At 36.6% G+C, this 72,089-nt stretch overlaps 3 protein-coding genes across 3 annotated transcripts in view; 1 reads left to right on the forward strand and 2 right to left on the reverse strand.

Moving 5' to 3' along the window:
- LOC108758579 (A disintegrin and metalloproteinase with thrombospondin motifs 7) overlaps positions 1 to 3,052 on the reverse strand; it is a 45,417-nt gene extending 42,365 nt beyond the window's left edge. The window contains exon 1 of the mRNA XM_018503578.1: positions 2,904 to 3,052. Coding sequence (XP_018359080.1) covers positions 2,904 to 3,009 — 106 coding nt within the window. The 5' untranslated portion in view covers positions 3,010 to 3,052. The remainder of the gene's footprint in view (positions 1 to 2,903) is intronic.
- Positions 3,053 to 19,879: 16,827 nt separating this feature from the next.
- LOC108758685 (A disintegrin and metalloproteinase with thrombospondin motifs 7) lies at positions 19,880 to 32,634 on the forward strand. Its single transcript, XM_018503752.1, has 18 exons — positions 19,880 to 20,017; positions 20,341 to 20,716; positions 23,132 to 23,297; positions 23,575 to 23,879; positions 24,211 to 24,335; positions 24,411 to 24,557; positions 24,818 to 24,964; positions 25,418 to 25,565; positions 26,306 to 26,401; positions 26,956 to 27,165; positions 27,702 to 27,938; positions 28,915 to 29,038; positions 29,125 to 29,251; positions 29,422 to 29,542; positions 29,940 to 30,083; positions 30,181 to 30,299; positions 31,200 to 31,369; positions 32,030 to 32,634. Exons 1-18 carry the CDS (start codon positions 19,917 to 19,919, stop codon positions 32,632 to 32,634), a joined length of 3,468 nt encoding a protein of 1,155 aa, XP_018359254.1. The 5' UTR covers positions 19,880 to 19,916.
- Positions 32,635 to 33,773: 1,139 nt separating this feature from the next.
- On the reverse strand, positions 33,774 to 52,016 carry LOC108758735 (A disintegrin and metalloproteinase with thrombospondin motifs 6). The gene is made up of 16 exons (XM_018503818.1): positions 51,839 to 52,016; positions 49,201 to 49,568; positions 48,345 to 48,644; positions 47,977 to 48,066; positions 47,619 to 47,743; positions 47,389 to 47,535; positions 46,680 to 46,838; positions 45,909 to 46,053; positions 42,575 to 42,667; positions 39,125 to 39,334; positions 38,000 to 38,114; positions 37,679 to 37,939; positions 36,882 to 37,002; positions 36,549 to 36,663; positions 35,251 to 35,501; positions 33,774 to 34,590 (listed from the first exon to the last, which is right to left on the reverse strand). The coding sequence occupies exons 1-16, from the start codon at positions 51,954 to 51,956 to the stop codon at positions 33,807 to 33,809; spliced, it is 3,402 nt and encodes a 1,133-aa protein (XP_018359320.1). The 5' UTR covers positions 51,957 to 52,016; the 3' UTR covers positions 33,774 to 33,806.
- Between the last annotated feature and the right edge of the window lie 20,073 nt (positions 52,017 to 72,089).

A 72,089-nucleotide genomic window follows, 5' to 3' on the forward strand; every position in this document is an offset into this window, starting at 1 on the left:
CGATGAAAAGGTTATTTCTCCGTCGGTCGAATGTACGGGGAAGCATCCGAAGGAGAACGCATCCATCACTCTGACTTGTCGCATCTCTGGATGCACGGTTGACAAATGATTTGACATAAGTACAATAGCGTAAATGGTGCTTGAGATGTTTCAGACGAAGACCATGAATTTCTGGTTGCATGATTTAAAGTTGAAGTACATTTGATCTCTGACTCCGTAGACATGAGAAGAAATGTTTTTTGCGCCAATCATTGCCATTGTCGTAAATAAATGTATTCACTCCCGCGGATCTTTGCATAAAAATCTGAGAACTCATCGACGATAATAATACTGATTTCTTTATGCGCTTAGCAGTAGTTTCGAATTGTCGGAATTGCCCCGAGGACAGACTTCGCGAGCATCAGCGCTGCAGCTTCGCGGAATCAGCATTTCCCGCGTGGTACAGCACGTCAAAAGCAGCGCTAAAAGTTATGTCGATTGGCCGCACGCCAGCCGACGATTTCGCGCTGGCCGATATCCCCCGATAAGATCAGCGAAATTGCGCGGCGACGTCGAAACCGGGTACAATATTCATGCTGTACTGTGGGCACTACCGGATGACAATCAATTATGATCCCGAGTAATAGTTATCCCGAGCCACTACCGTACAATCGGCGCAACACACTCGAAATATTTATCGACATAATTAAAATCAGCAGTGAGTATTTAACAGCCACTAAAATGTTCTGGTGTATAAATAAGTCGCAAATTAGCATTTTACGACATATCCCGTCGGTTACTTATGCCCATGTCGCACTATCTATTGGAGATTGAGAATTGCGAATTAAAGATTAGAATTTGACCAATTAGATAATTTTAATTTTAATCCATTTCGTTTTAATTGGTTGAATTCTAATCCTCAATTTGCAATTCTCAGTCTCCAATGCGTAGTGTGATATAGGCTTTAGGAATGTGCGATCTCCGGATTGATTCGCTAAAAATTGTTTTTTTTTTTAAATAAAAAGTTAATTTTAAAATAGCCCTCTTTGTAAAAAAAAAATCCCTTTAGATCTTGTGTATATTTTATTAAATTTGAAAACATTTCCGTTGAAATTATTTAATCCTGTCGATATCTGAGATCAAACGTATAGAATAATGCTAAAAAAATAGTCAACATTTTGAAAAAAATTATTTAGTAATAAATTACTTATTAAAGTGTGTATTAAAAATAATATATAAAATAATTATATTAATATATAAAATAATATATCAAATAATTAAATAAAATTAAAATAATGAGAATAAGGCTACAGGCCAAGCAAGGTCTTGATGCTATATATTATTAAAAAACGAACAGTTTATTAAAACATATATTTTGACTTTAATCGGATAATTCTCAACGTTAAAACGATAATGCAATTTAAATTTCAAACGGAAATAACTAATTATTCTCTGTTATAAAAACATATAACGTTATTATACGAACAAAAAATTATAAAAACATTAACTAAATCCGTCGCTTTGATTGTGAAATATGCTCCAGATACTGTAAGACAATCATTGACGACAAAGCGATTTAATATTGTATCTGGAGCGTATTTCACAATCAAAGTGATAGATTTAATCAATATGTTTTTATAATTTTTTGTTCGTATAATTATGTTATATATTTTTATAATTTAGAGTTATTAGAATGATTAATGAATTCCGTTTGAAATCTAAATTGCGTTCTAACATTGAAAATGACCCGATTGGAGTTAAAACGTATGTTTTAATAAACTGTTTGTTTTTTAATAATATAGTATCAAGACTGTTTGGCTCGTAGCCCCATTCTCATTATTTTAATTTTTAAAGTGTCTTTAAACTGAATGAAAAATAATTTTTTAACATGATTCCAATAAAATTAGATGAAAGGGTTAAAATAGATCCTTTTAGTTATAAAAGTTAATTTTTTGCAAAATAGATCGATTAAAAATCGTTATTATCATTTCGAAAGATCAATCTTTTGGAGGTCGAATCCCTACAGTCACCCGGAGGAATTTCGCATCTGCAATTCTTTCTGCGATTCCTTTTGCCTCCTTCGCCGCTTGCAAAATCCAACGCCGCTGCGCCGCGCCTGTATTGTACGACTCGTTCCTATTCGTGCTCTTAATAGGAGCGCGTCCCGCAAAGGTAAGGCTTCTCCTCGAGAACTCGCCACGGCCAGTTTTCATGCGAGTCGAAGAAACTCGAGAAAGTGGACGCGAGGTTGCATGCGAATCAAGTTTACCCGATTCCGCCGTATTTTGTTTTAGAGATTGCAAATTTCTTATTTGTACTGAACTGGCGGAAGAGTCTCGATAACAAAAAAACGGAAAGGATGCTCATTAGCATCAGATTATGAATATCTTTCCTTAGATGCTTATGAGCATCAATATTAAATTGCTTTAATTTGTGATATTACTATTCTAGTTCTGCTAGGATCGTGTTTCAAGACTGAAAGTTAAATTCGACGCGTAGTTTATAGGATTTGATACATAAATTCATACTAAATTATTTAAGCTTGATCGTTTAAGGTTTTCATTTCTTAGTTGTTGTGTATTCACATTACGGTCTTATAAGATATTTTGTTTTAACGTTAGAAAAGCAAAAATTTATATCAAGCTGAACATCGTTTCTCTATTTTTTGTTCTGTTTGCAATAAAATCAAAACAATGGCTGTGTTCAGCAAAAAAACAGCTTTACAACTGTTGTAAAATTCTTGAATATGATTGGTTTATACGTTTAGATCCATTAAGAAACTAAGAGCAAGACCAGTCATATTCCAAAATTTTACAACAGTTGAAAAGCTGCTTTTTCTGCTGAACGCAGCCATTGGTGTCGATAAATTGTCGATAATTAGTAGAAGCAGCATTAGGAACATATCTATGTATTACGAAATTTACCTTTGACGTTAAATAGCCGTTGCCGAGCTTCGAGATTGGGCTGCACCACAGCGATTAGAATCTGGAGCATGAATAGACACCGCATGATTGGCACTGAATCGAACATGTTTCTTGCTAACGAAATGCGATCTCCTTGATGTCTGCCGATGTTCCCCTTTATTCTGGAACACACACGTCGTGTAACCGCAACATGAGTTTCTCGTTAAATCCTCTCATCACACAGCAATTGGGTCATTTCCGCGATTTAAGATTACGAATTAAAGCTTTGTGTTGAGCTCGAAGAATGTTCCGTCAACGGCGTAAAGCATAGAAAGATAATTTATGAAAAGTACTTGATTAAACTCTCTTTGACCGTGACATGGGAGAAAAAATTCTAAAGGTTGAAACGAGAATTCACTCTTTCTCTCTCTCTCTCTCTCTCTCTCTCTCTCTCTCTCGCTCCCTCTCTCTCTTCCTCTCTACGAGAATGAAAAGGTTAAAATATTTTCATCTCCGTCCTTTCCTCTGGATAAAAAGTTCCTCCAATGAGAGAATGGGGTAGAAAATCAGTTTCGTCCTATATTTTCTACGTGCCAAGCTCATGCTCGGATATAACGTACCTCATACGATTTTCTCGTGCACGCCGAGCTATCTCAGAGCCGTTCATGGCGACGCTCCCTAGTTTCGATAATTGGAATTCGTTCAACCATACCGTGCCGATGATCGAGCTCGACAAGCTACTGGATTCTTCTATTCGAGTTAAACGTAGAACTCGTCTCGGAATATGACTCTTACGTATTTCGCTGACAATAGAATCATAGCTCGCGGCGTCTCTCGGTAAGGCAAATTGAACGATAATGCTGTCGATGAGATTTTTTTCAGAAATTTAGAATTACGCTAAATCGTGATCGTAATCTCGACCACATGCGAAGAATGTCATTTACATCGTGCAATGCAGATTTATTCCTGAATGATCTATCAAATGTAATAATTAACACTTGTGTTCACTCATCGCTACTATCTGATATTGATCTGACGTTAGAAGCGAGAAAACACAACAAAAATTCTTGCAAATTAAATTTGAATAAAAATATTTTCCATTTGAAACACACATTTGTAATCGATAGAACAGACCCATAGAATGTATCGAAAACTATCTTGTTATTTTGGAAAGAACTTAAATCATATTTATTTCTTCGTATTATAATTTTATTTATTTATTTCTTAATTTATATTTATATTATTAATTAGACAAATTTATCATAGCTGTGAATATTGTTTATTTCTTCGTCTTTGATTATTCATGATTTATTTCAAACTATACGATTATTTATGAATTAACGAAATAAAAGGAGAATTTCCGATGTAGATATTTTACAAGTCAATTCTGTCGATTGTAAGTGTTGTTTTATTAAAACATATTTCCATATTAATATATTTTGCAAGAATTTTTATTATGTATTTTCCCGCTTCTGACGTCATAATCTGAGATAGTAGTGATGAATGAATGGAAGTTTTGACGTCAGTGTATTTTAATTTTTAATCAATATTGTTCGAACGTATAGATATGACGTGTCGAGGGAGATTTCGTGACAAGACTCGTTTATATGTATATAATAGTTTTTTGATAACTAGATAATTAATATCAACTAGAGGCCTTGTAATATATTCTCGGCAAAGTACACGAATATCGCATAAGCTGCACGTCGGCTTAATCCGCACGAGTAGCTTGTGTTCTTCTCAAGTACTTCCACATAGAAACCAGATCCGATGCTTTATGAAAGCGCAGGAGAGATTCGTAGCCGGGATGATGAGTTGGGTGGGAGAAAGTCAAAACGAGTTCATTAATACGACGCGGAATTAGTAATTAGCTTTGCATGTATCTATCAACCAGAACGCAAATAAGCTTTGCGTGTATGAGCGAGGAAATTGACGGGATTGTCGATGAATATTAATCCATATTGAATGGGATGAGAATATCGAAGTATATTTTAATAATTGTGCCATTGAAAGAACTAGCGATAAAAGTTATATCCACTTTGCGAAACGAGAGAATATTCATGAATGTGTACTTAACTTAAATTCCAACTCTTTTTACCATAGTACTCTACGGTGCTATAAAAAGTAAAAAAAGAATGTTAAGTTTTATATTATTTTAAAATTAATACGCGCGTAACGAATTAATTGTAACATCGTCGGCTGTAGAAACGCAAGTGCAGTATTACGATAATAAATTGATATGACGCTTTCTAAATAGTATTACAATTTATGTTTCGGAATTTCGGGCGCATGGCATTTTTTAAAAAGTATTAATTGACGCTGTTTCGAATTTTCGCTGTATTCTCCATTTTCGAAATAAGCGCGAACGTTTGCGACGCGCATATTACAAGCATTCGCGTAGTCGTATACTCGACTCGATTGTATGCCGTGTCAGTAACAGACGTAACCACTTACGGTACAACCGCGGAATATTAATAAACGGGGCGTAGGTTTTAAAGCGTCTCGCGTCATCTCGATTGAGTTATCGCACCTGTAATACGCATGGGATGAGGACACCGGTGTAGATTAATGGCACGAGTGTCATTAGAAGACGGTGCGTGAATCTATGATGAATAAACACGCATTCCGTGCGCGGTCCTTACACATGTCTTTAATTGATGTTCAGCCGGAAGTGGGCGGCATCTCTGTATCTTGAATAAATATTTATTTCCTCGTAAGAAAGAGGAAAACTCAACTAAGAAAATAGACGAAGGTATCTCGTGTGAGGTATCTCGTTTCAGTGGCTGTGTTGAAACACATATAGGTAATCGCACGTGAAGATACCGAAGCTCGGGAAAAGGTGCGAGAAAGCGAATAAATAAATTCTAAAGTCGCTCGAGTGAGATTAATTCCTACAGGCGTATCGACGTTTACAGCCATCAAAATTTTAAACGTTGACGTAATTAATATGGCAACTCACCCAGTGAGCGACTTTGAATTATACGAAGCCGAATGATCTCACGATTATTACATGAGTTCATGTAAATGCTCTTTTTTTTTTAACATGAAACGTTTTCCACCGTGCTACGAAAAATGCCGCCGACTACGAGATCCATTAATCTTACGCTTTTCAAGAGCTTTACGCTTGTCGGTTCTCGAATTACATGCGTTTGCATTAATCGCGCTCTCATTTATAATAATAAAGAAAGCTTAATTAATATCGATGAGCCGAAAATTCTGTTAGACAATATTGTCGCTACTGTGAATAATATTGAAATCGTCATAATCCTATCACAATTCATTGTCATAATCTGATCATTCAAGAAAAATCTTTCTTTCTTTCAGATACTATCATGTTGAATAATTACGCCTATGTATTTTGAGTTATCAAGTTATTAAATCCATAATACATTTTTGCAAACCTCAAGCGTACAACTTGGACAATAAATTAAGCGGCCACATAATAAATTTCTATTCCTGCGACAGCTATCGCGTACGCTTCGCATTGCGATATTTTACTCATATTTTACAGAATAAGAATGCGCGGAGATATTTATGTGCGTGTAACACTGCAATCCAACAATTTCGCGCGAATGCGCGATTTATGCCATTAAAATTTTCTAAAAATATCTATCAACATAAACGGATTACCAGTGAATGTTTCGTCGGTATGTAAAATATTTAAATATGACTTACTCGGCTTGCTCGGACATGAAAATGAAGCTACGCTGGTAAAAGGATACATATGTATCCTTTTACCAGCGGAGTATTCTTTTGTTCGTCGAGTAATGGATCGAAAATAGTATAAAAAATGTTATTTCTTTCAAATTAATTACGTACATTTATTTAATTTCACGGGCATAATTACATGAGCTTTCATGACATCATATGTTTCATATAGGAAAAGAAGATTATATATTTCGAAAATTACAAAAATATTAATGGGTTATTGGAGTATTAGAGACGCTTTTTATATAATATGTGAGATAATAGCTATTCATTGTATTCTTTATAATAATGGAATAATCTGAGAGAGCAGAACATTGAATAATAGAAATATACATATATTTAATTCTCAAAACACAGCGATTTAAAAAAGAAAAATTTTTATTATGTTAAATAAATGAAAATTAATTTTGAAATTTTTTACAGAAATGTAATCTCGTATTCTCTACAATGTGAAATTATGAAAATATTTCCATGTAAGAGTCTATTTATAAAATAGAATTGTTCTATATAAACTGTAAATATGCTCGAATAATACACGGTATAATTGTAGCGTGAAAGTGCGCGCGTGACTCTTAATTAAGGGCACGACGATCGAGATAAAAATGTAGGAAAAGTTCATGGTACTGTAACTTCACATTAGCTTATTTAAACGAGATGCTAGAAGTTTTTATATTTAGTAATGTCTTTTGCGTAGGTAGAGTAATTAAATAAAATGAAATAATTACTAGATTTATTCGCTGCATTTTTCAACGTTATGAGTTATTCTCTTTATTTATGCAAAGGATATGATTTAATTCCTTTATTCATTATATTTTAGTCATATTTTTATTCATACAACACAACAACGATAAAAATATTTTCTAAATCTTTATTCGGAATTCACACAGCAAAAGTATATGAAGTTAATTTTTTGTTAAACGTTCACATAAAGTTAACCGTAGCGTATTTTGTAATTTTACTAAATATATTACTTCCATATGATGTTTATAGAAACTTTTTTTAGTAGAAAACGTCACGGACAATTACTCATAAATGTAAAAATGTAAATGTAAAAATTATTAAATAAAACCATTAAATTTTTTAATAGATTTTTTTATCCGCAAGTAATTTTTAAATAATTTTTCACGATCGAAAACTATGAAGTTTAAAAAAAAATTGTGAAACACGCTTGGTGCTAACGATAATTTAAGCATCAACGAGTCGTCCTCGTGCTGATCGTGAGAAGCGATGGTACCTGTCCGTGTATAGCCCTCTCCTTAACGATTTAATAATTACGTGGCTCTCTTCGGAGAGTCGAAACAAGTCTCTCATTAACTGCAGCGTAATTTGTTGACTTTCGATTTGATATGCAACTCCTCGAACGCTCTGACATACCGCGCCGCCATTGGGTTATCATTATCATGATACGTGTAACAACATAATGACGTAAGAGTGAGTCCATTTTCTGCATCCGGCAGTTTGTGAGAAAGGTATACGACGCGCAAATAGCGGGTTTTCATTCGGCAAATATTGCTGACCCATTTCGATTAATTAATACGCGTTCTGTGTCGGTTGGAAGATTGAGAATTATGTATGCACATGGTAAATTGGATCACGGGTGGCTATAAGGATTTAAAATCACAGGATCAGTTTATTTAAGAGCAATAGGGCAATTTTCAGAACGATTGTTACATGCTGAAAATGTTTATTGATTTACGATAACCACTGATTCATGACCGTTTCTATACCAATGTGTGTAGTTTAATTTTATAACCTTTAAGTAAGTAGGTGAAAGCAAAATAAAAAAGAAAATAAAAAGTATTGCCCAGAAAATTCATTGCTTATATCTTCCTCTCTCTCTCTCTCTCTCTCTCTCTCTCTCATAAGAGTATAAATAATATAAATTTAACTCTACACATGCTAATAAAATATACAACTAAAAGATAAAATTTGTTTGGGATGTTTTAAACATTATTCTCACCTATCTACTTAAAGGCTTTTAATACTTAATTTCGGTTCAACTTTATCTTTTTCTAGTTTTAAAAATTAGAAAAAGATGAAGAGTACGTTGAATCGAGATCAAAGTTAATCTACATTGATAGAAACGGACATTATTCGAAACTTATCCACTATTTATGAATGTTTCAAACCCCAATCATTGTTACCTAAATTACGGGTAAGTGCAGAGAGTACTAACACGCGGTAATTCGTGCGTTATATTTAGGCATAATGTATTTCAAAAACATTACATAAACTTTGAATAAAGACTGAACGTTTCAGCTCCATTCAAGCCATTTTCATAGATGTTTCATTTGGAGAACGTTGCTGCACTGAGAGAAAAGATTTTGTTAATTTAGCAAGCCACCAGTACCTTTAACCGGTGATCGGTAAATATGTGACAACAAATTATGTTGTTGTGATTGCTGCTAGTCTGCTATACCAACCAATTATTAGTAACAGAAACAAACTATATAGAATCTAACCTATCTTTTGGATAGACTTTAGCTCGTTTACATAGAATTCGTAGATGATCGTGGAGTCTTAAATCGTAGGAAACCGACCAAGCACAGTCAAATATAGGGAGAATACTTGACTAGAAATTCTTACGATTTAAGACCCTGCAACCGTCTACGTCTTTTATATTTATGTATATATATATATATACATATGTGAGCCTCTTATTTGCTAGCGATACTATTGATTATTTGTTACATTGGCGAATTAATTTGCAATCATAACAAATCGATTGTTTTTTTAACAAATATCACATTTGGTTTCTCTTGATTTGTTCCTATAACAAAATCATTTCTCTCAGTGTGGATGCTTTCCATTTAATGATACAAGTCGACACAAGCATCAGTCTATCTTTCTTTGCATTTAGTGAGTAATAACTTGTGTCATCAAATGGAAAGCATCAATTAAGTACGATTTGTAGCTACGATCGATTGAAAATCCGCGATTATCCGATGCGCGGGCGTATAGATTGAATACACGGCGTTCGCCTCATTAAGCGTGTGTGTCAATGTAAAATCACAGATGATCCATGATGCGTGATACGCTTTCTATCACGCAGAAAAACAAGTCGAACGACTTTGCGAATAACCGCCATCGATACGAATCGAGGTATCGTCGTTGTTCGCGGAAAATAATTAATCAGATGAAAAATGGAAGCTAATTGAAAGACGTAAGGTGTATTAGTCAGATAAAATTGTAATATATGGAAATCGTTTGCCCGGCAGCCTTTTCGATAGAGCCTTAATTATTGGCGATTTTTCTAATGACATTTGTGCATGTCATTTTCTGTGAAGCACAGTTACGGGAACATTACGTTGTCCGGTCAATAAAACGTTTTACCAGTTACGAAGATAACTCGGATGGATTGCATGCACAATAGCATCGTTATGTTTTATGCACGTTTCGTATGAAAAGCTGAAAATGCTCATCGTAAATAAATCAATATTTGCCGTACGTATCGTAAATAAATCAGCATTTGAACGTTTTATTTGAAGCATCATTTAATGGACGGTCTGTCGCCCGCAAAATGTAATTCACGCCGTGGATTTTCTCGACTCGGGGAAATTCGCAGCCGCTTATTACGAGCGGACTGGCCGCGGTTTAAGACTGACGTCGTTTACGTAATCCCGCGCCGAGAGATTTATGGACGGCGTTATTTTTTCGCGCGGTACTTCGGCGCGCCGCGATGAAATCCATGGCACGGCTCGGAGGACCATCCGCCGACTACCGGCGCCGCGCAATTTTTATCCTCTCGTCTGACGCGAGATAAACGAGGCCGTTGACGGCACCGAGATTTTTCCGCGCAGCGAATCAGCCACGTAAAAAGCGGGCCTGGAACCTGTTAGCTTCCGAGCGAATCTGCTCAATCATCCACGTCGTGGTTAACCGTTACCGAACCTTTTAGTCGCGTTTATCTTTAGAAGAGAAAGAGGAGGAAGAATCGATTTTCGCGATACTGTCGTTGGCACCGTGTACAACAACGCGCGACATGTTAATTTTTTATTTAGAATCGTCACGAATGGGCATCGCTACATCTCAATGCGTTATCGATTCGCGTTTTTAATAACAGAAAAATATTGAAGAGAGAGAGGTAAATATAGGTCTGTTCTTTTTTTATATCCTGAATGAAAAGAAAAGGAAGAAAGATGAACCACGTAAGAAGTTCAATCCTAGAGTGTGGAAAAAGAACAAGCTTTGTGTCTCGAGAGCAAAAAATGTACGTTCTTCTTTTTATGACAAATCTCTCTGTAAAATTCAGAGAGCGTATAAAATGTATTACATAAAGAAAACAGTATGGGACTGCTTTAACTAGAATCAAAGGCGTCAGTCTGACCTGATCTGATACCTCTATCGGCAGCTCATATTTCTGCGCTGACGATCCGCGACAACGCGTTCTGGATGTGACACGAGCCGCGGTGATAAACTTAGGGATTCCGCACGCAAGGCGGATGCAGCACTAGCGAGCACGTGGCTGTAACCCGATGCGTCAGCCTCCGAAGTCGTAAGGTCTACATAATGCGTCGTTGGTCGTTCGCGCAGGAGAGATTTAGCATCGTAGGATGCGTTTAACCGCGTACACGTTCGCCGCTCTCGTAAAGACGAGAAATTACGCTTGTGCTACCGCGACGCAAATCGCATCTACAACCTACATACCCATGTCGTTTGCGACGAGCACGTGGCGCGCGTTTCCGGAGCACCTGTACTCTCCTCGCACGCGCGTAGTCCGGAGCACACCGAGATCTATCTGGTCGCGGGCACACACACTTTACAACGACACCCTTCGTTACGTCGGAACGATAAACCGATTCTCTCCACCGACAGACTCCGTCACCTATAGGAATTCACTTTACGTCCGTAAGTAGAGATTCTTGTCCGCACCGATAGAGAAGAGAAAGGAAGCGTGACGGAGATAAGTAAAGAAACAATAAAAGTTGGTGAAGAATAGAAAGGATCGTTCCCGACGAGGAGGAAGACAAGGGCTCCTGAGAATAAGGAGGAGAGACAGAGGGCGACGCGACGCCAAAGAGCAGGGAGGGCGCGACGGGAAGAAAGATAGACGGATAGAACGCGGATGAAACGCCGCGCCGGCCCGCCGGAGAATTGCGGAGAAGTCGTGGGCACGATTGCCGTCACAACACTAGTAGCCTGGTACACTCTTCTGGTGGTACATACACACGATCCGTCTCCCTTTCTCTCTCCGTCTCGGTCTCTCTCTCTCTCTCTCTCTCTCTCTCTCTCTCTCTCTCTCTCTCTCTCTCTCTCGATTCCTTCTGCACCGTACGTGCGTTTCCTCCCGGTGCAAACGCTTCCACCGTGCAACGCTCGCGTGCACACGCGTGCACACGCGTGCACGCATACACGCGCGGTCGCGCGCGCCTTCCCGCAGTTTTCGCGGATGGCGACGGCGACGGCGACGTGTGCGTGCTCTCTCGCCTCTCTTTTTTTCTACCTCCTCTCTCGCGTCGCCGCGGCCGTCGCGTAGAAGGGAACTTTACGTTCTCTCCTCCTACTCTCCTTCGCTTCGCGTCTCCGGCACTCTCGGCTCTCAGCCGCCCGCGAAAGCGTGGCACACACCGCGACAGGGCGATCTACTAGGTGAGACTAGTTCCTCCACCCAGACGTGGACCCGTTTTCTCTCTACGCCTCTCTCCTTCAGTCGCCTTCCGTCTCCCTCGTCTCCGTCGTCCGTCCACGTCCGCCTTGCCGTCTCCCTCTACTTCTCTTTAATCGTTCTAGCGATTCTTCTCTCCTTCTCCGTTTCGCGATTCTTCTCTCGCGCGCCTCCGAGGGCCGAGAGGTTTCTTCCGAGAGGATTTCATTTTACGAGCACCTACGGACCGATACTTTTTACTCCCGGATCCCTGCTCTGCGACTAGTCACAGGACAGACTGCGCGATGGGAATAAGCTCATCTCTTTAGCAAGTGAGAAAAGAAAATTCCAACGGTATTGAACTAACGCCTTATGCTCTGCAGTATTTACGAGCGGTCTTTTCATCCTTACTTTAATACAGAATTTCCAGTAAGCCCTCTTCAGTTCGAGATCAATCAATCTCAAAGTAATGACCTAACAGCACAATTTCCCTGTCATATCTCCTTTTTTTCATTGCTTCCTTCTTGCATCAGATGACATGCAAAAGGATGCTTCCTGGGTTTACGAGCTCTTATGACACGGTCTGCCGATCCTTTCGGATTAATTGCGCGATATACCGTTTTATCCTCTCGACGGAACCATTAAGCCGATACAGCCGGTAATACCTTTCTCAGACGTCGACGATAAAAAAAAAAGTACAGCAACGGAGCACGCATCTGTAGAAGATAGAGATCTCAGTGAAATTAATTTCACCATTGGCTCACAAATCCAACTTCGCTGCAGTTTTCGGAAGAAAAATGTGCGGATTAATTTTTTTCTCGCAATGAAAATCGACCTAACACAGGAATTAATGGACTAGAAAGATAAGAAATGTGTAATATGGATAATCGATATCTATAAGAAAATGTTCAACGTCTATAAGAAGAGATTTTTCGTTTTCATTTCTTTTTTACGATATCGTTTGTCTCAAACTATCAAGAGGTATAATTCTTTTCCATATTTTTCCAATTTTCTATTCTTAGAGCCTATATGTACGTATTTATATTTAATTTAGAGATCGAGATCGAAGTACAAAAAGAAACGGGAAGAAAACTGAAAAAGCACGAATAATATCGCAAAATCGCGTTTATCTTACTTGACACGCGTTTCGACTGCCGATACTTCAATATGTATGCAGAGTCGGCTATTTCTTTCTTTCTCATTGTTAGACAGTGATATATTTATCGTTACGTTCATTCTTAATCCTTTCGAAGTTCGAACCACCATTCCCTCTTGGTACTCCTGTCTCGTTCTCATCTCGTTTTCGCAGGGAGAGAAAGGGAGAGAGAGAGAGAGATTCACTCCGATTTCGCAAGCGGTCCCGAGATACTCCAGCGCTCACTTCGGTGGATTGTATCTCTCCTCATTGAGTTCGCTCGACCGAAATCGAGCCCATCGGCATCCCACGCGCAAAGGAGCTCCGGCGTGTAATGCCGAAATGGGAAGCGAGGTTGGATCGCACCGCGCACGTGTACAGCATTGAAGAGAGGTTGGATGTCGGGATTATATACGAAAGCGATGCCAAAGAGCAATCTCCCGCTAAAGAAGCCGAAACGCGCAACAAACCGTAACTCCCTTCAAAAAGGTAGCTCCTTTACGTGTTACGTTAAATGGATACGTATAGATAGACACTATTGTTGGAACTGGAACTATCGAGAAATAAAGTTTTCAGTTCAACACAAAGCGCATTTATACATTTCAACGGATTGGAAAAACACACATCATCAATTATTTAACACGTACAACGTACCGATAGTATGTTTTATATCGCTGGTTTGAACACGTAATGCCGGGGATATCTTAGGTAACCGATATAGCGATACAAGTGTATCTTATATAAAAGAGGAAGAAGAAATAGCAAAAGGTTATTGCGAAAATCATTCTCGAGGATTCTTATCTTTTACTTTGAAGTCGTCTAATATAGCAATGTAATGTAATGCGGCGATGAATGGAAAGTACTTTTACTCTTTTAACGGCGCTTTTATACACGCTTGGTACGATTATCAATTTGTGTGCACAGATACCGCATTATCGACTCTTGGCGCGCCACTTAATCTGCTCAGTAGCCGGCGGCTACAGCCGAAGGTCGTATCGATTCTAAAATCCACGAATCATATGATCGGCCTACGCGAGCGCGAGTTCGTAGGACGTGCGAATAGCTACCAAATTACCTCCTTGTTATCAAGAAAGTCATTGCTAAAGTCGTATATCTTTCGCGGATAATTAATTCTCTGCTTGAACGAGGACGGTACGCAGGCTTGCGACTCGTTATCGTCCCGGAATCGTGTCATGGATTTTCAACGATACACCAACGCCAACGGTAGATTCGATGAAATTGCGGTGACCTTAGACCGTCGCGTCAAGACAGGCGATAAATCGAAGTAGGATTGATCGATGGTGAAATATTACGCTAACATAAAGAAAAAGAGCGAAAGAGAGCGAAAGAAAAAGCTATGCGCACCCGCTTGTTATCTACAAAGTGCAAGTTGGACGATATAAAGCTGGTCTAATATAATGAATATGCGATCGCTACATCGAAATCGATCGGCAATTCGCAAGCAAAGCGGTAATTCAACTCTGTGGATGAGCGATAAATCCGACCGGCCGATTAGTTAGCACCGTCGCTGTGTTTGCGACTTCTACGGCGCTTATACACGGTGGCCCGATGGTATCGCGGCTTCATCGTATTATTCATGAGTTTATAGTCTCGAGAGGGCTGACGGAGTAGGGCTTGCTCCGCGGTACTGATTTTATTGCTCGTCGTAGGTGCTATCTCTGGCAAAGCGGCGATGCGATGCGGCGCGGCGCGGCGTCTCGATATCTCTCGCAAGCACTGAGAGACCGTCGAGATGTGCCGGGACCACCCACTCTATTCGCAGCGCGGATGTCGTTTTTGCGTGCTCCAGTAAAACTCAACCCCGCACACCGAGGAGCCTCTGTCCTTCGTGTATGACAAACGATCGGCCGTAGCGTTGAATTAACTCTTGGCCGGACGGTGTACGTTTGATTAAGTCTACCGAAGCGTATCCGCCAAGATGCATTGAGTCTCCGTTCATGTGTATGACAGCCGGGATACTTGCCGATATTCCGTAACGTGTAAAGCGGCTACATGGGCGGTCGTACGATAGCATTAATTTGAATTCGATAGCTTTCGAGGAAGGTCGAAGATGTGAGGCCATCGACAGTTTTTATCACTGGCAGATTCTATGGGGGGAGGTATGGTACATGCACCCCCTTTTAGAATCTCATTTGAAAAAATGTTTATAACAAAATGTCGTATATATATTTTTAATGTTTCTGAAATGCTTAACACAATTTTGATATATTTCAAAAAAATATTTTTTTAATTTAAGAAATTCCTAGACATAAGAAATAATTATAATAGATTATATTATATTTTTCCTTTTTATGTTATATAATTTTAAATAAAACGTTTTATGAATTAAACATTCTTTAAAGTAGTATTATTATTTAAATATCATTCGTGCCTTTTTTCCCGCTTACTCCAATCTCGATTCCTAGATTTAAAAAATTTCGCTTGCTGCGCGCCAATGATAAGTTTTTGAATTTTTCCGCCAATGATTTTTTAGTTAAATCAGCCTTCGCGAACAGCATGCCGATACTGACAGAATACTTTGAACAATGACTGAATGAGTAAACAGTACGACACTTTTTGCGCTGTGTTTCCACTGTAATTGTCATATCGCAATTCGACAAGCTCGCAAAAACAAATCGGCGCCAGCTCTCAGTTACGCGAATGTCATTTAAATCGCCCACAAGAAGGATCTATTCTCTGACTCCCTTTCGATGTTGTACTTGGCCGCGCCCCGGTGTCATATAAACAGGAATTAGGCGGGATCTTGAAGAAGGGAGCCTCGTTGAGACGCTCTAATCTCTCTCTTTTTCACTCAACGAGCCCCTTATGCAAAATCCGCGAGTTACGATCGTAAATAACGGTGAGACGGCTTCTCTCCTCCCATGCGCGCGTCCGTTTATCGTCGACCGTTTAACGTCGCTAATACGTGGTTCACGCTTGCGAAACGAATAACTGGCCGTTGGACATGCTGATGTGCGTTTTCCGTCCTGCCATCACCGGTGACCGGCGACGACGCGACGTCGCGTCGATGGGGCCGGTCTCGGGGCACCGCCTCGGGGCGCCTCCGTTGTGCGCACACCGTCATCCCTAGAGCCCCAGCAATTTAGCACATTCTTTTTCCCCCGGCGCTTGCAGGTAGATCCTTAATTATCCAACCGGCCAACGACCGGTTGTCATCGACAGCCAGAGTGATGAACGCGAAAAGACCACCCGTAGCTTCCCATCCACGCCTTTCATTTGCGGATGGGTATATCCGCAGGGTTGACACAGCTAAACGTTGACGGAGGCGAGTGAAAGAGGGAGAGGGATACTACACTATATATTTACATATCGGAGCTCGGTGCATGGCTCTTAGAGTGTAAGCAACGATAAGATAGGTATATGCATATAACACATAATAACGAAAAATAGAAAATATAAAGAGACATGGCCGTAATGGCTAGAAATGGATACAAAACCCTAACATTACGATACTTATATATAGCCTTGTACAATGTAAATCTTCTTATAGGTACATCGTATCGGGAACCCCTAATGTAAAGAATAAATTATAGATGTGGATCCTAATGAGAGCTCATCGTGCTGCACTTTGGAATGAAAAAAACGATGCTGCTTTAACGTGAGTAACGTGTTCATTTTGCAAGCGACCGTTGTATTCTACGGACCGGTTGGTCCAACGAATTTTTAGCGTCCACGTTAATGGATCCTACCGATTGTAGGGATATCAACCCGTAATTTATTCATTGTCCTCAATGGAAAGCCATAGTGATAGTTGATCGATGGCGTCGCTGATTCGAGCTGGCTAGCCGCGTTGTTTAATTTATTCATCGAACTCTCTCTCTTTGGCCTGGAAATTTATGATATTATTATGTTTTATATGCAAAGTCATCAATTACCTATGCACCATTCTTGCCAGTTCTCGCGCAGGTAAAGAAGCAGCGTCCGTGGAAGCGTTCTGATTTACTGGCTTCAGGCTTAACGGATAACAAAGCATCGATTGTTCTTGCTTGCTTGATGCAGCCAAAAAATAAACTAAGATTAAACTATCAGACCTGTCTCGAAGGCCGATTCTGTCCATATTTGGCCCGATTCGGACATAGTCGTATGCAGACTTGCACATACACATCCGTTATACGAGCTGAGAAGTAACATATGGTCTTTATGGTATTTGCTGTTTATTTTTGAAGCTATTAAGACCCTACTAATTGTTTTTTATCGAAAAATTGTAATATTTATTATAATACTAATATTTTAATTCTAAATTTTGATAATTTTTTAATTTCAAAATTATTCTTTTACGAGAAAATATAATATTAAGATCACTATACTGAGATACCTACAATAATATATATGTATAATATTAGGAAATATAATATCTACCATTTTTTTAGTATTTACATTAAATAACATTGTTTTTAATGTAAGTTTGATGATAAAAATTTTTGTAGAGCAAGTGCGATTGCAAGTGTTTCACTTATTATTATCAGTCTGTTGACGATAAGAAAAACTTTTATTCACTGTCTGAATATCCTTTGCTATTGGAATGATAGGACATATAACAATTAATAATGTTTCTATAACTAAGTTTTTCATTTGGATGTTTGATATTAACAGTTTAATTTAATAATTGAGTCTTTTATTTTATTTAATTAATGCATATTATAATAGTGTATATAATTTGTGTATAATAATTAATAACGTGTACATACAGTTTGTTATAGATATATAATTAATAATGTATATAGTTTGTTAATTTGTAATGATTCTAGGGAATATATTAAATAACAATTTACAAAAGTTCGTTCCGTTTATTTAATAGCTCGTTGTCTACGTTTTCGAAAGACTTAGTAATTAAATAAATTTGCAAGTATTGTAATGCTATGTAAAGATTTTTTATTTTTTGGAGCATCGCTGTAGCCCATGTAACATTCTACATTATAGAATTGACTTTTGACTAAATCTACGAATACGATTATATTAATAAAGGATTTATATAATTAAAGGTTACAATGTTACAATAATCATAATATATGTGGTTTGAACTATTCATAATTTCATTAGTTTGACCATTTCGACGATTTAAATATGTATGTACACTGATCAGGATGACCTATTATTATAAGGTCGATATTTTGATACAGATTTATTAGCAAAAATAGCCTAAGTGGACTTATTAGCTCTTCTTTTTATTTACTTATTTTTTAAATTTTATTCTTAGGAACCTTGCCTCTTTTTTAATTAAAATTTATTCATTATCTTTTTGTTTTACGATCCACTAAAGGCACCATAAAGTCGTCTTTTGACATCCATTTTTTTTTATCATTGGCGTTAAACCAAGTGCAACAAGTGTATGCAAAATGCCGTTATTGCAAAGCTAAGCGTAAAATTGGATGAATGCCTTCGTCGATAATGCGAATGATAATATTCACGTGCTGTAGTACGTGGCTCTTAACTCTTAAACGTGGTTCACCCTTCTGTAAAATCTAAATGTCGTACTGAATCGTTCGCACGAATTTTTAGGTTTCAATTCGTCTGTTACGCTTTTCTCCGTTCCGTTTTCCAATAACGCAGTCATGTACGAGAGAGTTCGCTGAATAAGGCCTGGATGAACGACATAACGAGCATGCAGTATCGAATATCGTAATACTATAAAATTGAGGATCGTTTTCTCAATACCCGATCGAAAAATGACTTTGTAACGAACGAAATTTGCACGCCACTAAAAACTTAATTTTTGTATTAGTCTTTTTCTGTCTTCATCAATTCCGTATCTACATAAAAATATGAAATTTGAATAATATCAATTTGAGCATAATATTTATAAATTAAGATTCTCTTGATGAATTGTGTTATTCAGTGTTATTCATAATGATAACGAGAAATTCATTTCAATATTTGTTGGAATATATTCAATAATATTTTTTATTACTCTATATATTGTGCTGAGATTTACTTGCACATTTCAGCCAATGGGCATTTAGAGAAATCAATCAAAATCAATCAAAAAATATCTGTCATTATAATTTAGATTACACGAATCAGTATGAATCAGGAATATAGAGCGCTCTATATTTCTGATTCACACTGATTCGTGCAATGTAAATTATAATATATTTTTTTGTTGATTTTTTGAGAGAGAGATTGATTTCTCTCAAATCTACTTTAATTAAAATTAATATCTAGATCAGTATCTCTTTTTCCTTCTCTCTCTCTCTCTCTCTCTCTCTCTCTCTCTCTTTCCTCTCTTTCTTCTTTCTCTCTCTCTCTATTTTATTTTTCTCTTGCATATAGAAGCTCGTGAATTACTTTATTGTAGTTACATACACGATACAATCACAAAATATTTTATCACAAAATATGAAATATGTATGAATATATTAATATACATGCATGTACATGCATATTCACAACCGTGCTATTGCATTTTAATTGGGTTATTAATGTCATTAGTCAGATCGATGCGTAAATAAAGCGCTTGCATTTCCGGTCACTGTATACGCGATATAACCGGATATGCTCGCGCGAAACAACTTCGCTCCTTCGCTGTTCATCGACATCCGGCAACTTCAGGCACGTATTGAAGCTGATTTAGTACTCGCCAGTCATAATGATCATATTCCTGGCACTTCTGACGCTTTTCGCCGCGACTATTGATGGCGGTCTGCTCGAAAAATACACCAACGCGCCCGGAAACGTATATCACGGTAGGTAAGTGCATTTGCATTTCATAATCGCTGTCAATTTCTTGCCATGGCGAAATCTCTACTAAACTGATGTTCTCATTGGATCTCACAAAATGACAATTATGACGAAAGACAAGCTAAGGGCTATTTAACAATCTTTCAAATTTAGAAGGGATGCGCAATCGTAAAAAATTGAAAAGTTTACAAAGTGCCGTTTTATTTACAACCTCAAGTAGCACGGCAGCGCTTACAAAGCGCTAAAAATGTGCTTTTTAACGCTTTGTTAGCATTGTGTGCTATTTGGGACGTCATCGTTACGTAATTAGTCCTTTTAAACGAACGATCCAGGTTTACCCGAGACATCCATGGGCCAGAGTTGTTGGTACCGAAGCGAGTGCTAGCAGATGGTAGCTTCAGCACGTATTCTCTACCGAATTTCTATAACCGCCGTGAGATCAGCGAGCGCGGTAAGCGATCCCTTGGGTCGACCGATAAACTGCACCTGGTGCTACCCTTCAACCAGATCGATCACCATGTGGAGCTCAGCCCGTACCATGAATTCATCTCGCCCGACATGGTGGTGGAGACACGGGGCGCCGGTATTAGCACTAATCTCAACGAGGGCTTGAAATTCAAAAAGGCGTCCGATCAGCAGTGTCACTATCGCGGTATTGTTCGGGGCCATGCCAATTCCAGAGTGGCTCTGTCTTTGTGTGACGGTGTGGTTAGTATAATATAATACAACTTTCTTGATGTTAACGAAACTAAAAAAAGAATCTCGGACACGCTTATGCCTTGTCGCAATAAATTACGTCTTTTAAGGTACAGATGTCCTTTGATTAAGGATTTATGAATTGCGTCTTAATTAGTTTGTATGGAAAAGAAAATTCACTTTGTACAATTTTAGAGTGAAAATTTCACTTTAAATAGTGAAATCATTCTTATGATTGAAAATTGAGCCTCTGTTTTTCGATACTGGCTCATATTTCATTTTTTCGAGTGAGATTTCATGCCAAAGAATTATAGAGCGTGTGATACTTGTTACGTATCGCAGAGATACTATATTAATTAATTGTTTACGCGTTCAAAGATAAATTAATTAATATGATTGCGTGATTTGATGATTTTATTTGTCTCTTCATGAAAATTAATTAATTCAGCCAGATTGAATGTCGATTGATGTAACATTCGATAGCGTCGGATTTTAATCTTTGCTTGCAATCCGCATGGCTCGTTATTAATTTTGATGAGAGAGTTGCGAGCTAGAGAGATGGAACAGAATTTCGAAGTGGCTACGAGTGTGGTTGGTGCATATAATGCGTTCCATGGATTCCTTCGGGAGATTAACGTTAACGAAGCAAGAGAAGACTCGCGAGCGCAGTCGGGCGAATATTGTAGAAAGGTTGTGCTGGAACATTCCCTAAATCCCGTCGAAATTCGATGCGAATGTTATGTGACATTTTTCATGACGATATTCTCTGACATTTTACGTTCACCAAGCTCGACGCAATAATATTAGGTAGAATGCAGTTTGAATATTCAAAAGCTTGTGATGTGATTGCCATTTGTAATAAAGCATCCTGATAGATGATGCTAAAAGTTATTTTATAACATATATTTTCAGATCGCTAAATATCTATATAGAGATAAATGATGCTATTTTAGCTGATCTAGATTTATATCCTGATATGATTCATATCGCTTGCAAATTTCATTTATTTTTACTAAACTTAGAATTGCCATTTTCTCCATCGCACATTTCAGTGTCTGCGATCATCGCGAAAATAGAAATAAATCGATAATCGCGTACAATCGATGACATTGCAGGGCAATGCGCATCGATTTACATGCAAATGAATTTATCAACATGCACGTTTCTAAGTGCGTAATAAAAGAGTCGATTCTGGGTGAACTACGAGCGCGCAGTGAAACATAACGTGTGTCATGCAGCGGTATTTAATCGCGGTGCTATAGTGACGCAATATTCATTGATACGCTGCACTTCGACCACTTGCATATCGTCCGTTCGATTAGGTGACTTTTTCCGAAAAATAAAATGGACGATAGTAAGAATCGCGTCACAGCTGTGAGCATGCTGTCGATACTTTCGTAAAGCATATCTTTTTTTATTCAACTACAGCTCGATTGTACCGGCATTAGGAAAAATTGAGTTTTTCGATTACATCGCGTACGAGTTCGATATTTGGGTTGAATACACGATGCCAATAGTTATACTCTTACGGTGCGATACCCTCAATAGCCTCGAAAGTAGTTTTCTGTCGCGATTCGTTATTTTCAGCTCGTTATTTGTAAAGCGAACGATTACGTGTGCAGATAAAGTGCAAGCTACGCGAAACGGATGGAATTCCTGGTTGATTTTATTAAACGTACAGTTGCAACGCATGCCGAGAGCGCGATTATCATCTATGATATTCCGCCGGTCACGCGAATTTGCGGCGAAATGAATCGACGAACGACATTCGCGTCCGTAACAGGCGACCTGTTAAATACAGGGTTTCTACGTAAACGTTTCTAAGGCCTAGTTTCACAAAACTCACGGTTAACTCTTAACCGAGGTTCAACTTGTTCATTATCTCTTTCCAATTTTAGAATTGGAAAGAGATGAGAAACAAGTTGAACCTCGGTTAAGAGTTAACAGTGAGTTGTGAAACTGGGTCTAAATGATGGAACGGCGCGAATCGATTTAAATGTCACATGGAATGTGACGTGTTTGGCCTTTTCCAATATGATGTCTACTCAAATATCATCCAGTCTTAGTTTCTACATTACATTACATTGATATATAACATATTTATATCATACTGAAGATATCTCTCGATAAGAAGATACGCTGCTCCAGTCTGGCATAAGTTGAAATATTGAAACTAGTAATCAACTAGATAGAATTTTTACAGAATTCTACTACTCATAAATCTTAACGTTGTATAATGAGAAAGAAATTTACGATATATTTGACATACTTAATTTCATACGCCAATCGTAAAACGTTGATCTTTAACATGCGAGATCAAAATTTCGCAACGTAGCGACTTTACGTCAGCCAACTGATATGTCATGCGTAAAAATGAATGTCGATATTTTATTTCATATTATTATCGTTAATACCTCTCGCGCTCAGGCTGGCTACGTGCAAACTAATCACGGACGGTATTTCATCGAGCCAGTGTATCAGGCGGAACCCGAGCCCGATGGCCAACACATTCACGTGGCTTACAAACGAGATGCACCGCACGAAAAGAAAGGGCAAACTGATACCGTATCGAAAAGACATTGCGGAACCAGCGGTTAGTACCTCCTCAAACATTTTATAATATATTCTTATCTTCCCTTCTTCTTGAAAGTAATTTCGAGTGAAGTTAGGAAATTGAACGAAGCTAGGAATTGCCTGGCATATCCCATCATTTATTACTTTAACATTTCACTTTAACTCGAGACGATGTAGTTCCCAGCCTGTGTCGCGGACATTTATTATATACCGTAACGCGAGAGGATTTCGCATAGTTACGCGCAAGTGACAAATAATGGCGCGTAGTTTGTGGAAGCTCATTCTCGCTTTAACAGACAACTGGGAGTCAGCGTGGGCGGAGCAGCTGGCTAAAAGGCAGATGCAGCTAATGGAAAATAATTCTCTTGGCGCGAAGCACAATACCACAGCATCAACGGGAACGCACAGTATACATCGTTACATCGAAATTGGATTAATTGCCGATCGAAGATTTCTTGATTTCCACAATAACACTGATTACGAGCAATATCTCTTGACGATTATAAACATGGTCTCTGACTTTTATCACGACAGATCAGTGGGGAATCAAATAGACGTCGTCTTAGTACGTGTGATATATTTGGAGAAAGAAAAAGAAGAGGTATGCGTGCGTCGTGTGATCATAAGATAAAGAAAATAAAATATATTCAATCAGAAAAGAACAAAGTTTGCAGTTACCAACAGCAAACCATTGTTAGCTTATTTATCCGAGATGAACAAATTATTTAAATTATAATTATTTAAACTTATCTAAACAAACTATTTAAACTGATATATATTATAGATTTTTAAATAATTTTAGGTATTTAAACAATATTACAGATATTAAATAGTACAATTGTTTCAAAGCAATAGCTTCTACTAATTGGATCAAAGTCAATATTTACGTACAATATTAATATTCCATTTATCGAATCTCGATATCCTCGTAGATAGATTTACTCATCAGTCCAGCTGCTGAGAATACGTTGGAGAGTTTCGCCAAGTGGGCAGAGAAGATGAATCCAAAGGATGACACACATCCCAATCATTACGATATCGCGGTATTGGTTACCAGGTAATGCCAGGTAATTTTCCTGAATATCGACCTAATCGTCGTACACGTCGTATTGCTACTCGCATGTATCCTCAGGTATGACATTTGCTCGGAGGAAACCAATTGCGACCTAATGGGTCTGGCTCATGTCGCTGCGGCCTGCGACTCGACGAAGGCTGCTTGCATTAATGAAGACAGTGGACTTCTGCTTGGCATCGTGATTGCCCACGAAGTTGGTCACGTGTACTGTCCATGCATCTCAATCATAATTATAATGAATACGTTTGAAGTGCAGTCTTTAAGAAACAATAAGAATTTTATATTCTTAGAAAGGAGAAATAATGTTAAAAAATTAGCTTTTTTTTAAACGTTCTTATATCACCACTTTATGCAATTATCGCAATAGTACAATCAGAGATGCAAAATTTCAATGCTTCATGTTTTAAGAAGAAATCCTTTAAACAATGGCTATTCTGATTTATTTCGAAAATGCTGTTTTATAGAATGGGTTGTTCTCATGATGAGCCCGAGACTAGCGGATGTCCGTCGAAGGATATGGATGATAGCTACTTTATTATGTCCCCTATCGTCTTTTTATATACCATCCGATGGTCGAGCTGCAGCAGGAAATTTATAACAGCTTTTCTTGAGTAAACTGAGTTGCATAAGTAATGACGGTGGATAAATAATGGCCTTTTTTAATTGTATATGATGCAATGATGGACGACTTTAAGTAAATTTATAACACGTTTAACACATTCTGTGAAAATATTATTTCAGTATTTGTAATTACATTTGTTTGATCAATATTATCTCTCTCTCTCTCTCTTGAACATTTCTATATTTATCATAAATTGTGTGTGCATTAATTATTTCACAAATTATTACCAAACTCCAGTAAAATTAAATAGTACTACAATTTATTTAATAAACTTACAGTGACATAATATAGTTTACTTTTTACTCAAGAATTCTATTTTGTTTATTGATAATATTATTGGAAATATCTTGTAAAAAAAATGGCCATTCTTTTATACTTAATATTGAAATATTTAATTTGTTTGACTGAACTTACTTTTTAATAAAATTTATTTGTAAATAAGGAGCGGACTGGGAGAATGTTTAAATGATAATCCAAGAAATCCCCCAGAGAAACTAAAATATCCTAACATGTTGCCGGGTGCAATGTACGACGCTGCCTTTCAATGTGACATGCAGTTCCCTGGCTCGAAAGTGTGCCCACAACCTCAAGTAAAGTTTTGATAAACTTCGCGTGCGACCTTAATTGCATTTTAATGTTTTCGATTCAATTATCGTGAATCGCAAATTGCTGTTTAGTGAAATTCAATGTTGTTCTCGTTAATTATAGATAATTCTACTATTATGTACCAATTATCCACATTCCATTTGCATTTTATCTATCACTCGCTCGTCATCGGAAATGAAATAACTTTTACGCATCACTCGTTATATTTACTCAGACAAAATATATTCGGTTACGCTGATCGCTTTGACGGAATATTCATTCTCTAAATAAATTTTGCGGCGAAATTACGCGTTCGCCATGTAACATCTGTTTCTGTCGGTACCAAATTTTAGAGTCGTAGTGTTTATAAAGCCCATTCTACAATTGCGTAGTTGTAAGTGGTTGTAGTTGTAAGAGTTGACCAAATATTCTCAAGGAGAATGTTCGGTTGTTATTAAACAATTACGATACGAATTTGGACTGATAAGAATAAGTCTAATTAAATAAGAGAGAGAAATTCTATATTCGGTCAAAGAGCGGATTTTAGTACTTAGTGTGTGATTAGTAATTTCTTATGATTACAACCACTTGCTACTACGCTATCATAGAATGTGCAATTATAGAATGGGCTTAAACGATAGTTGTTACGTGCCGTAAGAAATCGCGTTTTCTCGCTCTATTCTTTTAGACTAATCGATTAATCTGATTAGCCTGAGATCTCTTTGCGACCGAGTGTATATTTCAGGCGAGCGGCTGCGAGAATCTGTGGTGCTTGACCAACACAAGTTGCTACTCCCTGGGGACGCCGAAGGCTGATGGTACGAAGTGCGGTGAGAACAAGGTGCGCGCAGCTTAGGTAGAACCTGTTCCTCCAGCAAAATATATTCCCGGCGCGGATTATTTAGCAACCGCTTAGCGTCGTTGTTTATGCATCCGCAGATATTACCGACGTAAATAATATGTCGCTGCGAGGTGACATCAATTATCAAACGATCGCGTACGCAAATGGCTTTCGACGCGATCGAAAGCCATTTACGAGGCGCGATTCGTGTCCCGGAACGCCGCCGGAAACGTAGCGGAATAAAAGGGCGTTTCTCCATCTCCCTTCCTCTCTTTGCGAGCGGAGAGATTTATTAAACGACGCGCCTTCTCCTCGCCACGTCGCTTCTCGCGGATGTAGATTTCGTCGCCTTCGGCGCACTCGCGAGCGGCGGACGTAGATTTAATCGCGCCGGGGAAATAAATTGAAGTGTCAGGAAACTTCGCGCGACTCTCCGCGCTGGAAATTGGTATTCGCGTGAAGCACGAGGCGGAGAGTAGCCCGCGAGACATATTGCATTCTTCTAACCCGCGGGACAAAGATAATACAAAGAGCGCATTTGCACACGAATCTAGTGGTGCATCCACAAAAAGTGCGTGGACATGGGCACTCGGCCGGCCGCGGTGCACGGCGGATGGGGTGAATGGGGTCCCATGGGTCCCTGCAGCAGGACCTGCGGCGGTGGTCTTAAGTACTCCGAGAGGGAATGCGACCGACCGGTACCGGCAAACCGCGGCAGATACTGCATCGGCGAGAGAAGAAGGCTTTTCACCTGCAACACCACGGTAAATTGCATCTATCTATCTTCCTCGCGCACCATCGTCTCCCTCGCAAGTTTCAGTAAATCGATCCCCGCTTCATCGCGATACTATAGACGTTAAACACGCGATTCCTCCTGCGATGGCTATTTCGATGTTTTCAAGCTGCAAGCCGAATCGTACATTCCAAGCCACATACCGGGGATGGTCGTGTCTCTGTTTTACTTTCATCATTACATTGGAGGTGGCTACAAATATTAGGTTGTCATGCTTACGGGATTTTTAAGTTTTCCAGTGAGATACCGTTTCATTACGACATAGTGACGCGAGTGGTACAATACAACTGTCACAAATTCAGTTCGAAAGGGAGACGAAAAGAGAAAGAGAGAGAGAGAGAGAGAGACTATCATTGCCGCGAGCATCTCCGTGACGGGGCTCGGCGAAACGTTTTAATTCTTTTTGGTCGTACGACGATTCTCTACGCTGTCGCAATTCTCCCGTATACCATCCCGCATGGAATTCCGTCGCACATTCGCTGTAACGTTCCGCGTTAAATTGCGCAGCCTTGCGACCCGACAAAACCGCCGTACCGTGCAGTACAGTGCTCGGAACACGACAACGAGGAGATTCTGACGGACGGGCTTCATCAATGGAAGCCATACATGGACCCGAAATTAGAACCCTGCGCGCTTTACTGCATCAACGAGAAACAAACCTATGTGAAGATCTCGCCGACGGCGAATGATTCAACACCCTGCAAGGCTGGAACAAACTACATGTGCATCTCCGGAACGTGCAGGGTGTGAAATTGTAACTTTTTGAAATGGAACCGCCTTGCTGAGAAATCTCTATTATTCATGCTAGGATCGCCATGTTGATTCGATAAAATTCACCAACTAAAAACTTTCCCAGTATTTCTCATATATATATTCAGTTTGTCCTTTTTAAAGATATCTATATTTATTATGTATGCATATAATTTGCAAATATTACAAGTTAAAAAAGTCCTATTGTTTTTCGGATTTTTTATGTATTCAAATTTTATTGATTCTTTTAGAAATGTCTTCAAACTCGAAATTCTTACTTAATTGGAATTATCCTGGATATTATATGTTCATTGTAAAGTACAAATGCGTATACCAATAATAATAGTACATGCAGTAAATATCCACGTTTCTATAATACCTTTAGCTTTATTTTAGTGAAATTGAATTTAGTAACAGAATTCTTGATATTTATGGACATTTGTAATTACTTTAATGGTTAGCATTAGCTATCTACCATTGAATAACGGTGTAAATATTTATTGAAATTATAATTCAAATAATAGACGACGCGACAATAAAATTTATAGTCGAATTAACATTTTATTAAAGGCAGTATTTCCTATCTTTTTTACGAATACCTTTTGCGAATACTTTTATTACGAATTTTTAACTCTCTGCTGGTAACCTGGAATTTTATCTTTTCCGTCAGCAATAGGGATCTTTGAGAAACAAAGCAAATTTTTTTATTTTATTTCAGATTATATAAAAATGTGAAACAATTCTGCTATACTGTTAAAGCTTTAACAACGAATTTTTATCATTATAGAGGCTGGATTGTATTTTACTTATTTTCACAGATTTAAATTTATCTACCAGAATTCATAATCAAAATATCGATGGTGCTTTAAAAGACGCCGTGCCATCGGAGAGTTAAAGAAATTTACGCGTATGGCATTTATGATTCTTACCATGTCAAATGTTACTATGATACATGTTTTTCGTACTGTAGAGAGTTGGATGCGATTGGATGATAGACTCGTACGCAATCGAAGATAAATGTGGCATATGTAAAGGCGATGGAACCAAGTGCAGTCCGGTGGTGGGCGAATTTATTGAAACAGCGTCAGAGAGCGGTAAAAATTTAGTGATTGTGTTCACAGCTTGTCAAATGGAATCGCGCAGTTTCTTCCCGTGATTTATCGCTGCTTTTTCTTTGCAGCGTATGTGAAGATCGTGACAATTCCGAAGGGAGCTCGAAGCGTGCAGATTTCCGAGAGAAAACCCAGCGAGAACATGCTGGCCGTGAAACTCGAAAAAGATAAAACATACTGCATCAATGGAGACAAGTGAGCTTCTGTAACTCTACTCGTTCCCTTTCTGTACTTTCTTCCATCTTTAATTTATAACACCCATAACGCACGTAAATGTCTTGGGAAAAATACATATGCTTTTCGTAACGATGATAAAGCGCGTAACGTGTTTTTATAACGTTCTTTTTATGATGTCGTTCGCGTAGTCGTGAGTTTAAAAGCGGAGATTACGAGTGTGCTGGAACGATGATTATCTACACGCATCCGGAGCCGGACAAGGAAGTAGTGGAAATGAAAGGCCCGATATCCGAAGATATCGAGATACAAGTAAACCATGTCTATTTTCCAACGTTTATCTCGATATGATATCATACGTATGACGTAATTACTAGTTTTGCACGATATACATGTTTCACCGTATAAAAATTCAGTACCACGAACATATCTTTATTCTTTAGCTTTTGTAAGACTATATATTTATTTCTTGTAAATTACTTTTCACAAAATCGTTGTAAATATTTTACTTTCATGATCTTTAATTGCAATGTGAATTGTGATAATGAAATGTATCTATATAATTCTCAAATTATGGATTAAAAGTGTCTTTCAATAATTGTCATTTAATTAAAGTTCCGAAATCTTTTGCGTATACTATATTATATCAATAAAATGCTAGAAAATATTCAAAGTATATCACGTAATTTTTGTCTTCCCAATCTTTTAGTATGCATTCTTCAATCCTCGAGATAATCCTGGAATAGATTACAAATATTACGTGAGAGCAACGAATACATCATACATGCCCAAGTACATGTGGGACTTCATCGAGTGGTCAGAATGCAGCGCTAAGTGCGACGGTGGCACAATGGTAATTTATGTGACAACGTTACACATACACGCGGATACCTAATGCGACCGCGAGTACGACTGCTTTTATGCGAAGGACGTGTCATCGATTTGCGTAGATATCTGAGGCGTCCTGCATAGAAGAACAGGGCGGGCGAGTGACACCGAACTTCTGCGACGGTATACCGCGTCCGGAAGCAAAGAGCCGCATCTGCAATCAGGTCCCTTGTCCCGCAAAGTAAGTCACAAGTTTCAGTATGTCTGCAAGTTCCACATGACAGTGAATATAGACAATATGAATCGTTAAAATAATTTTGTAATAAGATAATTCGTTGAATGGAGCAGTATTTTTAAATTAATAATAAGATAAAACGTATTTTATGAAATAAAATAACAGTAACATAATAAAATATATTGTATAGAATATTTTATAGAAATATTTTATAGAAAAAAGATATTCAATATTTTATAGAAAATTCAATATTTTATAGAAAAAAGATAAATACGTAGTTATATTACAGCATAATGTAAAATTCGAGATTTTTCGGATTAATGCTTTTTTATTTCTAGTAGCTAGATTTCGTAGCAACAAAAAATACATTGAGAAAAAAATGTAAATTTTAATAAATATTTGCTTGTGAATAGTAGCTGAATATTTACTAAATGTAATTATATATTTATTTCGTACAAGAATCATTGATTTAATTATTATTTTTTTATTTAGAGAGTAAATATTTATTTACCTTTTAAGTAAATGTTAAGTTAGTACTATGAAATAAATATTTATATTGAAATTTAATACATTTCTTCTCAGTGTAATAACAGAAAAATTTTTTGTATTCCTTAATAGCAAAAAAATATAATTAATGTTCCAACAACAACAGTTCAAATAATATCCACGACGCGACGTTGAGATAAAAATCTGAACGCTATTGGCTTCCGCTCCATCGATCTTAGTTCCTTCTATAACGATGACGTAGTACTACGCACCTATGCCCGCATACGTTTGCCGATAAATAAGATGTTAACTCAGCGTCGCATAAACAACGATCTAGCGTTTTGTGCGCACATTAGCGTCCGCTCGACGAATCTAATGTAAAGCAAATAAATCCATGTCCGTCGCCGGTCGTATGTGTAGATGGAGAGTGAGTCAATGGAGTAAATGCAGTTCTTGCGACGGGAAAAAGGGTATGAGACATCGCAAGGTTCAATGCGTAAGGCCAGGTGCCAGGCCTGGGGAAGATGATGTGCAAGCAAATCTAGACGCGTGCAAAGGTCGTGTACCGAGGCAGAAAGAAGAATGTATAGGTACTATCGTGACCTTTCGCATTCTTAACATTTTTTATGTAGTATGACTTTACGGAAAGAATGATTTTGCTGAAGTATCGAAAATTTAGCTAGATATAAATCCAAAAATAATTTTGTTTTCATTAAAATAATTAAATTTCAAGCGTGATGAGCAATGCTGCAAAAAGTTTTAACATTCTAGCAACCAGCTTGAACTGGTTATAGAATATGTAAACAGAATTATTTTGATCATATTAATTATTTTGATAATTTAACAAAGCTATTTCCAGATTTGTATCTAGCTAAATTTTTAGATACTTTATTGGGATTCTTTATATAATTCTTAATGATAATATCGATATCGCTATATTATCGTTACGCAGGTATTATGTTACCGTTACGCAGATATTATATATGGTAAAAAAGCTGCGCCATAACGACCCAAGCAGAACAACAAATCATTATGATATCAAAATGATGTCAAAATGATCATTAAAAGTCATTTTTCAATCATTTACGATTTATTTTAATGTCATTTATCGTGACTTGTTATTCTGCTTGGGCATATAACGATACCAACACTATCATTAAGAATTACAAAATCCCAGTGCAACAAAACCGTTCTTTTTGTGTTGAAAAATTCAAGACAATAATTCCGTCGAGAAAATGTATTCGTATCAGGTACAAGACCCTGCAGAATAATGTGTCCTAAGAAAACACGACGGTCCGATGAGCAAGAGTTTATTGATGAGAAAGAGAAAGAGAGCTTGTCACCAGGTGATCAACGGAGAATGATCGACAGATTCGTCGATCTTGGTCTAGCTCGTTACTTGGAGAAGTCCCGCGACAAGTTGCGCGATGACGATAGACTCGAAGATAGGAGCACTGCTCGAAACTTCCGACAGGTCCTTTACGATTCGGCGATGACAAACGAGGACAAGCGTAAGCGCACCTGTGACGCGGAAGAGAGATTCACTACGCCGAAGCCGGGATCTATCATTTTGGATTCAGTACCCATCGAGAACGTTGTACTGATGCAGGCGCCGTACATGGACGAGTCTCTTCAGGCTAATCTGTCGGACAAGGCATTCCAAGAAGCCGGCGATCTCGTCGGTGTTGGTATCGACACGAGCAAGAAGAAGGTGTACAAGGGTGCTCAAGCGCTTAAACTTATCCAACAGTTAGCCCATCATAATCGGACAGCGAGTCCGCGCGCTGTTTCTGTTACTGCGAATGAAGCTCTCAATTTATCTCAGTCCGTCGAGAACACGGAAAAAAAGCGTTGAGCAAAAAAGAAATTAAACGTTGCGATAAATGTACGTTATCTTCTCGTATGTATTCGTCGTCCATGTTTAAGTTTCAGAAATATATGAATATTTAGATATAGATCGAAAAGCTAGCATTACATGCTGTGTTACGAGGCTTGCTGATTCATGTCGTACGTGATTGATTAGCTTGACGGCATGAAGGCCGTCAAGTCAAATAAAACGTACACGTAATACGAAAAGCGGCGTGCGGCGAACAGAAAATATCGTTCAGCGATATAACGCTTGGCAGACAGACAAACGGACATCCGTATTGCGGAATCCAGGTGGAACGAATACAAAAGTCAAGATTAATGACTCGCGCGGCGTTTCTTTTACCACTTAATCTTTATTGCTACAAGAAAATGTCGCGCGCCAGGCATTTCCCTATGATACCCCCGGGACATTAAGAGGAAAGGGAAAACGTCTGCAATCTTGGATCATTACAAAGTATCGCTCCCGCCATAAATAACGTAGCGAACGATGAATCCGAAAGATCAATGCACAGCGAGACTCGTTAGTGGGTCGCGGGAAATCATCCTCCTCGTGTCGTTCAGCTGTAATTTATGTCGCCCGTCATCCTCGCCGCATGTACCGCCGCATATTGAGAGATTATCTTCGGATTCTAGCAAATCTATCGCCGCTTTACCGTCAATTATGCCTGTGTTAGCCGGACTCAAACAACATTGTTGATTTAATCGAGCGATTCATCTCACGGCTCCCAACAATCGAAACGTGGGTCGTTTTCTGGTATCCGATCGTTAAAATGTGATACGCCTGTATAAAAGCACGCGCCATAAGTATAATTTGGTCGTATAACATAACGATTGTTTTTATCACTTTGAGCATCGAGCAATCTGCACGCGCCGCACGTTACGTGCTCAAGAGCAACGGGCCGTCGTTCTACTCAACGACTCGTAAAAGTTTTCTTGATGGATCGCGTAACCATCGCTTGAATCGACGCAGATTCGTCTTCCAGACGCGTGTTCTTTCCACTCGTTCGCACTCGCGCCGCTGCGCTGATGCTATGCTGAAAGACCGTACGAGAGTAATCGATATATCCATGTATGTCCTCGTATGATAATAAATTCTTTTCTCTTTCATCGCGCCGAGAAACGTTCGAGTTTCTTCTCGCGATCATTTACGCCATCGATCTACTTCATCGTGTATCGCATGCACGTCGTTCGCGAAAAATCGAGACCTCGGGGGACGCGCGCGCGCGCTTCTTCCTGAATTCTTTGTATGTATCTGAGAGCGTCCATGCCGACCAAGGTGAATTCCGTGCTATTCTCCGGCGGACGAGGCTCAAAATCCTTCGGAAAATTCGTAACGACATTCTTCTCATCGCGTTCCAGAATAATCGTGAGCGTTAGATTTCGAATGTCCTCTTTATCAACCACTACCTCGCCCTTCTTAATCTTATTCGCGCTCATGTTCTCCTTAATATTCGATGTGTTTCCTGATTTTTTATCTGTCTGAGAACGATCTTGACGAGTTTTAGTCGAATTTCGAATTAAAGTCATTGTTTCATTTGGAAGCGCATTAACGTACCCGGTGCCGATGAAACAAGAGCGATTAAACGAATATCCTGTCCATGTGGAGAGATCACCTGGGTGTCGGTCATCTACGATGGCGCCGTTTAAAGCCGACTTAGCGGGCACTTTAGCAGCTCTAATCAAGTCGTTTTGTCGTGTTGGCGTGCTCGACCGAGCGGAGAAGAGGCCACGTTTGCTGTCGGCGGCACCTCTGTCTTCTCGTCTTCGTCGGCTGGCTTCGCAAGACGCTGACTCCCTTGGCTTCGGTCCTTGGCAGTAGCTGTCCTCGATCACGTCGAGATCCTGCTCGCCACGGCCAACGGGTCGTACACATTTGACAGCGCGCCTTCTCTTGCAGCCTGGCGTACACGGTGTACAGCCTTGCCACTCACCAATGATCCACCTGAAATCGCGTCCGACGATAAGAGCGAGGCTTTTAATTAGCTGGCGACAGCGGGGCGACGGTGATTATCGCGTATAGTATCATATCCCTTCGTTAGTTCCTCAAGATAACAATGACAAGTCTGTTCGACCCGCGAACATGATATGATTTATATGAAGTGAAGATATAAAAATGATGTATAGAATTATTATTATACTACATCGAAAAAAATTGTCTGCTTGGATTAAATAGTAGATTAAAAAGTAATTCTGGTAAAAAATGGACGAATCAAAATTTTCTGGTTAAATCTATTAGAATTCTAGTTGAAATAATTATAATTCTGTTTGATATATGGTAAATATTTTGGTAAAAATAAGAATTTCAGTAAATTTTACAAGAAATATTGTATCAATCAGAATTCCGGTTATCTCAACTAGAATTCTAATAAATTTAATCAGAAAATTCTAATTTGTTCATTTTCAACCAGAAATTTTTTTCAGTGTATTGTCTGTAAAATAAATGAATATGTGATGCAAGTTCTTTGACATGCAAATCGATTTTAACGCTACTATATATCGAGTTTCGTTAACAATTATAGACAGTTATTCAGTTTTTCTTATATGAGATTTAATAAGTTCATGAATATTTTAAATGCAAAAAATTGTAAAAATATAAACTTACCGCGGTATACAGGGAGCTTGATTGCATGGTCTGACTTTTGCGTCTGGTTTAGTGATGTTTCTGCAAAATTTATCGTCCACTAGTCCGCCGATTTTCTCGATGCAACGAGGTTTCGATATCTGTTCTCCCGGGCCGCAACCTGCAGAGCATTTCTCCCAATCGATGTAGTCCCATGTGAACTCGTGTTTGCGGGAAGTTCGTTGCTTCAATCCTAACGAGTATTTCAACGTAACGTTCTCCTTTGCTAAAACCTATCAAACTATTAGCTGTCAGAGAAAATCTGCAAAAGGATAAAATTAAATTTATCTTTAATGTTCACTGAGAGGACAGTTTTTGGTATTTATGACTTTAATTACCTGATAATATAATTATGACTAGGATCTTAATTTTATAATTACCAATTAATGTTATAGTTTTAGTAATAATACACATATACATGTAATTATATATTTATAATTTTTTACTAAAAAGAGTATATTGTTGTCCCTCAAAATGAGGATTTTATACTCGTATAATTTTATATTCGTTTTCAGGAATAACTATAAATATATTCTTTTTAGTAAGGTTTTTCAATCAATGTGTCGCGCTACACTGATGTACCGCAAAGAGTTTCCAAGTGTGCCGTGTGAAAAATAATGTTTTCTTTTTACCTTCTCAAAAGAAGCGAAAAAATTTAGAAATAAATAAAAAAGCGAGTGAAGCTAGTGCGAAGTAAAAAATATTTTTTTAAATATGAAGATTACTTAATTTATATTGTGTAGACTCTCATTTTAAGCAAAGCAATATCATTATTGCAATAAAAAATCACTTTTAAAATAACTGATATTATAGCAAAACTATTATAAAAATAGAGCTTCTCGTCATAGTATTTTATCATGTAATTATAATTACATATACTAAACATTTTTCTCTCAGCGTACTTTTTAAAATAACTTGGCAGTTACTTCAGTATAAAGGTGAGAAAATAGACTACACTACATGTTACATTTTCAAAAATAAAAAATTAAGTTTTAGCCGTTTTGTAAAATGTTGCAAACTTTATTCGCGTCGCGTCGGCAAATTATATTTGAAATAAAGAACTCGGTTTTTAAAACTCATTTCCTTTAAAGATAATTATAGCAGTTGATTATTATAGCAGTACGGCGATTTTAAATGAATATAAAGTGTTTTTAAGAGAGTATTTCTTTTTGTGCATTTCTGCCGATAATACATATCCAAGTTTGAACACCTTGTTTGAGATACGTTATCGATTTGCCAAGAATAGCGACTAATTAGCGGAGTGCGCTCATTATGTTTACCAATATAGTCAAGTCCTCAGTGACGGGTCCCGGTATATTCAAAGCTTCCTGCCTCGGTCTTATCATTCCCAGCCACGCCTTGGAAGCCGGCACATTGAACATTCCTAGACGGTTGCTGAAATAATCACACCGCGTTGTTAATTATGGAGTAAAACTATCATCTTTATTGCCTGATATGTGAAAAGATTAATGAGGTTAAAGAAAGGCCTCGAATTAAAGATATTATTTGCGATGTTTGATCAGACAGTAAATACAACCGGTGATGGTTTTCTCGAGATTATAACATAAATGTGTTACAACTTATGTGTTAGAAAGATGAAGAATTTCATTTACCCATCGATCAACACAGTTTTCGTATTTCTTGTGCGCACTACGATTCTGGATTTAGTTGGTTCTGCCTCCTCGACGCGAATATTTCTGGCACCGGCCGGCACGTCTGTTATTTTCTTGAGTCCTTAACGCGAAAATTCGTTCGGAAGATTATTGCACGAAACTACTACGCGTGATATTATTCGTCGAGATTCCAATTTTGGCGCAACATCGCGTTGTTGCGCAATGCGAAAGGAATTATTGGGCTGTCGCGAAACGTGCTCTCTCTCTCTCTCTCTCTCTCTCTCTCTCTCTCTCACACACATATATACATATACATATTCTCAATGCACTGCTCAAGATTCCTCTTGGAGAGCAAGACTGAACGCGCGCCTTATACTTCTGCTCTGGCGGAATTTTAATTCACAGAAGTTCTCGTTCGCGTACTTCCTATTCACCGTGCCGTCGACGACACTGTGAAGTTCATCGGCATTTTTGTCAAGTTGCGAAATTCGCTCGACGTGGAATAGTAAGCGAGAACGCCAAGAAAATTATTATGAGGAATTCAAAAGAAAGATCGACAGAAAAAGAAACTGAATTTTTGTTGAAGGCGTTGATACAAAATTCAACTATCATCTTTGAAATATTGTAAGAATATTTTTAATAATGCAGAAGTCCACTTCAATATTTGGTAAAGGTTTTTACTTCGCAAAAGTAAAATGGTATTATTATTCAAAACACTAGACAAAATGAAATCTTTGTATCTGCATTCGTATTTTTGTATATTTGAATTTGTAACTAAGTATTTTTTCTTTTCTTACGAGGTTGGGCTGTAAAGGACACTGTTCCTTGCTTCAAGATGCATGAGGTACTATCGCCTCGACAGACACCACAAACGTCTTCGACGGCGGTGGATTCCATATCTAGGTCACAAGGTATTTCCCTACATACACCCCCGACGCAAATGTCCCGAATGCCTCTATAGCAAGTGGTACCATCCACCACTTTCGGTCTCAGCGATGCCACCAGATTAGTTTCACTTATGCAGTAAAGCGCGCAAGGGTTTTCGGATGCCTTCAAATCTGGGAAAGATAAGTCACAAAGTCGACGGAAGGCTGAAGATCACTTATCGCTCTTATTACCTTCAGGAAGATTATACGCCATCCAACGATGAACCTTTCCGTCTTCCGGAAATATCCAATCGTTGAATTCGGCGCACTGCACGTCGCGAAACGAGGGTGCGCCGATTTCACAGGGCTGTAAAGAAACTCAATGTTAATTTCGCGTATGATAATTTTCCGCCTCCAGCAGCTTTATATCAACGCAGCGCGTTTAACATTTTGTTTCCTTATTTTAAAAGTAACACATCCTTAATTTAAAAATAACACAACTCGTAAAATTGAGTTTTATAGGAAAGGGGAAAAACTATTTTTCAACTTAACAGAAAATTATTGACTAATTAAATAATATTGGTAAAAAAAACTCTTAGAAAAATGATCAAATGTCATTTTTGTAATTTCCGTTTTACAATCCTTAAAAAGATCACCTTCCTTGAGTTGTGACGATTTGAATATTCTATAAAATTATAACAAATTCAGAATAAATCATCAAAAGATATAACTCGATATATCAGAATACTTCATATTTACTTTGATCAGCTAAAATGATTAAATTCAAAATAAAATAATTTCTTTTTCAAACTTTGTTAAAATTGCCTCAATTCTAAATTTTTTCTGTAGAAAATTCTTTTTATTTACAAAAACGATGCAACTCAAAATGTGTCACTCTTGTAGAAGATATAATCACTTTGAAAGATATTATAATCCCTTTGAAAACTTTACGAAAGAGACACAAGTGCTCAGTGCTTTGATGGATGGACCGTGAAATTAAGTTAGTTTACGTTTGATGATTGATAGAATAATCTTTATAATCTTTATCTAACTCCATTAATGGTAATAACTTGAAAATCATATTTTGTGAATTGTGTTACTTTTGAAGTAAGGTAACGACTTTTCATTTTGCCTGCCTGAATTTCAATAATTGTTGTTAGCTTAACCCTCGTGGAATTTTTTTCTCCATAATTTAACGATTATTACATTTTTCGTACGTCGCGTAAAATTCTTTATACCGAGAAAGCGTTTCTCCAACAATTTCTGTAACAATCTCGTGGAAGATGCAATCGTTGCATAAATCGAACGTTCACTCAAGACCGTGTAAGTTCGCGCTGCGCTTACTGGAAATCGTTTACCAGCACTCTTGAAACTAACATCCGTGGCGCAGATTTTATGGCGCTTCCTGTCACCGATGCAATAAGAGCCGCCTTTAGATGGAGATGGCTGGTTACATTTTCTCACAGCGTATGCCACGCCGGAGCCGCATGTCCGCGAACACCTGCTCCAGGACGACCAGGCACCCCAACCACCGTCTGTGATTCCGGGTCGTTCTCCTACCATTAGGCACTTCATTTGGTAACACCACTGTAACATTCGTTAACCTCGACATCGCGGTACCTGGACTGACTTATGTCACGGAAAATGAGAAGGCACGAAGGACGGTCCCGGGGAGGTACATTATGAACGAAACTAAATGATGCACTACGTCCTTTAGAAGCGCGACGTGGAAATTTATTATGACCTGCAGGAAGATATTCTTGCGCTTCGAGAGATCTTCGTCTTGTTCCATTAGAATCACTAACGCTATTCCCCAACGCGAATAATTATCGAGTCCCTTTACGATTTCTGCAATTTTAAATGTACTTAAAGCTGCTTAAATGTCTGCCAGATGGAATAATATTCCCTCCTGTCGTTTCGTTGCAACGTAATCATTTTGCCCTTCAAAAATAGTTATAAAATATAACGTATATTTACCTTTTATTTAATGTAATGCATGCATTGCTCTTTATTTAAAGTTACTCGCTGTGCGAATATTAATTATTTGTAATGATGCGTGCTACTCTGCGCGCAGTTACAAAAATAATATTAATCCATGGATGTATCACACGTTTAATATGCATATATTCAAGTAAATATACGGAAATTCATGCACTTTGTATCTTCAATTTCGCAGCTCATTATTTTATAAAAATTCTCGGAAATATCTCGTCATTTCGTTGGAGGGAGGAACGGTTACTCGAATATTAGCTATCTCGCTTTTCCATTTAAAACATCCGCATTAAAGTATACGCGAGCTCGCGACTCCGCGATAACACGCAAACGCATCAAACCTGCCCTCAGCTGGTGATGAGATAATTGCTCTTCGTTTTACAAACTGCAATTGCGCATCTATTTGTCTATTTCATTCTACCGATGATTGCATCGGTTGTTGTGAAGTGGCATGACAAACAAACTGAATTTTTACGCACGTAGGTAGATCAATCTATTTTCGCAGTCGATGTTATCGTTCCGATTTCAATTTTTTAAACTTCGCAATTCTCTCTACATCGTCCAATTTTACTCACTAAATTTCATCGGTAGGAAATTTGTTTTTCTTTTTACATCGAGTTATTTAAACGAAATATCAACCATTCTGCTCGTTTTTTTTTATCAATATTCGAACAGATCGTACGCATGCTTTAAAAAGATACATATCTATGTCTTGGATGGTTTTATTCACATATCCTCTTGAAAATGTTTTATTACTTATAACTGAACTTTTTATATCTAATAAAATGTTTGTAATTAAAACATTGTACATCTTCGTTGATATTCACATATTCGCAAGATCTGCGAAAATAAAAGCCATACGTTTTTGATGCTGGTCTGATTTATCGTGCACGGATATTGACGATCTGACTTCGTGCGGAGCTCCCTCGAGTAATTAGAGATTATTCGCCGACCAGATTCACGAGCTTCGAGCACGGTAGTGTCCGACACGGTAGTCGGTCAACCGGTCGGCGCTAATGACTCTCGTCTACGCGCTTCGACGCTTCAGCACGCTCGCTTATTAACATTATCACCCAAATCTGATATTTCGCTGATGTGTGATATTTGGACACCGCTTGTCTCCCGGCTTATGGATCTTACGCGCACCTACATTCTATCACGTTTTGCCGAATCCCTTTTGCAACATCACGTAGTCGCGCATGCTTGACCAACCGCAAAAAACATTTCAACCAACTTGCCTTGTTTCGATTTCCGAAATATCCGTGACTCGACTTAAAACAAGTTTTATTTGGCAAGATACGAATTTTTATGCAGAATATATGCGTGCTCGATTATTTGTATGCAGTTCCTTTTTTATTGTATATATCGAATTCATTTGTCAAATTTAAAGACAATTTTTACATTTTTGAGAATTACGAGCGCTCCTTGGATAAATTCAAATAAATTCTTTTATTATCAAAATAAATTTTATATTAAGTAGCCTTGCACTGCTTCGTAATTGACATCCGACCTTTACGTTTTCTTTAACTATGAGTTTCTTAAATACATTCAAGTAAATCCTTTTAGTCCCGTAACAAATTTCCACATACACTACTTTGTAAGTTTTCTAACTTATTATTAAGTTTGAGATAAATAATCTTTTAACTTTTGAAGTGTATTAGACTTCTATAAGAAGCTGTGCTTATTAAACCAAAGGGAAGCAAAAAACGGCTCTATATAAAAGTTGCAATTTTTTATAAACTCACAAACGTATTATTATGAAAGAATTTACAGTATAATGTTAGCTTGACGTACTTTGTGAGAATGCATCTGTGAATACCCGCTTGCAATCTTTAACATTGTCGCGCTTTAATTGCTACCTTAAGGGTCAATGAAATTTAACTGAAGCCTGAAATTGGTTTTAATTCTGAAAGGGCGCGTGACTTACGGTTAATGGCAGATTGAGATAGCTTTTTTAGTTTTCTACTATATACTTTCGTCGTATCTTCTTCATGAGATACTTAAACTGTTCCGACATAATAGCCTCTCGGTGAAAGGTCCTCGAGAACCTTGATTAATTGATTAATATGTAATTTTTCTTCAAATCTGTACTTTGATATACGCTTTTAAGGCTCTCGAAGACGAATACTTATTCATCAGTTATACTCACGAAATATCTTGGTGAATAATGTATTGAATAAGTTAAAGTGAAGATACACAATTAAGACCTGCATAATTAATTATTATAAATCCTTAATGTGTGAATCAATATAACATATTAATATTTGGAACAAAGGAAACATTGAAAAAGTCGACGAGTATGTTTTTCTAAAATGAAATTGTCAAGACTTGAAAAAACTATTAAAATAAAAAAATAAATTATAAACTGTACACTGAAAAATAGGATTGGTTGCTGCAGCAAATTAGATGGTAAAATATGGCATAGCATTTTTAACTGGCTGTAGCAGCAAATTTTTGGTTGCAACAGCCAATTTTTGGTTGCGTTAGCCTATCCGCAATGTCAGTATAGGATTTCGATAGATTAACACAGCCAAAAATTGGCTGCTGCAATCAATTAAAAATGCTATGCCATATTTTACCATCTAATTTGCTGCAACAGCCAATCCTTTTTTTCAGTGTAGAGAACTAAATTAACGAACAGTTCAATTAAATTACTTAAGAAATAATAAGTTTAAAAATTTTTCAAAATAATTTTTATCGTAAATAATATAGCCACGGAATCAAAGAATAGTTACCTACTTTTATAAATTGTTCTTTACAGTTCTTGCAATCTGCAGATCTTAGATCATCTTTCGTGCCTTATTTTACGCTCTTTATTCATAAATAGGTATTTACTCTCTTTTCGCCACATGGGGTGCCCTCGGCGAGTGGTTTCCTGCCAGTCACGCAACCTCTTCCGGGGATGGCGCACCTAAGGGTTTCACAAGTCTGAAAATGGGGGTGAGATCGTCTCAGTTTAGTAATTTTTTAGTAAAGACATAAATAATAATAAATGAGTTTTAGTTTATACTATTCTATTTTATTTATATTAAACGTATATATAGGTCTGTTCTTATTTTTATTTTTCTTATTATCTTTAAATAATATTACATGTTACTTTCTCAAATTTTTTCATTTTTTTTCTCAAATAGCTCATAAAAATTGTATGTATGTATGTAAATATATGTGAGTGTCTACTGTACATTGAGCTCGAGTTTGCTAAGTCAAAATGACTATGAGAATCAGTTCATCTCTGCGAGAGTTTCATTTTAGTTACATCGCGTGTCGATCGCGATATCGTGCGTGATAGATATCGCGAGTTCTCCGGTCTCTTATCTGACGCCATGCACAGTTGGAGAACGTATTTTCCTAAACGGATAAGGTAGGCCGCAAAGGCATCGGTTTGTAGATGTGAACGGCAGATGGTGCCCGTTTACGGGCGATGTGGATCCGCAAGCCGATACGTTAACGCGTGTATTATCGGAATCGCTTTAATAAATTGTCTGGTTGTCGCTTAATATTTTCACCGTAAAAAAATGACTACTGCGCATGCTAAGTTGACATAGTCGCTGCAGCACAATCGAATAAAACATACACATAAATTTAATGCTTTTTTTTCTTGTTAATTTGTTGCCTTATTTGCGAATCTATTGTTTTAACTCGAGAGTAGTCATCATATTTTTCTGAAAAAATAATCTAAATATTAAAGGGATCCAAATATTGTATAAATATTGCTTATTATGACAATATTTCTAAAACACAAAAATTTTAATTAATATAATGTTTTTTTATTGGGAGTTTTCGATGGAATTGCATATTTAAAGGTTTGTAAAGAATAGTTAATAAAAAAGAAAAAAATATATATTAAATAGTATCCCATACAAAACAATATTTTCTAACAATTCACTTTTTTCGCTGTTATAAAAACATCTATCTATATATAAATACTCCAGGCTACTATTTTCGGATTAACCGATTTGATATAAATAGTGGCTGTGCTAACTTAAGTTTAGCATTGTCTGAACAAACAAATAAATAAAAAACATGAAAAGCAAAACATATTTCTTTTGTAGCGTTTTGTTTTTATTTCTTTTTATATAAAAAAAATCATTTCCAAAATACTCTATACTAGTATAACATTCTGAAGTATTAATTTTATTAAATATCTTGAGAATTCTATTTTTTTAATTTGTTATGATATATTGATTAAGTAATCTAATTTTGTCTCTCCAGTTTCAATTTCCAAAAAAACAATAATAGCTATTCCACACAACTCTTTAGATTTGCAAACTAAACAAAAATCTCGATAGATTACATAGCGTTTCGTGTATATTACGTTTTAATTTGTAACATCATTTGGTGGAAACTTATATATTTCGTTTCATTATAATAAAGATTGATTAAGATTTTAGAAATAATGTTTGAACTTCTTGCTTTTCTCCAAAATCATGCTCTCGGGTCAACCATGAGTCCTTTTTCTATTCCAAATTTTCGGTTCTCTTATCGCGAAGACAGTGATGAATTTACGATCCGCGATCCTGCGTTTTTTTCTACTCTATCCCTTGAAATATATTGCGTTTGATTTTTCATCGTTTTTTCGACGTTCTATATTCTATTATTGCTTTGTATGAAGAAATGATTGTTTCCTCAAGGAAGAAATTACGCTATTATTTTTGAAGCTTAAATTAAAAATTGATGTGCAAAGGAAGAGTGATATTATACATGTTAACCGAATGTGTATTAAGCTGGCACAGTCTCTGCAGCACGATCGAATAAAAGAAATTATAAAATATGCGCGTAAATTTAATGCTTTTTGTTGCTAATTTGTTGCTTTATTTGCAATTTTATTGCTTCAGTTTGATAGAAATAGTGATTATTAATTGTAACTTAACTTTAAAATATTACTGTTGATGAATTTTTACTCATACAGTTTTTAACTGTAATATAGTTTTTGTTATTAAAATTTTGATCGCTTGAAATAACATTAAGATCGTTTAAAATTAAAGTTCATTTTTTGCATTAGAATAGTGTTAGTTTAGCTATTCTAACACTTTACACTTATAAGGTAGACATAAGAAAGTGTAAAAAATTTCTTAATTATGTGGATATTTTCACCCAGGGTACCTATCATAGAACAAGTCGGAATCGATTCCGATCGGAATTATTCAATTATTCCCTAACCCCAGGGTACCTATCATAGAACAAGTCGGAATCGATTCCGATCGGAATTATCCAATTATTCCCTAGATTTCTATTGTGTTTTCTAGGGAAAACGGAATAATTCCGATCGGAATCCATTCCGACATATTTCATGATAGGTATCCAGAAAAGTGTTAAAATAGAAGAAAAATATGAGTAGCGTTTCACGTATTATGCAATTATTCGGAATAGATTCCGATTGGAATTGTGTAATTATCCTCTAGATTTAGATTCTATTATGTTTTCTAGGGAAAATCCCGATTGGAATCTATTTCGATAATTCCATGATACGTTGCCCAGGGTTAAATTAGAACAGTCACGATGTCTATTAATTCGCCATAAAATCGTGAATACACTGAGAAATCCATTTAGTTGAATCAATTAATTTCTTGGTTGGATATGGACAAACAAATCCTTGGTTGATGCAATAAAATAATTTAGTTAAAGCAAAGCATTTGCTTATTGTAACATTTTATTATATGTACTTGTTTCTGACAAACATTGACATCTGATAAAGTTATTTACAATAACCAAATGTTTTGCTTCAACTAAATTATTTTATTGCATCAATTAATGATTTGTTTGCCCATATTCAAACAAAAAATTAATTGATTCAACTAAATGAGTTTTTCAGTGTAAGGCAGCAAAAAAACTAAAATGTGTATGTTTTATTCAATTGTGCAGTGGCTGTGTTAACTTAATAAAGCTTGCTATACTGAAAAAACAAAATCTTAATTTCAAAGAAATATCTCTTTGCTCGTGTTAAAAAAAGATTATTTCTTTGGATCAACGAAAATTTTTTCGAAAATACAATATCTTATTTCTTTGAAAGTACAATATCTTATTTTCAAAAAAATTTTCATTGATCCAAAGAAATAATTTTTTTAAATACGAGCAAAGAGATATTTCTTTGAAATTAAGATTTTTTTTCAGTGTATGCGACGTTACTTTTTCGCAACGTTGCATCAATAATCTATGCGTATAAACTTACGACTCCCATGTCACATTGCCGAGCGTCTGGTCGATATCGTAAACGGCATTGATCGTCACCGTTATATATCACGCCTGGCAACATTTCCGCTGCTGGAAAGTGATGATCCTGCGGCTCGTCCTCTAAGCAGAACGCAAGACCCTGCCTGAAATCAATCACTATATATTTCACATTTCTGAAATTTTGAATGGATATCACAAATTAAATGTCGCAATGTGTAAAGCATACTATCAATCATCTATTTACGTGATACAAGAGATATACAAGGGCCTTCTTTACTGTACGACTTCAATTTTGATGAAGAGTATTTTTAAACAATTGTACTTTTATGAAATTTTCTATGTCATTTTCTTCATCCTTGGTTTGGAATTTGAATATAATTTAATTCGATACAATTTTATGAGTTTTATATCATATTTTTTATAATAGTCTTGATTATTCAGAGTTTTTGACAGAGTCCTAAACAGAATTTTGGCGATAAAATGTGAAAAAAAGCAGAATATCGTTGGAACTTCATATTTGTTACATGAATATTTATAGTAACTTATGGCGACCGTTCACCGCCGCGTTTCATATCGCGGATCACCGTTGAGTTCCGCGAGACAACCAACGGCATGGTTCTTAATTTAATTTAAAATTTACGGCCGTAGATCAGGCTCTTTGTACCTACTCCGCTTCTAGAGAACGCACGGAGTAGATGAGGAAAGCAGTTTTGTTACTGGCGGACTTTAATAAAGCCACCGGCGAAAAAGCAACAAGCATTAAGCTCACTCGATGTACGAGCGCAGGTAGCGTCGGGAACATTCGGACCATTTTTTCGTGATGTACATGTCGCCGGGGTGCATAACGGTGGTCTCCGCGTATCCGTTTCCGTGATAAACTATACCAGGACAGCCGTTCTCCCGCTGCACGTCGTGGGACATACCCAGGCTGGTAATGAGAAAAAGAAAATCGGCTTTCGGAGCGGAATATTTATTGGGGCACGCGCACGTCGCGTTGCCCGGACTTGCTCTTAAAAGGTATCTCGAGGTACACGACGACGAGAAGTCGCTTCATACATTAAACAACGCTCTCGACCGTGACTTATTTACGACGGCGCCGCGGCATACTATTATTTCCACTCTTGGGCAAAGAAATGGTCTTTAGAAATTTATTTCGCATTTTTTCCTCGCTGGCGAAGCATGAAGGAATCAGTCGATAGCGTAAGCAACCATGGGGAAACGGGAGAATATTGAAACGAGAGAAATATCCGTTGTAAAATGTTTCCCTAGTTCAAATAATGGTATATGAAATATTGCAGTAAATATTATATTAATATTAATTTCGTTGTTTAATATGATCAGTTTGTACGAAATTAATGTATTATTTACATGCCCTAGAATTACTCGATTTTATTCCGTTTTTGCGGCGTAGTGTAATTATTTGAAATTTTTTCTATATCTAATTATGTCGGAACGGATAAAATTAATTACGGGCTTACGTGTGGCCTATCTGATGAGCTATATGATAACCGGTTGGTAGACCAGCGTCTCTCACAATGGCTGCACCTCTCAAAGGATCGCACGTACCAGCGATCGTGGATGTACCAGTAAAGCCACAGAGCTTTCTCGAGACACAGATATCTAATCTGATAAGTTATCGTCAAAAGGGCGAGTGCCCGTAATCTCGGGATTAAATTGAATTTCCAACAGAATTGCTTGCGCCGCGTACTTGCTAATGAGAACCGCACAATCGTGATGATTTGGGTGGGAATCGTCGCCGGGATTCATGGTGTACTGCCATTCTTGGAAATGCTTCAACGTTGCATCCGCGTCTCGATTTATTGACAAATTCATCTGCATTGTATTCAATACAATATTAGATTGGCACAAATTCAAACGGCATGAAAAACGATACATTATAAATTGTAATTCGAATATTTTCTTTATCTCGATATTCTCGATATTCGCAAAAAAAGATATATGTTTATTATTGAACGCGTTGAAAGTAGAAGAGATTCATCGCTTCGATAAAATAATAAAGTTCTTTATTTATACTTTAGGAGATATTTTTATCCCGTACTCTTTACCTCATTTTCCTTCACTTCCAATCTTATAATTCTTACTATGGTCAACTGCATGTGTACGCCTAGACTGACGTCGTGAAACAACCCTGCAGCCTGAGAAAAGAACTCTTACGTTTCTATCGATGTAGATTAACTTTAATCTTGGTTTAACTTACTTTTCATTTTTTTCTAAGAAGTTTTTAAGAATTAAGAAAAATGGAGAGTAAGTTGCGAACTAGAATTAAAGTTAATCTATATTAGTGGCATTAAGATTTTGTAAAATTTCTGACACTAAAATTTCGTAAAATTTCTAGAAGCAGATTCGTAAAATTTTTTTTTTTGGAAGATTTTCAACTTGCTATATTGAAGAGCGTTAGTATGTAATTTTCAATATCGAACTCTCTCTCTTTATGATAATCCAACAAAGATTTGTCCAACACCACCAGCAATTCTAGCGTGTACGACTTATTGTCGATTGATCTTGCAGGCATTCTTTTCTGCGGGTTTAAAGCACGCTTGGCAATGGTTTTAGATGTTTTTCCAATGACGCTGCAAAGATTCTGCATGGCATCGTCTTCATACTCATTTGGGCTCCTTTTATACACGATATGTGGGTGCCCCATTTCTTTGGTAACTGGTCCAGCCAGTGGTTCGATCATGTACCACGCGTGCTTCATTTTAATGTAGCCAACCTGAAAATTAAAATAATAAAACCTGATAATGTTCTTAAAATTTGTAGTTGATATATTTTGGTTGGAGAAGAAATTAATGAATCTTACAAAGTTCTGTGTTTAACTTTAATCACTTTCATTCTGCAGTTAACTATATTTAAATAATTTCAGTACATTAACATCTTTCTAATAGGATGCCAGATTGAGCATCAAATTATTAAATTGCTTATCAATTTAATTTGTGATATATTACTATAGTAGTTTAATTGCGTTTATAAGTTCGAAAAATCATTTTGGCGCGCGATTCAAATAACTATATATTTAATATACAAATTTACATAGAAATTTAAAAAGCATCAAATATGTAGTTTCGACCGTAATAGGCATTCAACTTTGACTTGTTGTGTATTCACATATACGGACTTAATAAATTGCTTATTGTATTTAAACAATTTAATGCAATGCTAAAGATCCTGGAATAAATGGCCGATTAAAATGTTATGCAGCGTTATGCATAATACTATATAGCAGTATACTTATATACAATCAATCGAGTGAAGGATCATTTGATACTAACAAGTCCGTAACAAGTGGATAGCGCACTGTCATCCGATTGATTTCGCACACGGGCCCGATAATGGCATTGCATGTCTCCCAATCGCTTCAGTTGCATATTGTTTAAAAAATCTTGCGATCCGCGACGTTTTTCAATTACTGCACCTGGTCCAAGGAGTCGATGATTTGGATAGAGCTCGATGTGATGTTCTTCGTGATCAATACGCAGGCGATAGTGAACGACATCGTCGCCTGTCGTTCGATTTCGATAGAAGAAGTGCTCGAAGTGATGGGGTATTTGATGAGATATAAAACTTCCATCCGATCTAACCTTTCGTGGTATTACTATTTCATGTTCGTTCGGTAAATCAACAGCGCGTGTATAACGTCCTTAAGAAAAAAGCGATGCTAAGTGTAATTGTTGTAAATTGTAGACGATATTTTTTTAAATATATACAGTAATTACGTAATTTTATACTTAATATATAATTTACTTAATACATTATTTTCAATTATTTTTAACGATATAATAATTAATAATTAAAATTTTTGTTTGTAGCAAACCAATTCTGAAAATTGACATGCAATAGTAATTATATAATTACTGTTGTATAGGTATCATTAAACTAATGAAAAGTAAACTTAACGTTCGTATTGCCACTGCCATAATATTTAATATTTGCTTTTAATATAATTTTATTGCGTTTTGTATACATATATATTTCTCTCTATTATTAGTAAATTTATCGCAACAATACGTTATTTGAACATTATGCTCGAAATTCAGAGTGTATGTTTCACTCATCAATGCATTATATGCGTTTTACTTTATTATGATGTTACACGCATTTCCATTTCCACGAGGCGTGGAAATTTAATAAACCAGAGAAACATTTCTAAATAATAATTATATATGTTCGAATATATATTACCGATAATATTTCGTCATTGACCACATTCTCTATTATTTAACCTTCAACGTGTATAATGGCATTAATGCCGTTGCATCATGAAATCATCTATTCAAATTTTAACTTTCTATACGTGCTTCGATTAATACATCAACACTAATCGTGAGTAACGATTGATAGTTGTACAATGCCTACATAATAGATCTGTAAATCAAATGCCACAAATTGCGACAAAAGCACAAAGAGTTGATTTTATTTTTCAAGTTCAAAAACATTTTACAAAGAAGGTCGATCTATCTATGAAGCTACATAGTCGAAGCCGACAAGAGAAACCGAATGGAACGGATGGACTCCGATATTATTGAGAGATGCGAATATTTTCACCAACGAGAATATTTCCGTTTCCGTCTTTCCATCATCATCGTTTTGTTGCGAAAATACAAGGAAGAGCTTTCTCGTGTAGGTGAAAATGTTACAGAAGGCAGAACCTTTCGATATCAGGTATCAATTTCGTAGTATACGTCATCGAGAGAACATGATAAGACGGAAAAGACATAGGAAGAGAGAGAAAGATAAAGAGAGAGGTAGAGCAGAGGGAGGAAAGAAAGGAATGAAGCCACGGTAAGCACGTACAATGGATCATCATTTCGTGGTATAAGCGCAGCAGTTTTCCCGCTTGGCAGTGCTATATCATAGAAAAATGTCACTCGCACACACAGCATTTCCTCTTAAAAAAAAATTGCCCCATTTCAGGCTATTGAACATTTAATTAATAACCGCTCAATTAATTTGTGATGAAATGTGTTCGAAAGCAATTTTAAATTATTTTAAAATCGAGTTATCAGAATATTTAATATAATAAATTTACGATAAAAAATTAAATTAAAAAAAAATGTTCTCTCTCTTTTCTCTGATTTGAAGATTTTGCGACAGAAGAGTTATTATTTCACAAGTAAAATAAGTTAAAAGATGTCATCATGAGAAATTGGAAGAATTCTCTTAAATCAAGCTCATAATGAAAAGAAAACATATTTTTGTTTTCGGTATCCGCGGCTACGACTGCAATGCAGACAAGGAGGGTTGGCATAGAGATGTGAGATACAATGGGTCATCTTCTCGTACCGCACGACCTACTCCTACTACTCTTCTCTCTGCTGCTCGCGAAACCGCGAAAAATAGCTCTCGCGTGCGCGTTGTGCTCGACAAGAGGAAAGCTCTGCTCTGATAGATGGCAATGACTTTCTCGAAATAGGACAGGCTGATAGGGTGTGGAAAAGCTCTGAAAAGGATCGACGTGGAAAATTTTTTTCTGTAGAAAATTATGGAAAAAGGCCACTATATATCTCTCTTTATATAACATTATACAAACAAGTCCCTCATAGTTTATATTGTATCCGCGTGTGTTATATATTTTATGTTTTATCCATTTACGCGCATTTACACATTTTTTATATCCAACCGATACATGTATATATTTTTCTCTGTAATTTATTTTTACATTTCTTGCTATCGAAGAAAAATAAATATTTCTCGTATAATAAATATTGCTGTTTTAAAAATGAAAAAAGGGATTAAAATTTTAATCAAATGAAGCGATTGATCAAATTCCAATATTTTTTTAAGCTGGACACTTAAATTTTAATTTTATCAAAGCTGAAGGATTCAATTAAGATTTTTGTAAATTAAAAATAATATTAATTAGAGAGAAAAGTGTAGAAAAAATTGAAATTATATAGAGAATATATATACCTTGGTAGCCGGTATGAACTTGTTGGCTATGAAACGTTATAAGTACGAACAAGCAAATGAATGGATTAGATGACAAACGTTTCATCGTAGTGTCGTCTGATTTTATTGTAACGTGCATCCGTCTCCAGCAAACATTGGTCCAGGAATGTCAATTCAGTTGATAAAATTAAGGGAACTAACTTGTTTGACGTAGGGTGTGTTATACATACACGCTGTGAAGCGACATATCGATCTCAAAACAAAAGGGTCGACGACCACATATTGCCTGTCAAACCAATCTATTTTCTCGTGTATTTTTCTATGCAGTCTGAATGTTGTCGTATTTACACTTTCTGTAAAACTCCAGGATATCTCAACGGGTTATGACGTCAATATTGCCGTTTGGAATTCTAGTTTTAGTCTCACTTTGAAATAGGATATGTTCCTATTTATTTATAAATCAACCTCTATATATTTTCTTATTTTTTACGTAAATTATTTAAGACTATATGTTTACAAAAGCGGTATAATTATTTTATATTAGTTAGATAATTATATTATTTTATTATTAGAATTAAAATATGAATTTGACAATAAATTGTTCAACGAAATATTTAGGTATAAAGATGTTAATTGTATGTCATCGATAAAATTCTCGTATCGTTAATCAGAATGATGTAGGAATAGCTTTCTATCGACATTTAATTTAATTTCGTGTGCACATGTGCATTCGTAAAAAGGATGAGTAAAGAAGTCTCCTTAATCGTCTTGTAGAGTAAGGGCCACTCTCGGCCTTAGCGGTAACGGGTCGTTCAATGCAATCTCCTTATCGTAAAGTTCAGATTAAAACGGGCAAAAAATACAGCTACGCTTGACCTGAAAACTTGGCCTTGCCGCGTAATTTCCGGGACGCAAAGTTTTTCCGTACGAGTCGCGAGCGCGATCTTGGAAAGAGACGCGATTACTCGGAGAAAAGTGCGATTAATTGAGCGAGCAGAAGCTCTCGATGGAAGGATTGCAGTTTGCTTGCTGTTTTGCGCTCTTGCAAAAAGAGTATTCGTTAAAGCACCGCACGATTAACCTCGACTGTATCAATGTTCATTTGATTTTTATAGATAATTCTACTTACTACTTACTAAATATATTAAGAGGTATTAATAAATTAATAAGTATTAAATTAATGAGATAACGAATTAATGACTAAATACTTCACTTTCTTATTAGGAAAGGAAAAAATTAATGACTTAAGCGATAATATTACATGCAGTACAAATAAAATCTAAAATTGATCAGTTTATGTTAAATGTAAAGTGTAAATACTAGTCTTTTGTAGCTGCTACAAATAATTAGAGCGAGTGCATACGCATATGCATTCAGGAGCGTGCTTGTTTATGGAGAACGTGCCATTGTTACATTTTGTATTGGATGAAGCTATTTTTTTACATGAGACGTGAGCTTCGTTACTGACAAGAATTTTTTAATTTTTATTTTTCCAGTTGTTTGATCATTTTCCTATTCAATTTTTATAAAAATCTAATATTTTAAAGTATTTTTGTGTACTATATGTGCATATATGTACATATCAGTTTTTTATGTTTATATATATGTATATATGTATATATGATGTTACTTTATTGTTTTATATTTAATATTACAAACGCATGATAGTAAAGACAATAAATTAGAATGTTAAAAAATAATAATTTTTATGATATTTCTTGTACAATCAGAGTATTTAAGAGAGTGTTTCCTTAAGATAAAAGATAAATCTAACTTGAAATAAATCTAGCAGTGCAATTCCAAATCGTGCGCAGCGTTTTCAAATTGATAATATTTTTAAAACAGTATTTTTTTAAACATGAATGATACCATGTGCGACTATTTTGAAACTCGCTCGGTTCTGATTTCATTATTTTTATTCGTAGATACGGAAATACGAGCTTGCGCACGGACACTGAGCACAAAGCGTGTGAGCGCGAAATCTTTTTCGATTTTGCGAAATACAGTCGAAGGAAGTAACGACGAGCCGAGCGAAGATGAAAGAAGAGACTGTGCGAGAAAGGTTTGGTATTTTGTGCGGAGACTCTTCTCGTTTCACACAGCATGTAATGATCTTTTCGTCAGGAACAACCGCGAGTCGTTACGGACGGCGTAACCATGCGACGCCTCGTTACCTGCGATCACATCAGGTATATACAATTGATCGTTATTTTACACCGTGTTCCCTCGTGTTCCTGTATACATCCTTCAATGAAGAAGGTACGGTTTCAAGCGCGAGGCTGAAAGGACGTCGATTTTCCGGATCTACTGGCAAGAAAACGAAGTCGGTGAAACGCGATGCACGTATGCCGTTTTGTCCCAAGCTTTTTAGCCATCTTCCGTGCTGACGATGCTTTAACGACCCGGTTCTTCAAGTACGATTCTTTACGAATAAGGTGTGTTCTCGATTAGGACGCGGTCACTTTCTTCTAAATACGACGCACGGAGATATCTGTTGTTTTATTGTGAGTATATCGCGACGAGTTTTACGTGATTCGAGTTTTCAAAGCATTTTTCAAAATAAGTTATCGTTGTGAGTAACAGAAGTACATCGCTCGCGCTCGAGATTTATGAGATTGTGCGATGTCTATTATGTTTTATTTTATTTTGTTCGTGGAAAACTGCAGTTTCTATAAGAATGGCTCTTCAGTTGCTTTACCTCCTGGCATAAGAGTATCTTCTATTCTACGGGATAACCGCCCGTAACTGTGACAATCGTTTTCCGGATATTTGCTCTGCAATAGAGATACGATTGTATTAAACAAAATTTTATGAGATTTATTTTATGTGCAATAACATAAAATATTTTTTTTTCACATCATTTTATATAATTATAAATATGATTGTATTAAACAAAAATTTACAAACTTTATTTTATCTGCAATAAAAAATAAAATATTTTTTTTGTCTATATGAATTTATACAATTGTAGCATATTTCTCGTTATTTATTTACAGTATGATGTATTTTGAGCTCAAACATTAAAAGCACAGTAATATAGCATCATGTAATTTTCATTGTTATTATTTATTTTCAAAAGCTGCAGAAAATCGTAATGTTTGGTTCCGTAAGAAATAGTTCCATAAAACTCTGTTTCATAAAATTTCCACAGTAATACGTTCCTCCTATATTATTTGTTGCTTTGTGAAATGTTTAGCAAGCATAAACTTCCGAACATGGCGCGAAGGAAAAGATTTGATTGCGCGCTCGAGTCATTCATGTTGCATCTTTTTTACTACTTCGCCATGGAAAAGCGTACGTCCTCTTTCGTGGTGATATTGAGAAAAAGGAGAGATATAACTCGCTCGAGATACGAATTGCCAGCAATTCGTAGCAAGTGTGCGAAGGCACTCTTCTGCTCCACATACAACTGCCCATGTCTCGTAAAAACTTTTCATCAGCTAAAATTTGAGCGCCCTTAACCGTTGAGACTCGGGCGCTTTTGATCTCTCAGCTGTCATGGATTTTTATACGTTGATCCTTTCAAAGGAGTTTAGATAGACGAACATACTAAAAGTAATATAAAAATATAAAAATCTGGAGTCATGTTGCAATTTTAAAATTAAATTATATACTATTAAAAATTAAATTTACAATATTGCAAATTGATACAGATAATAAATATGATCTACTGTTCATAAAAATAAATATTATTTGATTTTAATTGTACCAAGAAAAAAAGTAAAATTAATATTTTTTTTGCAGTCCTTGAATACAATAACCACGTTTATCGGTACAGATATTAAATTTCCCGGTGTATATTTGCATGTGTTGTAATAAAAAAATAATAAGATAACAAATCAGATCGAAGAATATTCATAAAGTTATAATTACAATTTAAAAGACAAGGCATTTAAGGAAGAGACATTTATCGCAGAAGATCGCTACGGTTTTCAAGTCCCTGTACTTTCGACGTGAATAATTCCGGACCGTCGTCGTTGCGGAATCGCGCGAAAATGGCACGACGTTCGTTGCCTGCCGTCACTCGACTCGACTCGACTCGACACGACGGCGGAATATGCCGTCGACTTTGTAACGTCGCATCGGAATTAGAGGCATATTTCGCCCGCGAGCGCTGGACCGGCTGACGGTGTTTTAATTAAGAAAGGGAGTCCGGGTGGGAGCTGCACGAGGGAATATTTCTTCACGAGCCATTGCAGTCGCTCTTCTCCGCCCTCGAGACTCGTAGGAAAGGACTCGTGTGAGGGACTCCCTCGGCGAGATAAAATTGTCAAGCGGCGCGAGTCCTGGAGGTAAGGACTGTAAGGAGAAGGAGCGAAAGGCACTTTAAAACGACCGTGGCGGCGGGGGTGGCGCGGGCGACGCGACTCACCGTTGTATTTAGTGCACGTACAAACTCTTTGTTTCCTCGAGAGTTGGGTCATTCGTTTGTTCGTAACGCGCCTTGTAGCGCTTTGCCGAGCTCGCTGTACGCGGTGCACCGACGCGACGCCGACGGAAGCAGCGATGCCGCAGCGAAACGACCCTTTAATTCCGCACGTTCGGGCGATACGTATGCCGTGCTCTTCTTTTTCACGCTATAACCGCGCACGAACAAGAACTTAAGATGACCGTCGTGACGTGTGACCACTATGGCTATTTAAATTCCATTATGATGTCGGACACACAAAGTGACTCAGTTTTATGATCTTTCCATGTATCACTTTGATATATTGCTTTATATGAAATATGAATATAAAGATAATTTTTTGGGGGGGAATATATGACAGGAAACTATATCTCACATGTAGAAATATTTTATATATAATATGGATCTTATACAATACTTTTAGAATCCCTCTCCTTTTTTTCCTTTTTTTTTCTTAATTAAACCTTTTTTCTAATTCAATTCTTTGATTGTAATCTCTGGATCTTTTTTGGCACAAACAAAATTTCACTCTCAAATTTCTCCGAAATAAAAGAGGGCGTTGTCTGGTTTCCCTTCTTAAAATACCTTGTAATATCTATTTGATCATAAAAACGTGAGAAGGAAGCCTGAATTTGTTTCTATTTTTTTTTTAAAGCCTAGAACAGTAAAAAAACTTAAGCTGAACAAAAAAGACTCAAATTGCAAACCAAGAATTAAAATTATATTTTATATAAAATCAATTTTTATCCTTGTTATTTCCTTTGAAATCTCATATTAAAAAACTCATAACTCATCGCATATCTATACGCGATAGAAAACTAAGTGAAGCTCGTAAAAGTCCACTTTAAATGTAGAAAATTCTTTCCGATAGCTGCCTTTCAAATGGCATAGAAAAATAAACGTCACGGAATGACGTTGTCTGGATTGCATGCAAATCTCAGCCAGAATCAGCGGCCGTATCAACAGCCGACTTATTATATTCCGAATAATAATAAGGTTGCGTTCGCGCGCTTGACAACCGTCGCAAGTGCCTTTAGCAATTCAAACTATCGTTTGGACTTCGTATTTTCCTCGACTGCAAGCGAATTGGAAGAAGCATCGCGACGCGACAGGCTGGAGTTTCGGTGGCGATCGCATAGCCGTGAGCTCTCTGGTGACGTTTCATATTTAAAACATATTCGGGATAGACTTCATGGTTGCCAGATGAACGCGGCAGAAGGAGGCATATCCGAAAATGGAGAATCGCGAGGGACATGGATGAGGAAAACATTTCTATTTCACGAGTAAATTTAGGTTCCTCGTTGCCCTGGGGCATACTGATTTTGCTGTTTTTCTCAATTTCACATCTATAGCACTCACATAAAATACATAGATCATCACATATTCAACATTTCCGTATATATTTTTGCGAAATTCGACTTTGAGATCTCAATGTTTTTCTTGTTTTTAATTTTTATTAGTTATCGAACTGTGATAAATGTTCCATTTCTTTTATTTTGTTTCTACACGGAAACAACGGTTTTGCTAAAGTATCTAAAAATTTAGATACAGATTTGAAAATGAATTTTGTTGGATTATCAAAATAATTACGTAGGATGTTCAAGCAAATTGCTAGAATGTCAAAATTTTTTACGTTATTGCTTATCATGCATAATTTCTTACATAATTATTTTGACAATCCAACAAAATTATATTTATCTAAAGTATCTAAATTTTTAGATATTTTAGATAGATACAAATCAGAAAAAAATAATACAAATAATATAAATAATAAAAATTAATTTTTAAGTAACAAAAATAAATTTTTAAGTAATTTAGCAAAATTGTTCTTTCCATGTATAAACGATTACTGATAAATTAATTTTTACTTATCATTCTCAATATTCCTCCGTTCTACGAAAATTAACTGACTAAACTGTAGTCGATAGGTAAATATATTCTAAGTGGAATGCGTTTCTCTCTTCTTTTATTCCTTACTTCCCGTTATCGTCTCTGTGATGAATCGTACGTAAACATTGTGGCACTTGCGTCGTTATACTTTCAAAAAAGCGCTTTCCGCAATGCGCTGAATTTATACTCTACTATAGCCTCCTTATATAAGTTGTACATTAACCTACATAGCTAGGTATATTAACTTTGTTTCACGTAGAGGCATTTGCGAAAGATGCATTTCTCGATGTATATATATGAGTCAATATCTACATTTCGCGGTCGAAATTAATTTGTTCTTTTAATATATTTATGTATGTAAAAATATCGTTTCCTTACGTCAAAAGTGACATAATTAAAACAATACGATTTTCATGTTATATATTATAAGTTAGATAAAGATTACTCTATCAATCATCAAAAGTAAACTAATTTAACTTCACAGGTTCTTAAAGTTCTCAAAGGATTATACAATATCTTCTACAAGAGTGGTACATTTTGAATTGTGTATATTATAAACAAGAATGAGAGTTTTATACACAGAATATTCAGAGTTAAGACAATTTCAGTGATCGAGGTTTGAAAGACATTGTTTTATTTTGAATTTAGTCATTTTAGTTTATCCAAGTGAATATAAAATGTTGCTATTTTTAATTATATCACTTTTGAATTATTTCGGATTTGCTTAATTTTGTAGGATATCAAAATTGTCACAAAGGATGGTTTTTTAAAGGATTGTGAAATGAAAATTACAAAAATGACATTTGATTGTTTCTCTAAGAGTATATTTTTTCGACATTTAAACTATTTGATTCATCAATAATTTTCTGTTATGTTGAGAAATAGTTTTTTCCCTTTGCTAAAAAACTTAATTTTTTTAGTTGTGTCACTTTTGAAGTATGGAATGATAATAATTAATCAATGTTGAAGATAGCAATTATCCTAGTTTTCATAACGTGAAAAGTTAAGCCTCATCAATTGCGAATAGTCATGAAGATGGATATCGTGATATAAATTCGGGAGATTATTGGACACTTTTCCCATTTGTGAAATAAGCGTAGTGGACTTGCTGCAAAAACGGAGATGAAAAATTTTGCTATGTCAGATATCCGTCTGCCAAGAAAAGAATCGTGCGCAGCTATTATCATAAACCGCGATTTCAGCCTGGATTCAAATTTTATGAAGATTAAATTAAACCGTAGCTCTTCATCTAGAAAAAAAATGCGAGAAACGTCTCTCCTTTTTCGGAGGAAGAAATCACGAAGGATCCACTTCTGTGCTTTCCGTTCGACATAAATGAGAGAATTTATTGAAAATTGCATCGCCGTAAAGCGGCGTTATCCACAATCCAATAAATTTCCGGTGTTGCTCGAGTTACATTACGTCGGCCGTTACGTGGAATTAAATAAAACTAAACGAAATCGACGCTCAATAATTTCGTTGGATTTGCATAAGTTTTACAGCTGTCCCATTTTAACTTTTTTTTTATTCTAATCGTTGCAGAGCTGCGAGGACAGCATTGTGAAAAATTTTAAGTCGTGATATGCGAAAGTGAGGAATTGCTTGCGATGGGATATCAAAGTCACAACGTTACGTCAGAACTTATGAGCGTTGAGCTCGATTAATAGCAACGATATTTCATAGATCTTTTAAACGGATTATTATACGTGCCCAATTAAGGATTTTCCGTAATTCTACCTAACATTCCTTGTATAGTTACATATTACAAATTTTACATATGCATGATTTAGTTATCGCAGATATTTAAAAATTGTTAATCTTTACAAGATAATCAGAGGGATATATCACTTTTTGACTGCGCTTTAACATTATTCCTTATACCTATCCATTCATATTTAAACATTAATTTAAATTAACGTAAAATAATCTTTTATGTTTTCTTATCAAATCACCTGAGACTTATATTCTATAATATTAAAAATTTCAACTGTTATTTTTGTTGAAAAATTGACATCCATCTTCATCAACTTTAAGAGAAGATTCCTCTTGAAATTATATTCAATTCGTTTTAATAAGGAGATTTATGCACCCGCGCACGAACGGTATTCAGCGTTGCGGACGAAGTAAAAGTGGCGTATAAAGAAGGAATAATTGCGGTAGCATCTGCCACGGGATCAGTTGGACTATAGATTGTCGCTTGTGGATCATCGACGGGCAAGTGCACGCGCTCGTCCAACTGCCATATGCAACGGGAGTTCGTCAAAATGCAGACAATCGCAGCCGATTGTTTGCGATAGCAGCTGCAGCTATATCGTAACGAACGATACTCGCAAAAATTTATTATGAGAGCAAACATTTCGCATGGGACGCAACAAATGTAAATCTATGCCGTCAGCTGCAGATGCAATATCCACCCGGCTACGTACCCGGTCGTCCCAGCCAATCGTCGTATCGTGTCTATGTATCGGCTATAGAAGAGCGTATTAAATGGCGAAGTTCACCAACAATGCGCAACAACAGTGCGATTTAATATTGCATGCCGCGAGAGTCTGCTCTTGTTTCGAGCACGTCTTGAATGCTTCTTTCATGTGAAGTTCGAATGCCAACTTATACGTTAGTCTCTCCTTAAGGCGATGCTCGATATTAGAACAATATACAAAGGTTCAAAAGCATATTTTAAAGCTTTAAAAGCATCTAGAATATTGATAGAAATTCTTGTAAACAAATATCCATTCTATTATCCATGTAATACGTACTGGAATTTTATATAATAATAAAATGTCTATATTTATAATAAATATATTTTTATGCGTTTCTCCTTTTAGATCATCATGAATATTGAAAGTAATCTACACTTACATAAATTTTGAACAACAACGTATTTTAAACGTACGAGAAAAGAATTGATACCCTTCCTAAAATAGCATTCTATCCATTTTTGATAAAATAATCCAAATATTGAATTGTTGTTGAAGTAAATATCCAGACTATTGTTCGGTCGTTTGAAATCGTTTGTCAGTATATGCGCCGATGATATTATACATGCATGACGATGAACTCGAACTATCGAGTCCTGCTTTACGCGCATTTGCATTATGTGGTGCTTGGTACGAAGTAAAGCTACGGGAATATTCGGTTGGATGCGAAAGCTCGTGTATGTTCCTGGGCAAATTAATTCGAGAACGATCGCGAACCACTTGCTGCAAAATGTCAATGACGTAATGCGTTTGGCTATTACTCATATCGCGCTTATTCATTATTAATGACAGCATCGATAACAGTCCAATTATGTAAGCTAAATAATCAGGTGACACGCTGCCGCGCTGCTTATCGCGCGCGCGTCATATTAATAATAAAATTAATCCCCCTTGTTTTCGAGTATATACTTTTAAACGTATCTCGTTCGGAGTAGCTATATTCAATTAATTTGCAAATTTTATATATACTTTTGGTTAAAGAAAACTTGACGTCAATAAAAACCGATCAAATTGCGTTATATTAAATGTAATACTGTGTGTATGGTAAATATATTAAATACCATTGTTATATTAAATACCATTGTGATTAATATTTAAACTGAATTTATTAAAGCTCAGCTAATACGAATGTATTGAATTATTATATAATATATAAGCCAGTGAATTATGTATATATATTAGATATATAATATATGTTATACACTGAAAGAAAATTTATTGTACTCTAATAAATATTTTTTTAAGTACTTCTATACATTTACTTGTTTACTAGTAAATAAATACTTAATGAAAAAAAAATGATAGTTGAATCAAATTAATGGTTTTTCTATCAAATAAGTATATGTTAACATCTAGTATAAATGTTTACTTACAAATATATTCAAAGAAATATTTATTAAGATATAGTAAGTTTTTTAGTATATATATAATTTACTGGTTCGTATATCATATATTAATTCAACCTATATATATATGTATAACATTAATATATAATATTAATACATTCCCTGTCGTGTATTACAAAACTTAATAGCTTATTATCTATTTATAATAATTCATTATACACAGAATTTAACTTAGCTCTGAAATATATCAATCTGTATTTCGAATTATTATAATATTAAAGACTTTGTCCTAGCATTTCGTTTAGTTCACTGACGAATTTTTTTTGACACAGAAAAACTGTGACCTCGTTGACTATGATGCGCGTTTTTGACAGTTTATTTGGACGTAGCTATGTAGGAAGCATCCGATCGACTCCGCATAGAGTACCATGCTGTAGCTCGCGAATTTTTAAACGTTGCCTTTGTACGAATGTTTTATAATCGAAAACTACCATTGCACAGTTTCATTGTTTATCAAAGTGGACAATTAACTCCGGCATTCACTGTCAATTGAATGCAATTGTTTTGATAATGCAAAAAGTGAAGTACTGTTGTCATCATCGCAGTTATTTCCAATACGAATCGTCACCTCGGAGACTCGACCGCAATTTATGTTCCACTAGGGTAAACAGTTTTAATTAATTATAATTTTAAGATGGAGTAGCCCGTCAGCTCTCGCACAGAGAAATTGCAATCTTTCTACATAATTAGGACAATTACCCTCCGAGTTTTAAAAATATGTTGTCATTCGCTTATTTTCGTTGGAAGTTTCGAGCCAGAAGTTACCCGTGGGTAATCCCGAACGAATTTCTAATGAACTGTGGCAACTCTGCTAATTATCGCGTGCCTCATTCGACTTCGTTACCAACGTGGAATGCGCGTACGTTGCATCTGCAAAATTAGCAACGCGAAATGCGCATCGCGACCACAGCCTGCGTTTTTATTATTACGTTTTTTTACAGAACGACGAAGCGAGTCGTGCATGACTCACGCTTCATTAATTAGTCATTTTTCGCTAATTTCGCCCAAAACGAGTCTCTGACGCTGAAACGGTTGTTCGTAACCGAATATTTTTTTACTTGTCTACGAATGGCAAATTTCCATTAATAACATACATACGGTTTCGTTTTGATTACAGAATTAAATATAAAGCAAAAACGTTAGGTTAATCGGTAATATATTAAACTTAATTCCTGCCGTTTTTCGTCTCCAAAATTGATTTGTTTCGAAAGGAAATATCTTAATCAAAGTATTATTAATAAAGTATTATTAATTAGTAATAAAGTATAAAATGGAGGAAATTACTTTGATTAAGGTATTCATTCATCTTCCCTTCTAAACATATCAATTTTGGAGACGAAAAACGGCAGGAATTAAGTTTAACACTTAATATACAGTAGCATGATGATGCGATATTTTTTTCCTTAAAATTGTTGAAATATTACAGTGTCCAATTTAAAATATACTTAACGCGAAGTGCTACATATACTTTCTGTTAATCTACATTAGTATATCATGCATGAAAAAATGGTCTTATGGACTGAGAAATAATAAATGTTGCAAAATTTTACGGCACCGAATGACCCGAATTAGAGAGAACGAGAAAAAAAGCGTTAGTACGAGAAATTACTAAGCATAAAAAAAGAAAGGGAGAGAATTGTCCTACATTTCGTGGACACCGCGAGATATATATCGAGTCGAGATATCGGATTAATCGAAGCGGTGGGAATTTAATTAGGTAAGGATTCTGTCGTTTCATCGTACTACGTGGAATTTCGAGAGAGGGGTTGTTCAAGGGGTCGAGCGATTCGAGTGTCTCCGCCGTAATGGAGAGGCTCTCTTCCATTAAGCAAACCGGACGTTGATCCAAGTTGGTCTTTTTCTACACGAGACACAGGATTCCATCGTGGATCGCCAAACACGATGAGAGGGGTAGTCGCTCGGTCGGTGACGTGTACACGGAGATAGACGAAGGGATGGATAAAGGCGGACGACACAATTTCACAGGAAATAGCTCCATTTCACTGAGATTTGTACCGCCATTAAAGTTTGTCCAACTCCCCGTAAGAAGTTCGAGCGGTATTTCCTCGTCCACTTTTCGGCTAAACCGAGAGTCAAGTTGTGTTCGCTACTGAAATCCGAACGGCGTTCGATGTCAAGGGATAAATTTCGCGTCGTGATTACACAATAATACGAAAAGCTTATTGCTTTGGTGATAAATACGTTGAATTTATTCGAACGACTTTTTTATGGCTTCCTTCCCTTATAAAAATTTAATATTAATAGTAGTCAATTAATCTTTTGTTTTAAACAGTATTAAAAGTACTGTTACCAATATTTTTAATACTCAAAATAAGTGATTAATTAGCCGGTATTACTACTATTAAATTTTCATAATAATTATGTGTTCTATTTTAAAGAAATATTTTTATAATTTTATATATCAATGTGTGATATCTTTATGAAAAAATAATTTTATATACTCACAAAGATATACCGAAGCATTTATACTGATATATATCCCTGTCGTGTTGCGCTGTAGTTGTTCTAGTATATTGTATCTTCTCTTGCGTAGCGTTTTTTATTTATCTGCAACGCATGACATTGATGGATGACCACGGATATATACGATTTCCGTTCTTAAAGAATTAATGTTTCTCTATTCTCTGCATCTTCGAATTACGGTGTGTACACTTTGTTTACTTATTATCTATCCCCTAATATCGTATTTATTTATACTGTCTGTGAATTAATCTTCTGGAAATGTTGGATGCTATATCGAATTAACTGCAATCGGCGATAAATGTAACGTAGTTTGGAAATAGCTCATTCACAATCGGGGGTATCGATTTCCTCAGTCAACCGAAACGAGCGCTCGGTAGGGACTACAAATGCCGTTGGCGCATTAAATTTGTGTCGCAATGGTTGCCACAGTAAACTTGATTAGATTGTAATCCTGACGTTTCAACGCGCGATGCCCATGCTAAATATTATTACAATTTGCTACGTTATGATACGCGCATTAAAACCATCATAAAAGAACGTAATGGTTGTTGATTAAACTCATTAACGCTCGCCATATATACGCGTCGCGTTATGAAATCGGTCGTAAGCAGAAAATGAGGATTCTCAGGTTCCCTATAAACACATCGTTTCGATTGCAAAAACTTTATCGGACGTAACGGAGTTACGGCCGCGTATTAATACTGTCGTTCGTTCATCGATACTCGTGCAATCGTATGAACGAAATTAAGCTATTACGATACCGCGACGTAATATCCTGTTGAATATCCTCGTTACCGATCAAAAGTGTAATGGACTACAGCGACGAATGTTCGAGTGATTTTTTTTAGTCGGTTTTCTTTTAGCCATTGCTTTTTGTACCGCATTTTGCATTGAAACCTCTTTTTCCTGACTGGACTTATTCACAACCAGAGGCGTACATACACATTCCAACGTGCATGCGATATGCGCGAAATGATGCTTATAAATAAAAGAATCGCATATCATATCACTCGTCGTTTTTCCTTAAATTCAATTCGCCGTGTCGCTCTACGCTGCCACGTAGGAAACGCGAACAAGGAAAGCTGCCGTGTCTACCTCGCGGAATTCCTTTATCCTGCATTCTGCGGCATACCACGCGCATTCGGTAAATCGCGTGACACCTGTAGACAGCCTTCGTGTCCTTGCGGTAACACTTTTATGTGTACAATCTCTTATTTGGTGAGAGTAAAATTTTTTGCAAAATCAGCGCACCGGGGTTATCAGCCGTACTCTTTTAATTACATGCACTCTTTTTGAGATCGTAAAACTCGTGGTCATTAATTAAAATTTCATATTTATAAAGTTATGTTAATAAGAATCGTTAAAAAAAATTACGTTCTAGAAATTCTATTTTATTAAATACTTACATTTACCCAGGTAGCAAAGTTCGTCGTTTTGACGTCAAATTCAAGTCATGTTGGTACAAATGACGTCAAGTGACCAAAAAGTGACCATAGGTTTTATTAGACGTCATTTTGTGACAATCGAACGTCAATTTGACTTCATTAAGACGTCAGTAATGGTCAGTAAAAGCCCAAAATATGATATCAAAATGACAAACTTTGCTACCTGGGTAACGAATAAAAACATACTCCGTTCTTTCTAATTATATAATCTTTTTTATTTATTTATCACGCGCGCGTGCAGTCGATGTTTCCCGTTTTATCTCGGATTTAAATTCGTGTCGACTATCCAATAATTCAGAATATGTAGGAAAAACGTAATTAATCACGAATAATCGCGCGACTCTCAGTGTTATTATCGGAAATCTCTTATCGCACACGGGGAGGGGCATTATTTTCAAGTGGCCAGTGGTGCGAGATTCATCGGATAAGAGATGATCTTGAATGCGACACGGTTCGTTTTGTTTTTTCACGTTACACAAAAAAAAAACTCGTCCCTCGAATGACACGCGAAACGAGTGCGTGCAGCGCGTTCCGATTGTTGCACAGCTATTTCTTTTCATCGTGCGGGAGCTATTTGCGTGGCAGTTAGCCGTAGAGTTTCGTATCGTAGTGTACGTGATTGATGTTGAAGGTGTTTTACGTGGACGAGAAAGAGAGAGAGAAGAAAGAAGAGAGGAAGAAAGAGATAGTGAGGGGTGGGAGAGAGGGTGGGAGGGAGGGAGGGAGAGACTACAAAGCATTGCGGGTAATTACCTGGTCGGTAAACACCGCGTAAACATTGGCCACACTGTTTTCCCTCATCTATTTCGTGCTCTCCTCTTGCATTGCTTTCCCTCCACTTCTCTCCTCAGTCACCCTTTATCTATCTATCCATCTCCTTTACTGTCCCTATACAATACGATACATATATATGAGCGTTCCTTGTGTACTTCGCAAGCTCGACGAATTTCACTGCCCGTATTCTGTTTACTTTGTTTGTTTGTTGCATTATGTTCCGAGATACGCGACTTGTGGTGTAAAGGTCGAGCGCGAAGAAGGAAGGGCAATAGTTCTCTTTGACAAGAGGTGTACTTGCACAGAAAGAAATATTTCTTTAAATTTAATGTAGTCATTGAAATAGTCCGATCGATTCTTTGACTTAAGAAATGTAATTGATTGCATCCAAGCTAAATTTTTGGGATTAAACAAAATAGCTTTTATTTAAAATTAAATTGTTTCAATGAAATAAACGTAAATAGAAGTTTCGAATCCAAATAAATCTTTCTTTCTGTATGCATAGGGTGAATATAATCATACTTCTTCACACTTTGACTCGTGTTGCTTTTAGAAATTTATATATGTACGACATGTACGTAATAATTATACAGATAATTTTTCTCATTTTGAGACTTTATATTTCTTTTTTTAAGTATTTTTTATATATTGCAAAAATGTTAGATAAATTTGTCAGCTTATGTAAGAATTATACAAACAATCTTCCTCATTTTGATATCCTATTCTTGTTTCAAGTATTTGTATATTTCACATAAATACTATATTAAGTCAGTCATTAATTTGTAAGCTGTGGTTAAATATGCGTGTGGTTAAGATGTTAAGACGTTATTATAAACCAAGTCCCTTTGTAGTAATATAAACTGCAGTAATAAACTATTCTATTTCTATCATAAATGTAAGATTAATTTTTCTTTGTATTATTTCAATCGATTAATTGGTTCACATAATTTAATTGTTATCCGTGAGATCTTTTCGCGCTTCAATTTTACTGACTGTCAAACGATTTTTAATCTACTATTCGTGTAGCTGTGACTATGAACAAGTTATAAAGTCGACATGTAGTACGACTATTGTAGTATTCGAACTGCGAAATGACTCTGATAAAACCGTGATGTTTTGCCAAGCTTTATGTATTGCGCGATCGTTGCATTGCTTCTTTTACGAGTTCGACGTGTGTCATACATTTTGAAGGTTAGGTGTCAACGTACCGATATCGTTTCAAATAACCGACTTCAAAGTGATTCTCTTTTGGTGCACTGAATCGTTGGTATTTCATAGAGCTCTCCGTTGCAAGTATCAACCGATGGGCGCATAATTGCACCCGAATGTCATTCGCCAGCTAACATGCAGCGTTCATTAAAATGCCATAACGTCATTGATCGTATACACGACAACATGGAGTGTAGACTAGTTGAGCCCAGGACGGTCTCGTATTTTAACTGGTCCCTTGTCGACACGTAACAACCAGGCGCTTCGTAGGGCGGCTTTAAAGGGATTCGATGGGCTTGCTGCGAGCGGTTAATCCTCGTGCAGTTCCATGGTTGCGCGAATGCGAATTCAAATGCGTTCGTTAGTTATTACATATTAGCGATCGCTAGATTAATGTGCCCGAATGAAAAGCGGCGATCCATTCAATTAGCGCATCCGTCGGCTAGTATGATTAATAGCGTCGCGAATGTGTTTATAAGCGATTGCATCGGATATGCCGCAAGCATGCCGACGTCATTGAACTCGAGAAATATTGCGGCGCATGAGCGAGTGTAACTCAATTGATCTACCTGGTTTTTTTTTTACCGATCCCTGAAAGAGGCAATGAACCGTTCGTTGTACTTAGCTAATTTGTGTGGAATCGTTTAACGAGAAATATCGAATATGATATATCGAGGTAATGAAGTAATATCAAGTATTATACATGGATATCGTACGACACAATTCTCTCGCAAACATTAATTTTATCCTGTTCAGTATGTTTAATTAGTAAATATTTTATAACTATAATAACGTTAAAATAGAGCGTAATGTGTATGTCGGAGTAAACTTAATTATAATTTTATACTTTTAATATTGTGGAAGGAAAGGGACGGAATCAATAATTATGAAAAATTAATGTTCGAATACTTCGTCCTATATTAAAAAAATGACTTTTTCTAATATGGAACGAAGTATTCGAACATGAATTTTTCATAATTATTGATTCCGTCTCTTTCCTTCCACAAGATTAAAAGTATAAAAGTAGGACATTATAATTGCCGATGACATTTCAGAGATCTGAATATGGAATAATTCTTATCCGTAACTTATTGTATTATCATATGGATAATGAGACTGGTAGGTAACATCGTTTTCTTCCTCAAGATAAATTTGGCACGTACTATCTCATGAACTCATATACGAGTACACGCGTATGTAAATATTGCGGCTACGCAGCACGAAGCAGCAATTAGTAAAGCACATTTGTAAATCAGCTAAGTAAATCGCGATGCGGCTTGAATCGCAAACGCGAGCAGTGTATAATGTCAACTGACATTTATTGCACGAAGTGGTATGCGACAATGCAAGAAGTTACGCACGAACGAGATTTTTAATTTGGTACTAGGAAGCATGGAAAAGAAAAAGAAAATCAAAATATTACAGTAGGATATGCCTCTGGCTACAATATTATTCCATTCGCTATGATGAAAGCAAAGGTATTCTAGGTTTAATTATATCCCCTGCTTTGAATCGAAATGAGCGCTGACACGTATATCTGGCGTGCGTCGTGCTAACAAGATCTCGACCCATTAATAATCCGTGGAATGTATTCTTGATTGGAATCGACATGAGAATGATTGGTGATTTTTTATCCGACGTGCAAACGTATCCCCGATACTGCAGCGATTCTTTTTATGATCCCCCACATACATAATCGAATCACCGTGCTATGCTGGCGAACGTCAAAAATAATAAATACCGGAAAAGCGTAAAACTACTTGGATTCCTCCGCTTTTCCTGTTCCACTCGTATCGTATAACGTCTCGTTTATCGCGCGGTTCACCGCGGTTTTCTTACCCTTTTATTTCCCACCCACCCTTTTATTTTCTCTATCGATCTCACCGACCTCGTAAAATTTCTGTATTACAGCGCCCATTTCGGTCTTCCTCAAAACACACTGTCCGTGAAATCGAGCAGGATATCCGATCGCGTTTTACTTTACGTAGCGGCAATTTGGTAACGCTTCGTCGAAAAACAAGTTACCTTTGTCGTCCATCCATTTAATTAAATATTTTAATTAAACCTTCAAAAAGTTTGTCAATAGCAAAGAACTTGCACTAATTATATGAAAAATTGAGTTTCGGTGAAATGAGCTGGTTTTCATATATGTTGTAACTTATAATAATATAGTAAAAAGTTACTATATACACATGGCTTAAACTTTAGAATTAATCGATGTCATCAAAGGTGCTCTATGAGCACAAGTTTTTTTTACACTTTTGATACATAGTTTAAGAACTATCCATTATTTGAGCTATATATAATGTTTTGTTTACCACATTATAAGCTATACATGTAAAAGCCAACTTATTTCACCGAGACTCAATTTTTCATGTAATTAGTGAGGAGTTCTTTATTATTGACACCTATAGTTTAACTGATTGTATTTAATTATCGAGCACAGCTAATTTCCAAATTTACAATAAGTAGAAATATTGCAGACTAAATATTAAAACAGATATCGGATAAAATAAGAGATACCGTCACTGTTCTACATTTCTGTGTGACAATAGCAGGCTCGATTGAAACACAGCAGTACGTAACGCTAAAGAATAAAGATCAAATCGGACGTTTATTACGCCTGCGGTTACAAAGCGACGCTGCAAATATTTCGCGGCACATATCTGAGGGATTGCTTTGTCTCGTTGTCACACGGATTCGGTCACAGCTCACAGCGCACTGTAGATTGCTCTGAGCATCGATCTGTTTTGATGAAGAGTCATTCTATCAGAGTTTTACTGGGATATTTTTTTGCGCAAGCGTATGCCTCGCGTTTTATTTTCGTTGCCACAACTCCATCGGGGATGAAGCCTTTTGTTCGCGTGAGCGCTCTTATAACGCTAAGGAATAATTAAATCCCTTTTGCATTTTCGAGTGGCGCGTGTCCGGGCATACAGGTACTTGTACCAGGCACAGTGCACCTACCGCATAACGATAGCGCTCGAATATATCATACAGCGCAACGGGAGTTTACTCGAATTTACACGAAGATGCGAATTTACATAAAGCACAAGTTGGCCTTTCCGCCATCACACTGCAGCTCCCGGCTGTTTCCGCAATCGCGTCTAAATCACGATGCATTGTAACGACGTAAGTTAAAAGTAACGGCAGATATGTAACTGACTAAACATTTACGCGTTATTATTCCATTCATGTAATCCCGAAAGGATTGTCACCTTTCGCGGCAGATGGCAAAAGAAAAAGGCACCGTCGTTTGCATGTAAATGCACCAGTGTGGCAGCACGTTACCTTCGTTCACGCTGCGTGACTTCACGACTTGTTCCGGTTGCAGCGGTGCTCGTTACACCGTTCAAGCTCTATTCGAGCAAGTCGTTTCTGTCAACACACGCGACATATCGCGCAACATCGGGCGCATAACCATATTCACCTCGGTCGCGTGTCGACCGATCAAATTTTTGAATAGCTCTTGATCGTCGTACACGGTCGTTTTCGTTTGTGGGTGCCGCCGCGCCGCATCCCGAAATGGAATAATTGAATCTATATCGTTCTCGTACACGCTATGTACCCCAAGTGTCGAGAGCTGCTGTGCGAGCACTGTCAAATTGGCGTAAAATGAATTACGTCGGCTGGACATTGTGTAGTATGTTTACCATAATGCACTTTCACAGTCTATCCCGCAGCATTATAATTACATGACAATGACATCGTGGTTCGGTGTCTGAAACCTAATTTTCGCATCGTACGAACACTCATATCTTTCTGTTTTATCACAAGCGTTATGTGTGACAAGTTATAATGTAAAAACTTTCATAGCGCGATCGAATTTTCCAATGGAAATATTGGAACAAAGTAAAAATTTTTTATACAAAAATGTCATCGATATTGGATGATTGATGAGATTCAAATTGCTTCAAAAATCACAGTTAATATTAAAGTTACGAATGATTAATTTTTACTATTTAAACAGTAATTATGTACTGTTTAAGTAAACTGTATATATTTTTTAAAAATTAATAAAAGGAGAAAATTAATTATAAATCTATATTGTAATAAAAATTTATATTGTAATAAGAATTATGAATTTCAGTTAGGTATCATAGTGGTATATCCAGACTAATAATTAGTTAGGGCTTTATGAATCGAGTTTTTTTACTTATATAATGATTATTTTTGATA

This window comes from Trachymyrmex cornetzi, unplaced genomic scaffold (genome assembly GCF_001594075.2).
Source record: "Trachymyrmex cornetzi isolate Tcor2-1 unplaced genomic scaffold, Tcor1.1 scaffold16, whole genome shotgun sequence".
Taxonomy (NCBI): domain Eukaryota; kingdom Metazoa; phylum Arthropoda; class Insecta; order Hymenoptera; family Formicidae; genus Trachymyrmex; species Trachymyrmex cornetzi.

Excerpts from the sequence above, each read along its gene's own strand:
- LOC108758685 (XM_018503752.1), top strand. The coding sequence starts at position 19,917 with ATGATCATATTCCTGGCACTTCTGACGCTTTTCGCCGCGACTATTGAT. Across the intron at positions 24,336-24,410 it reads ATCGCGGTATTGGTTACCAG|GTATGACATTTGCTCGGAGG; the intron begins GTAATGCCAGGT and ends ATGTATCCTCAG. Across the intron at positions 27,939-28,914 it reads GCATCTCCGGAACGTGCAGG|AGAGTTGGATGCGATTGGAT; the intron begins GTGTGAAATTGT and ends TTCGTACTGTAG.
- LOC108758735 (XM_018503818.1), bottom strand. The coding sequence starts at position 51,956 with ATGCACGTTACAATAAAATCAGACGACACTACGATGAAACGTTTGTCA. Across the intron at positions 48,645-49,200 it reads TATCCACTTGTTACGGACTT|GTTGGCTACATTAAAATGAA; the intron begins GTTAGTATCAAA and ends TTTAATTTTCAG. Across the intron at positions 34,591-35,250 it reads CAAGCTCCCTGTATACCGCG|GTGGATCATTGGTGAGTGGC; the intron begins GTAAGTTTATAT and ends ACGCGATTTCAG.